The sequence below is a fragment of the Accipiter gentilis genome, chromosome 6, assembly GCF_929443795.1.
Source record: "Accipiter gentilis chromosome 6, bAccGen1.1, whole genome shotgun sequence".
Taxonomy (NCBI): domain Eukaryota; kingdom Metazoa; phylum Chordata; class Aves; order Accipitriformes; family Accipitridae; genus Astur; species Astur gentilis.
The window spans coordinates 19,905,731-19,976,395 of NC_064885.1; the positions used below are offsets into that span (position 1 = coordinate 19,905,731).

General features: G+C 46.1%; 1 protein-coding gene across 9 annotated transcripts; it reads left to right on the plus strand.

Annotated features, from left to right (window-relative positions):
• Positions 1 to 1,985: 1,985 nt before the first annotated feature.
• ST6GAL1 (ST6 beta-galactoside alpha-2,6-sialyltransferase 1) lies at positions 1,986 to 49,798 on the plus strand. 9 transcript variants are annotated; one of them, XM_049802196.1, is made up of 9 exons: positions 6,803 to 7,007; positions 8,174 to 8,291; positions 9,930 to 10,054; positions 17,093 to 17,259; positions 34,852 to 35,533; positions 39,404 to 39,501; positions 44,770 to 44,871; positions 46,141 to 46,315; positions 48,305 to 49,798. In XM_049802196.1, exons 4-9 carry the CDS (start codon positions 17,254 to 17,256, stop codon positions 48,544 to 48,546), a joined length of 1,305 nt encoding a protein of 434 aa, XP_049658153.1. In that variant the 5' UTR covers positions 6,803 to 7,007; positions 8,174 to 8,291; positions 9,930 to 10,054; positions 17,093 to 17,253; the 3' UTR covers positions 48,547 to 49,798. The 9 variants fall into 9 exon arrangements, with proteins under 9 accessions (XP_049658151.1, XP_049658158.1, XP_049658154.1 ...); XM_049802200.1 differs by lacking the exon at positions 6,803 to 7,007 and adding an exon at positions 33,598 to 33,725 and having other exon boundaries at positions 7,069 to 8,291; XM_049802194.1 differs by lacking the exons at positions 6,803 to 7,007; positions 8,174 to 8,291; positions 9,930 to 10,054 and adding an exon at positions 1,986 to 2,067.
• The last annotated feature ends 20,867 nt before the right edge of the window (positions 49,799 to 70,665 follow it).

A 70,665-nucleotide genomic window follows, 5' to 3' on the forward strand; every position in this document is an offset into this window, starting at 1 on the left:
GCTAAGTCGTGTTTATACTAACTGAAAACATCAGTCTGTTATCAACATTCTTCTCTTACTAAATCCAAAACATAACACTATACCAGCTACTAGGAAGAAAATTAACTCTATCGCAGCCAAACGCAGGACAGGCATGGGGTGCTCTATGGAAACCCGGCCAGGAACTGAGCCCCGTGCCCCAGCCTTGCCCAGGCAAGCAGGCTCTGCTTCCCTGATGCTCCCAAGCAGTGCATCAACCTGCTTGCAGGAGGCACCCTATCCAGCCCCTCTGCAGCCGGGAAGAGGCACCAGCACTCGGCTGCATCGCACATGAAAGCCATGTCTCCCCCTTCAATTCTCCCCCAGGCGCCTGGCTCAGACTGGTACCAGCCTTAATGGGAGCACCTAGGGAGAGCACAGCATTGCAATGTGAACCTGCATTCTGCAATAGCGCTGTGGGTTAATTCTTTTCTGGGGGTTTATTTCAATTTTCTGGTGATTTATTTCAAAATACTTTATGTGTCCTTGCAGATGTTTCATCTTTGATGTCACAGAGCCCTTGGGAAGACCTTACTCCTGTGGGAGTGGAGAGGTCCACATGCTGGGGAACATAAGCTGCTGCCAAGGTGGGAGTGATGCAGAGTGAGATACCAAATTTGGACACAAACTTGTAGGATGCGGCCCCAGACCAGAAGCTGACTCCTTTCAAGGTGGAAAACCATGGGTACACCCCAGAAACGGTTTGCTTGCTCTTTCCAGTTGAGCAGTGGAAGCACAGCAGCCAGGGTAGGTACAATGTACGGTGTCCTGCAGTCCCGATTGCCCCCCAATGGGGAATGGTGCCGATTTAAGCAGGACCCTTGTTTTGGCTTGTGTGGTCAGGGTCTCTCTGTTCCAGAGTTCAAGCTTTTATGATAACACTAATCATGTTAGCTTGCCTGGAGCTTAATTAGTACGTAACTTGGCAAAATGTATTTGCATGCACTGATCCCTGCTCGTGCTTGCGTGTTTGACAAAGAAATAGAAGAGGCCGGAAGTGGTTAAAAGCCTGGAACTAGTTTAAGCTGGAAAGTAGCCGTGAGCCCCATTTTCGGTGCTGTGGGCGGCCCTCAGGCACGTGTCCTGCACCACCAGCACGCACGGGTGCTGGGGCTGGGCCTGACGGAGCCGTGGGCCGGATGGCTCTCCCCGGGGTGGCAGTGAAATAAGGTGCTGGGGGAAGCTGCCTGCGCCTTGCTAATGAAGTATTGATACATCTGCATCATATATTCAGAAGAAGGCTGTAGTGATCGAGATAGATGGCAGCTTTGCTGGAGCCAGTCTCGGTGTTTATAATAGGGGTACGATCGCTTTTTGTGTGTTTCCAGAAAAAACGTCCCCAAAGGCAGGCGGACAGGGAAGGGCTGTGTGTGCTCCCGCCCAAGGGTTTCTGCAGGGGCATGGGGAAACTTTCTCCCAGGCAAATACGACAACCGAGCAAGACCCTCTCCCCTGGCACGCTCCTCTGTCAGAGCAGTGTCACTGATCACAACGGTGGCACCGGTCGCGCTGCAGCCTCGTTAACGGCTTCCCGGGGCAAGGACGCCTCCGTTACGGCGGGGGATGGGGAGGTAGGTGCGGGCGAGGAGGCACCCCGCGGGAAGGCTCGGGGGCTGCTGGTCACGGGCAGCCGTTGCTCTCCTCCGCAGCTCTGCCATGGCGGGAGGACGAGGAGGAGGATGCTGCGGCGCCGCTGCCCTGCTCTGAATGCCTGGTTCTTTCTAGGAAAGCAGCCGCCCTGAGCTTCTGACCGGTGCCAGCCCCCGCGGTACCGTTCACCGCCTAACACCCCTCACCTCGCTCCTTTCCCGGGACGGCGGCTGCGGACAGCGCCCGCCGCGGGGCGGCGGGGGCGCGGGGGGCGCTTGCCCCGGCCCCGCCGGAGGCAGCCGGGCTGGCGGCGCGGCGCCTCCCCCCCCCCCCGCCCCGCCTCGCCTCGCCTCGCCTCGCCTCGCCTCGCCTCGCCTCGGCGCAGCGCCGCGCGGGGGAGCGAGGCTTAAATGCCTCGGTCGCGGCGGCAACAAAGGCGGGCGGCGGTGCTGGACGGCGGTGAGTGACGGAGCGGGAGGCGGCGCCGGGGCCGGGGCCGGGGCCGGGGCGCAGGTGCCGCGGGAGAGCGGGAAGGGCCGCGCCGCCCCCAGCCCGGTCCCGCGGCCGCTCGGGGGTCTCGGCGCGGCCGGGGGAGACCTGCGAGCGGCGGGCGGTCTCGAGTGAGCGGCGTGGGGTGCTGCCTTGATTGACAAGTGCCAGTTCAGCTGCGGCGTAACTTTATTAATTTCTCGTATGATTATTGTTATTCTTTTATCCGTATAACCCCATAAAGATAAACTCTTAAGCGGTAGCTGTTCATGGACGAGACTGCCCGGGCTGCTCGTCCCCCCTGCCTCGGCCGGACACCGCCCCCGCGCCCCGGCCGCTGCCCGTGCTGCTCTCCCGGGGCAGGGGCGGGAAGCGGCGGGGCCCCGGCCCGGGCCCCGGCCCCGGCCCCGGCCCCGGTCCCGGCGCAGCTCGGCGGGTCTTCGCCGGCAGAAAACCCGGTCGATCCTGGCCGCGGAGCCTGCCCCGTGCCGGCACCGAGGGAGGTCGGGCGGGGGCATCCGTGGCAGATAATGCTAGCGAAGAACGTACCCTGTGCCTTCGGCCCCTTCCTCTCTTCGTATTTGTGCTTACTCTCGTCTGAACGTAACCGATCCTTGCTGGCGCGGGTCAGTCCGCACGGACCGACGAGTTGTGGCAAGGGGTATACGCTGCGAGTAATTTTAGAAGTAGCTAGATTCGGCTTTAATAGCTCAGAGCAGGTCAGACTGCAGAGAGGAAGAATAATGTTTAATATGTTTTCTGTGTTGCCATGCTCTCATGTTTTCTTTTGGGGCAAATCTCAGTTGCTGTATTTACGAGCCCCCTGCAAATTGGGGCGGTGGAAGGGGACCCAGGGAGTTGAAGGAATGGAAACTGTTGCCGCTTGATGATGTTCCCGTAACTGCATGCTGCAACTGGATCTAATCACTGACAGCGTCAAAACAAAAATAATCTGAGAGGGAGAAGGTGCGGTTGCGGGGCAGCTGGGTGTAGCAGGAAATTTTCTTGGCTGTGAGGGAGTGAGAAACCAGAGCTGCCTGTTAATGTGTGAGGAATGAATCTAACTTGCAATGTACAACTCCTTCCTTAGCGGCACGCTCACTGGACTGCACTTGCCTAAAAGGTTGGTAGCTAATCTAACGGGGTTTTATAACCCTGCTTACACAAAGGATTGCAGAATGATTTTCCTGAGCTGGGAAAACCTTAAATGTGTTGGAGCACCGTGATGCACACCTGCACCATCCTCCTGCTCTCGGAAGGGAGTCAGTGGAAGGAGACCCCAGCAGCGTGGGACAGGCTTACCTAAAGTGTGTTACCGAGTGGGAAGAAGGCAGCTTTCTGTCCCCAGCTTTTGCTGCAAAACCTGGTTATTGCCCTTAGTTGCACGTCTTGGAGAGCTGTCCTCATCTGCTGGGGTCCAAGACAAGCTAAGGTAACAAGTACACATGCCTTGCACTTCATAACTGTGCCCTTTTGCCTGGGTCACGGTGTCAAGGAAGGTTTAAGTGAAGCTTTGAGTAACTGAGGAGTTCATATAGTCTTGAGTGATGCTGAATGTTCCCTGGGAGGAAGAATATTCCCAGGAAAAATCTTCCCCAGAAGGCCCCTGGGACAGAGGCCAAGAGCATCTAATGAGGCAAACCTTTCCTATTAGCTGCAGCTTTTGCTGTTGGAGGGTGAGGGCTTTGTGGGGGCTTGAGTCAGCAGGCACAGGGACCTCCGAGGGCAGGCTGCCTTTTTCCAGGTCTCCTCTGCTTTGGGCAGCCCATCTCCTTGCCTCAGCATAAGCCGCTGCTTTGGAGGTGATGCAAGTGCTGAGTCTAGACAAATCATCCATTTTCTTCTGGTGTAGCCAGAAAAAAAAAGATTTCAAAATCGGTTTGCTGCTGCTGGAGGTGATGGTGCTGCAGAGACGAGCAGCTCCGTGGTGCCGAGGTTGTGTGTGCTTGGGGAGCTCTGGCGCAGCTGCTGTGGGTGTTGGGGACAGGACAGCCTCGCGGGGCTGCATCTTGGCTCCAGATAAATCTATCCACTGGCTTTCTTTCCTTAGTTTTATGGTCACTTCCCTTAGGTGGGCAAAATACTGTGGCAGGAGCTCTGTTTTGGGCTGCATTCGTACGCAGCAGCGGTGACTTAGTGTGGGCTTTGTGGGTATATCATGGGGTCCTCTGCCTAAACGTGTGCCTCTGGCAAAAGCAGTGACTGGCCTGAAACAGAGATCGACACCCTGTGCAGTGAGCTGCCACGTTATCGGTGGTGCTGCAGTGCTCAGCTGGGTGTGTATGCATCTCTTGCTGGCAGCCAATGTGAGGTTAAATTTCAGAAAACAGGAGGAATACATGATCATCTCTACGCAATTCCTGCGCAAACAAATGTTTGTTGATGAGGCTTTGATAAGCAGGCTGCTTGCTCCGGTGGCTACTGTTCGCAAATATTCTGTAACCTGGTTAAAACCAAACTGCAAAAACGGAGGTGCATTGTCGTTCACCAAGACCTAGTTTTCTAGGGACAAAATAGGCAAGTACTTTAAATCTTGATTTGAAGCAATTGCTGGCAGATGCCTGTGTCGCAGAAGCTGGAAATGCATGCGCGGAATGAGAGATGCCACTATGAGATGGCCAGGGGTGGTCTAATGAATGGCAAAGGAGATGCAGCCAGTAATGTTTCTTATCTTTAACTCTGTCCTTGAGACCATGGTGCAAGAGGAACTCGGCTGTGGAAGCAGATTACTGTATATTCAGAGGCTTATTTCCCTGCCTGCCTCTGTCAGAGCATAGGTGACCCACTGAAGGGCAGGCAGCTCTTTGCCGAAGATAGTGTGTGCATGATGCTGCCCACGCTGGCATCTTAACCACAGACACAAGGGAAGCACATGTCTCTCCTTGCTTCTGCGTTGCTCCAGGCTGGAGGAAGCGGACGATGATAACGGGTGCTGGCCGAAATCCACATCAGGTTGTCCTGGCCTTTGTTCTCAGGCTGGCTGGCACGGAGGAAATGTTAGAACTCAAATTCTTCCACCTCCTGTGCTTCTGCTGACCTGCTTGATCTGTTGCATTGGCAGCTTTTGAAAGGGCAGAAACGATGCAGCAGAGTCGTGATCCTCCTCCCTTTCCATAGGAGAGGCTCAGTGGCACGTGCAGCCCTTGGTGAAAATGTCATTCTCCTCTTCTCAACTCGACATTCGTAAAGATCATGATAAAAGATCTGACAATCACTTTGATGATCTTTTATGAAATGCATGGATGTTTTCCATAGCCCTTAGATTTTGCTAGAGTGGTCTAAATCACAATTCTGCACAGGATTAGCAATCAAAGAGCATTATGAATCAATCTGATACTTTGTCTTAACCATAGCCCTTCTTACATTGCTGACCTACATATTACAGCTTTTGCTGTAACTGCTTCATTGACGAAGGGCTTTGTTTTTGACTGTAAAGTGGCCCAACTGCTGGAGATCTTTGTGTTTGGAGAACATTTTCCTTGAGATTACGTACAGATTGACTAAAATTCCTGGTGACTTCAGATGTGCTTGAAGTCTGTGCTACTTGACTGGTAACTTGTCTATGAAGTGTGAAATATAAGTGGTTCCTTTGAATGGAATTTAATTATAATTGTGCTGATTAAAAAAACTAGAAGATGAAATGAGATGCTTTCAGTATAAAGTGCTCCTAGGTGTCTAGCCAGCAGGAATCATTGTTAGCAGCTGCTTTCATCACTTCTGTGATTAAAAACCTTGGAAAAACTTACATATTTGAGCCACTTGCTTTTAGATAAAAGTCAAGGTCTGTTGCCTTTCTGAAACGTGCACTGCAGTTCAGCCTTTAGCGAATTGTGAACCCAAAGCTTCCTCTGTAAAACCCCTCCCTAAGGTTTGCTGATGGTACTGATGCAAATGGACATCTGCTTATTCCACTTGCAGGCATGTTTTCCTCCTGATGCCTGGAGTAAGGAGGTGAACGATGATAAAAAGGAGGGTCCAGAACCGGGTCTGCGAACCAGTGACTTAGCTGTTTTAAGGCAGCACTTAAGCCCATTCCTACCCGTTGTTATGATTTCAGCTCTGCAGGATAAATCCCTTAGTTTGCAGGACACTGAGAAGCAACAAGAAGTGCATGTACTAGTGTACGTGTGCTTCCCAACGTGTAGGAGTAGACTGCACATGTGCTTCTTGGTGTGTTCACTGGTGCCAGGGTTGGTAAAAGTCCTTTCAAGTGGAGTGTGTGTATGGCAGCATGTTCACCTGCAGATCTTGGGTAGGAAATCTAAGTTGGTCCCATGAGCTGCTAGGAGCTCATCTGCGAAACTACTAACAGGGCTGCATGGCTGAGCACCTCTGTGCAACATAGGAGGTCTGTCCTCTAGTTTTTTGTCTCAGCAGGTCCCAAGTCGTGCCTTTGCTTAGTTCAGGTTTGCCGGTCCCTCAGGAGCGTTTGGAAGCTGCCTGGTGAGCTTCTGCCTTGGATGCTTGGCTTGGGGTGGTTCTGAACTTAGAGCTCTGCCAGCAAGTCATCTGATGATTTTAAATATTTGCTCATGATCTGTTGCTCACAAGTTACCACAACCTCTGTTCACAGACAAAGGTTGCGCAGAAAGCTGCAACACAGTATCTTGCTTATTCTTCTTCTAATAGCTCAAAAAAGGTCAGTTTGTGAGATCTTTATTTAAAAAAGAAACATTGCCCAGAACATCCCCCTTTTTACCAACAGGATGCTGAAGGACAGGGAGTCCTCTGCTTTTTTGCATTTACTCCTGTGCCCCAGATGCCTTTGCCTGGGAATGGTACGTCTGTACAGGCAGAAGAAGAGAGCTCTTTGCCAGACTGTGCTGACATTTCTACGTGCTCCTGATAGGTGTTTCCTCTGGGAACTGGCAGCTGCTGAAAATTAACTGAGTGAAGCCGCTTGCTGATACGTACGTACCTCTGTGCTGCTGGAGGAAGCAGAGAACCTAAACACATCCAGCACAGGATACCAGTCTGTCTGTCTGTACATTGCATACTGATCTTCATTCAGCAGCTCCCGCCGGTACTGGCAGGCGTGTTTGTCACGGAGCCTGGGCTAATGCCTGGGATTCCTGGGGGTGAGAGAAACTGGAAACAAGCTAGTGCTCCCTTCATAAATATTGCATCCATTCCCACTTATGATAGATGGAGCAGTTTGCATTTTCAACTGTAAAATTTTGCAGAAAGATAGAAGTTGTTGATAGCAGTGATTAATGTTTTTAATATGCATTATGGCTTGCCCTTTGTATCTTTGTAATACAGCATTTGCTGTTTAGAAAATCAAAGGGGTTCAAATCAGCCTGGCTGCGTTCACTGGATTTTCTGCAAATACCCTGCGTGTGCCAGCAGAGATCCTAGTCTGTGGGAAGAGTGTGTTGACAGCCAATGGGATGGGATGACAATAGGAATTGCTGTGACAATCTTGCAGCAATGATAGCTCTTTCTAAAATGGATCTCCTGGGTACTAAAAGAGATCTGTGGTCATGGTTTCCCCCTGCAGATGACTCATATCAAGGAGCTGCTTTTTATCTTGAAATAACATTTAACTCACAATACCAGAGAAATGAGTTTTTGTTTCTTCTAAATTTGTTTGTAGGACAGAATCCTCAGGAAACGCTGCAAGCGGAGGGGTAGTGTAGAGCTCCCTGTGCCTTCTGAACAGAGCGGCTCGGGCACAGAGTGTCTTGAAAGCAATTAGTTTGTATTTTAAATAAATAAATAAAAATTTTCTCTGCACAGAGAAGATACCTTCATGCCATGAGCTGCATTGCCTAGCAAGGCTGAAAATTTGAGTGTGATCCTTTGGTAGCTAAGTTGGGATGTTATGTTTATTTATTTGGTTGGGTTTTGTTTTTTTTCTCCTTTCCCCAAGGCATAGTTCTGCATAACTTAAAGATTTTACTTTGGTCCAGGGATGGATGATCACTGTTAATTCTTGCTTATCCCTGTGACTTGACTTTGTGCTTGCAAGGGGCCCTAAGGAAATAAGAGGTTTGGATGTACAAGATTATAATTGTTGGGATCAACTATATATAGTTTTGTTTGATACTCCACACAGCTCTTATTTCTCCAGCAGAGATTCAGTGTAAAGAATTGTTGGGGAGTCGGGCACTTTGTAAGTGAGGTCCATTAGCAGAAACGGAGCAGAGGTGGAAACGTCGTGTTCTGGCTCCTCTTGTGCTGATTTTTCATGGGTAAGTCTGACTGAAATACTGTATGTGTTTTATGAGAGTCTGGAAGGTGCTGGATGGATTTTGCCCTCATCCAGATAACTGTGTCACTGAATTTGAAGTTTGTTTCCTATTAACAGCGGTTCTTGCAATCTTGAAGTTCCACTTTTCACAAATGCTTGTGTCCATGAAAGAGCAGAGCTTTCCTGGGAAGATCATAAAAGAGAAACCGGTTGTGCCTTAACAAAATCCTTCCAGAGCTTGATAGCATGTATTTGATGGAGTCTGTAACTCTGCTTAGGAAGCTGCCTTGCACCTTTCTGAATGAAACACATCATAGAGGGGGACCTCTGCTCCAGTAAGTGACATGCTGTGAGTTACCTCCAACAAAGACTGCAGTGGCAGGTTTTAGTGGAACAGAGATGGGATTCAGGCTGAAGGAATCAGGAGCAGAGATGAAGGAAATAGTCCCAAGGATGTATTTTAGTATTGGCGGCAGGGGGATTCCCAAAGGCAAAAATGGGATCAATAGAAATAGATGTTGCTTGTGCCTGTAACATGAAAGGGTATTTTGAGAGATGCGAGAGTGCCCAGCTGGAAAAGAAGGAAGAGCGATGCTGGAAGGACACTTAAATTCAGGAATGATCTGTGCAATGGGTTAGTCAGGCTTTCTGCTCATGATACAAAGTGGGGACTGAGGGATCGTTGGCATTTTCAGGCTTTTCAAATTTCATTTAACTTGCGTTTAAAGAACAGCTGTCTGGAATCTGGCAAAATGAGAGCTCACCTATGGATTGAGGAGTCTGAAAAAGTGGTGGAGACTTGGCGTTGAGCAGTGGCCCCATGTGTTGTGTCCATGGACCGCTGCTGTGCTGACTATGCGGAACCATCGGCAAGGCTGCCTGCTTTTAACAGAGGGGTCTGAAAAGCGCAGAGAGGTGGGGGAGCTGCATGGAAGGAATCTCATTTTCTTTAGATTTATCTGCTGGTTTTCAGAGCAGTCACTACTTGCTGTCTTCTATTTTATTCTTCTATAACATAGCATGGGTGTGGACTGAGAATATTTTAGGTCCTGTGGATGTGGCTCACCAATTACAAATGTGGTTAGAAGTGCATTTTTAAAAATTGAGGGGAACTCCTTCAAGTCTGCACCTGGGGTAAAAATCAAGTTAATTTTCAAGTGTGGCATAGCTCCCTTCTGCCTTTCCGCTCTCAATTTTGGAAATGTCACTTTGCAAAACACCCAACTCTTTCAGATGGACAACAGTGATGCATTTCAGTGAACTATGTGTTCTAAGGTTACGTTTTCCTCGTTATTAGCGGAGTACAACTGGATAAATATTTTATTAGATATTAATTGATTGTTGAATTAGATGGATAGATGATCATATACTTGCAATCCAAGGAGAAAAATTCGGAAAGGTTAATTAAGGATTGGTTGTAAAACTTGATGTCAGAAATGGTGTCACGTTTCAGTGTGGACACTCTTAATTAAATGTAGTTTAGTTCATGGTGGCAGTGAATGGAAATGAAGGAAATTTGGGCTTGCCGTAGCTACAGATGTGAGGGTGTACCAAGGTCATTAATGCATATTAACTTATACTTTTAAAATTCATACCTGCCATTAATTTGGCTTGATTTTTCCCATCTGTCTCCATGCAGACGACACTCTGGAAGCCTGGCTTTTTTTGAAGTATTGCAGAAATGCCTTTTTCCCCCCACTATTCCTTCGCAACCTCTGAGCTGAGGTTTTTCGCTGGGTGAGGACACCAAGTAAAACCCTGCAGGTAATATTTCAAAAGCTTAATTTTGTGCTTAAGCATCATCTCAATAGTGCCAGCGTTTCACATCTGTGAAGCGTTCTCAGGCATGAATGTCATGTCCCACCACGCATGCACCGAAGCAGGTCGGCGCGGCAGTGGGGTGGCTGCCTCTGAGGTTGCAGGAGCAGGGGCAGGAAAGGGCTGGCTCTATCACAGCTGCTTCTGCTCATGGCTCAGCTCCACCGTTGGCAGGGTTTTAAGCAGAGTCTTAGACGGCTCATCAGGCAGCACTCAGCCTTCTCAGCACCTCGGCAGTGGTCTGATCAGTGGCTGAGTGGATAAAACCAATCACTGCTGTCAGGAGGTATTTCTGACAGCAGGGTCTTTCTTCCCAGCTTCCACCATGTGGATCTCCCCTGGTTGCCGTAACTCTCTGATCTGGAAGAAAACAAACCTGGGGTGTGATTAATCACTACACAGGGCTCCCAGCCAGTGGAGGGAGCAGCTGCAAGCGCATTGCCACCCCCCCGTGTCCCCTAAGCGTGCAGCCCCAACATGTGCTGTTCTTGGCCAGCTGGCACCCGGGGGCTGTGGGGTGGTGACAATGACTTTTGGAGAGTCTGGCCCACCCTTTCTGCCCTAAGCTCACCTGCCAGGATTTCAGTAACCATAGGCTGTGCTGGTGGTGGGGTTTTCATGGCTAGCTTTTTCTATCACTGGCTGCTTTTCCAAAGTATTAGAAACACTCAGGCTGGGCAAGAAGGTAATCATGTCCTCCTTCTCCCCATCTGAGATTGCCCCACAGGCTATTGTGTGTTCTAATGCTGTGTGTCGAAATCTTGCTATTGTTATAAAGTGTTTCTTAGATCAGCAGCCTAAAGAACACCTTGCAGGCATGCCCAGAACACCCAATCTGCACACCTTTTCCTTTGACCAAATGCCTGGCTAATGATACACTCCAAGAAACCACCTCCCCTTGCCGGTGTTGCTCCTTCTAACCCCTCTCAGCTCCTGCCAGGTAATAGCAGGGCTTGTTCCTAAGCAGCCGTCTCTTAGAGGGCTTTGGTTCTCTCTGGTCCTTGGGCATCTTTGAGCGCCCCCCCCCCCCCCCACACACACTTTGCTTTCTTTCTTTTAGGTTTCATGAAAACAAACTCTAGAATTGAAAAAAACCCAACACCAAAACACAAAAAAACCCAAACAAAAAACCCCCAACAAACCCCTCCAAATGTCCAGATACATCCTGCCTCTCTTCTCTGTAGTTAATATTTCTTATTTTTCTCCAAACTGAATTTAGCTGCTGGTGTTATCAGTAGTTCTAATGAAATTTTTTATAGCTGGTTACCAGGAGACCATTAGCTGTATGTTTGTGTCAAAAAGTAGGTGTACGGGTTCAGAGCAGATGAGCTGCAAAAACTACCCCCTTAAAAAAAGCCTTGGGAGAAGCTACTTTGGTGTTGGTCACTGAAAACAAGCAGTTCTTCAGCTCTGGTTTGGGGAGGAGGATTGACGAAGTTGAGTTTTTCTCAAGCAAGTTGGATTTGAAATGGAAATGTTGTTCACGCTTGCAGTACCTTGTCTGGGGAAAGCGGTGAGAAACTTTTGAAAAGCTGGTAGGTGTGGAAAAAGGATCCTGCTGGGGTATTTCCTGGGTGAGGCTGCTGCTGGGTGAGAGAGATTGGATTAGCCATAATTTGCACAAGTAACCTTTCTTCATGGCCATGGTGTATCTCCTGCTTGAACCATGGCTGTTGCGTGGGTTGGCTGTGTTTCTGTTACTGCACTGTGTGCTGGTGAAGCGTGGGAAACAGGAGGTCCTGTCTGAACTTGCTAGGCGAGTTTCTAGCTCTGTTCACAGGAAGGCAGTGTGATAGTGGTAGATTCCTTCGCTAGCATATCCTGATAAAGTCACAACTCAGGTGTGTGTTTCCCCAGGCGTATGGCCAAGATAGCAATCAGTAACTGGATTTCCAGTTGCTGCCCTTGAGGGTTGTAACACTGTTCTGGGTAGCAGAGGTTGAGGTCTAGCAGTGGTGATTGCATGATCCCCAAATCCCTGCCGAAGGCACCACCTGAGTGCCTTCACTGCTCTCTGCTTTCTTGGCCGCTGAGCCTCTCTTCTGCAGAAAGGATACTATTTGGGTTTCTGTGCCTTCTGTGGCAGCGTTGAATTTCTCCAGTGTTTGCAAAGACCTGTTGCTCTGAGATGATAATCGTTCTTTTGCCTAAGCACAAGCTGCCCAGCTTATGTGTGTAACTGGAATTAATTGCAACGGTCTGCAGTAGCCCTAGGTTTGTCCTAGAATTTGCTTTAATAAAGGGGAATGGGCCTTTAATGAAAGTGGAAGGACTTCTGTATTTCCCCTGTGTCCTGGTTTCAGCTGGGATAGAGTAAACTGTCTTCCTAGTAGCTGGTACAGTGCTACTGCTACTGGAAACTGCTGCCTTCTGCTTCTTTAGCTTCAGCAGTGGTTGGAGTCTGAAGTCTTTCTCCTGCAGTATTGTGAAGCAATTGAATTGAGTAAGGGTCAACGATAGCTTCTTAAGCTGACGGCGTCGAAACCAAGCAAAGCTATGTCCTCTGAAAACGAATGCAATTTCGTGGAATTCCTGTAGCTCAGACTATGTTCATGTCTTTGATTTTATTTTTTATTATAATTTATTTATAAGAAGGTTCTATTTTGTAGCAGAGGTGGTATACTAGAAGCATCAGCCATGTCAAAAAATTATGTATAAATGCAACAGTTTACGTTGCAGTAATGGTAGGTTCATCAAGTATTCCTGTGTCCTTGTAGAATTGTTCAGCTGTCAATCTGGGTCTCAGTAGCAGGACAAAAGGGTTGCAAAGCCAGGCACTCAGAAGGCAGGATAGCGTTTAAGGTACTTACACAGCCCAAATTTGACTTGGGTGTGTGCTACAGGTTCTGACTACGTGGTTTCACAGCTGCTTCTTGGCTTGATGCTGCCTTGCTCGTTGTGAAAAACGGATGTGTATTTGTGGTTCTTCTTTTTTTTTTTCTTTCTCTCCTCTGAGGCTGTGCTTTAGTTGTTGTGCAGTTAAACCGTGCCCCAAGGACAGAAATGTAAGTTCTCCAGTATGCTTCTCTGTGGGGCTCCTCATAAATGTCTGAGCATCTGCAGTTTGCAGTGTGTTTGTTGGGAAGCATCTCTGTGTAGATGAGGCACAGACAAGGTACCCAGCCAGTTCTGGGTGCTCTTCTGGGAGATTGCCAGGACTTCACTCCTCTTAATAATTTCTGATGTCCGTGAAATGCAGTTCTGGTGCTGACAACTCAGCCCATGGGTCTGACCTTCTGGAAGGGTCTGGCAATAAGGCACGTGAATATTTTATTTTAAGATGTTTGTTTGGTTTCATAGCAGCTCTAACAGAAGCAAGGCAGGAATCGCTTCTCTCTGGCAGCTGATTTGCCTCTCTCATGGCACTTTATCTGGCCTTTGCGCCTTACTACATCTTTTTTTTTTTCTCTTTTTTACTTATTTGGTGGAAAAAAACCCCAAACAGGTAGAACCTTGCTTCAGCACGTGCTTCTGCTGCATGAAGGAGGTATGCTGTGACAAAACGAGGTGCAGGATTATAATGTCTTTTTTGATGTGTGGGGAGAGGAGAGGGCTGTTCTGCCAGGGGCTGGGCTCCTACATCCACTGCGCAGACTTCTGCCACTTGAGTGATCAGCAGGCAGTCATAATGAACCATTGTCCTCTCTATGGACCATCGGTGGGGAGGATTGGTTTTGTTGGAGAGAGCTTGTTGGCTGGTTGGCACTAGTGACCTGGGGAACTGTGGGCTCTGTCAGTGGCCCGAGAGGCAGGTAATTGCTCCAGCCATTGCCTCTTCTCAGGCTTGTTCCTAGCCTACCTCCAGGTCCTTGCCTTAGTCGTCTTCATGGACCAGCCTTGGCCTGAAGCTCCTCAGCATCTCATTTGAGTTCTCGGCTGAGCCCTTGTCTGGGCTTCACATCCCGCTCGCCTGCATCAGGTAGGCCTGCCCTTTCCAGGCTCCTTCGTTCCTTGCATCTTCTCTTGATCTGACTGACGTGACCAGGGGTGCAGCTGTCTCTGCTAGTGGTGGCGTGCGTTTGTGTGCCTGCTCCCCGTCAGGACACCCCGTGGCAGCACACGTCGGTGCCCTCCCGGCCCTGCTGGCACCCACTCTGCGCTGCTGGAGAGAGGGAGCTGCTGTGCCACTTGGCCTGGGGGCCCTCCTGGATGGTGCGCTGCTCTGCAGTGGTTTAATGATTTTTCCATTTAACTGTAATTAACCCGACAGGCAAGGTTTGGATTATTATGTTGTAGAAGAGTTGTGGTGGCAAGACTTCTAATTCTGGGATGAATCAGCATTAACAATTAAGCAATAAACAAATACAATCTCATTTACAAGAACACAGGCAGCAGGAGGTTTTCCTCTGCCAAAGCAACCATCAGGCAATTGGTTATGTTGCAGCTGGGAAGGTGGGAAGGAGAAATAATTTCTCACCTGGAGAAAGAAGATAAGCCATAAGTCTCTGTGGCTGCCAGTGGGAGGGATGCTGAATGATAACGGAAGCTTGCTGCCTTCTTTTGCCTCCTGGTCCCACTATCTGTGATTACTGACTGTTAGTGCACATACCTGTCACACTGGAGCCTGGATGTTACTAGGGTATTAATTAATTCCCTTTAGGCAGATAAACTCACCTGGGCTGGTACTGGACCTCCAGCATCCTCCAGTATCTTTTCATATAGATCTTCAGTCTGAGGAGGGAAGAAGAATTAATGATAAATTAATGATAATTTCTACAATATTGTTGTGTGTGAGGGTGTAATTTTGGGTCCTTACTTAACCTTGGCATCTTCCAAGGTATCTTCTCTTCCATTAACTCTCTGCCAGTATTCCTGGTGGTGCAAATACTTGCCCTGTAGAAGTGCTGTGTTGACGAATTTGTCAAACTCGGGCTTGACCAGAAGGCCAGGGGGCCTGATCACTCCTGTGCTCATGGCTTGTAGGACAACTGCTGAAGATTTGAGCTCTGCTGAAGGACGCTGCCCATCTGCAGGTGGTGGCTCCCAGCATGGGCTTTGTGCACATCTGGAAGGAGCTGGGCTGCCAGAGGTTCTCCTGAGCAGGCAATCTCACTGTCCTGCTGTGGTGAGGGGCGCATGTCCCCTCAATCCTCTTACCTCCCAGAGATGCTGGTGAATATTTCTGAGCATCAAGCCCTGTTAGTGGGGGGGAGTGGGCGGACAGCTGAGCAGCTCCGGCAGCCACAGCCTGGCTATTGCGCTTCCTCTTCCAGCTCTGCGGCTGCTCCAGGCGCTGCCACGGCAGAAACTGCACGCCTTTGATGGCATCTCTGGGTTCACTTTTCAGTCACGTATAAAGGCAGACTTGGGCAGGGAGTGGGGAGTCAGAGGTGGATTGTCATACATTTTTAAAAGTTATGTCCCTCCCTGAAGGAGTGCTGTGTGGCTGGACAACGGGTGTGCAGGGCTTGCTCAACCGCCTGTGCTCCTCTGCATCCCTTTTCTCTCCTGTTTGTATCGTTTCCCTAACTTAAATGTGCCCTTAATGCAGGCCACAAAGCCTGATGTGAGCACAGCCTGCTGCTGAGCTCGCTGGCTGGGGATTTCCTAACCTGACATGTAAATGTGCTGGGGCTTAGGCTCACCATTACTCATCCAGCCTTCCTGTACTGCATTACAGCTGTCCTGTGGTCTGCCTGTCCAAGTTTCCTTGCCAGAGGGTGGCTTGCTCTAATTGCTTGCTGTGATGGCTGATCCCTCACTGGGTGAGGTGGCTCTCAAAGGTTGCAGCTGTGCCGAGGTACTGCTGCTGGCCGGGAGAAGCAAAGAAAGGTATTTTTCAGTCTAGCAGCCAGCTCTTTCTGTTTTTCTCTCCTTTGACCTAACCCTCAAGTGTTGCTTTAGTTTCATTCTTTCTCACCCGGCAAGAATCTACACAGGCTGGCGCTGGTGGGACCTCAGCGCTTGTGGTAAGGCATTGCATGCCAGTGTTTCTTTGCACCAGGCAGCACTCCTTTTTTTTCTGTCTTCCTCCTTTCTTGCTTTTTACCACACTCTTTTTTTCTATCTTCCTCCCTTTCCTCATCACCCAAAATTTGTAAAGCACAAGCTTACCTTTTTCACACTGCTTTCCCTCCCTTGCCACCGTGTGCTGCAGTGGGTTACGGTCCTCGGGTGGTTCAAGCTGGCAGTAATTTGGACGGTCAGCATATTAGGACCTCTCCTTAAGCTGTGAGCACTTGGGTTCCCTGCTGAAAACAGAAAGCTGAGCTGCTGGACTCAGGGGTGAAACATATGCCAGGCCATGCACATACACTGGAAACTTGCCCAGGGCAGGATAATTATGGGAGGCAGTGTTTTTTGAGCAGACCGTGTGCTCTCACTTGCTAAACAGTCTTGTGATTAGTATCTTATTTAAGAGGATTTTAGGACATGTGCCGCAGTTACGCTGAGTTTCTTTTAGAAGTAGGGGAGAGGTTAGAAAAATAAACTCTGTAAAGGCTCTTTTGTGTTTCCAGCAAGGGTCATCAGATAAGTGCAGTGCATCACTGCTGTGTTGCATCAGTGTAGGCAGTGGGTTTTGCTATTAATGGTTCAGTGGGAGAGGGATCCACAGGAGAGGCTTTGCACATGCATTTATACAGGCTGTATTGCTGAGATCTCCTTAGGGACCCAGAACTCCAGTGTTGAGGGTGAGTTCTGCTGCCCTGATCTCGGCATTACCAGTTCTCCCTGACCCTGGCTCCTGGCCTTAGACTCTGGGGAGATCTGCAGCCAGCAGGTCTTCAGCAGCATATTTTGCCTTCAAAATAAGGCTCTGTGTGCTGTTTTACTTGAGCACAAGGTGTTGGCATCTCATTGTTGGTCTTACCCAGGACTCCCTCGCCCATGGTGTGGGTGCAGCAGCATCTGCAGGCTCTGGGTGTTTCCATGTCACTGCTGACTTGCAGTGTGGTGCCAGCTGGCGGTTGTAGTCGCCAGTCTGGTGGTTTCTGATCAGTCTGATGTGGCTGTCTAACATCTTCCCCTCAATTTCTTTCCTAGGCTAGAGAGCTCGATTAAGAGGGAGATGGGAGTATGAAGAATTGCATGCAGAGCACGGATGTGCTCCCTGTGTTGGCATCTCCTGCAGATCTTACCTGGCAATCTGCTTCTGCCTGGAAGGGTTTGAGAGGAGCTGCTGTGGAAAGCAAAGGAACCTGGAGATGAAGGTGATGACCATGGCTCTTCTTTTCCCTGCCCCTCTTTTCCCTTTCACATGCCTGCAGCAAGAGTACGGCTGCTGCTGGCATGACAAGGCCACGTACATTCAGAGGCACTGCTGTTTGCACTGGGCCTGTCTTGTATTGCATGTGTAGTTGGGAGTACGGTAAAGAAAACGGGAAGCATTCTCTGCCATTCCCCTTGCAACTATCCTATATTTCTCTTAAAGCAAAATGCAACATTTATTCTGCTTCTTGTGGGAGCCCTTGTAGGTGTTGATACATACTGGTTATGCTCCAAAGATACATATCTAAGATCCAGTGATTATTCTGACTTGCATAAAATTAATATAAGATGTGTGCTGCGGGCTCATTTCAGTTAGGGCTTTCCCCAGAAACCCCAATCCTCTAGAAAGGAATATTGCTGGTGTGATGCTAGGTTAGAGTAATTAGCTGGCTGCTTTCACAGCTGACCTCTGCTGAACATGCCCGAAGTGCTTTTGTGGGTGGTGCCACTACTTTCCCTTTCTGTCACTCTTCTCCACCAGCATCCCACCCCTTATTGCAGTGCTGCAAGCCTTCAGCAGTTGCCGCCCAGGATGACAAACTAGTCCAAAAGGTCTGTATCACATACTGAATATTCTAGAGCTCTGTGCTTCAGCTTTGGGCCTGATTCGTCCAATAGTTGTGTGAACACTGCTATCATTTGGCATACAATTAGTGTACACCATAAAGTTTTGATCATGCAAATCAAGACTCTTGGGCAGCCTGAGCCATTGCAGTGACTGGGGAATGTGGTGATGCTGGGACCCTCTCCATTTTCTCTTGTGCCAGATGTTGCTCCCTGCTTCCTCCTCTGCTGGAAACATGCTAATCTCCTCTCCTCCGCTTAAAACCTGAATCTTTAATACAGAAAATGCACCACCGTTTCTTCGTTTCTGGCCAGGGAACACTTCTCCCTCCCAGTGTTGTATTACCTTTAGCACTGCAAACTGAAACGCTTGGGCTGGGGTAGCAGAGCTCCAGCAGCCTGCCTGCCTGCCTGGGGGCTGCTAGATTTCCATCCCCAAAGAGGGCAGAGAGCAGCCAAAATTTGCACGGATGTCAAGACAGAGCAGTATGGGGCCTGGGGATTGTTGGCAGGAAGGAGTGGTAACACACTGCTGGAGGTAGGCAAGTGGAAGTGTGGCACATTGCCTTGGGCATCTTTGGCAGCTGTTTTTTTTCATGGGGGAAGAAGGAAACTAAGCTGGAGACAGCTTAACTTCTGGTTAGGTGGGATTTGGGTATAGAATAGAGGATCAGAAAAGCAGATCAGCCATGCCCCTGTAAAACTACTACTTTTTTTTTTTTTTTTTGAAACAAGGGAGGGGGTTAGTTTTGTTTTTTGTCCTTGTTCCTCTGTGAAAGTCCTCTGCTTGCTGGATAAAGATGTGTCTTGGGGTGTGACCTCAGGTGGGCTGGTGATACAGCAGGATGTTGTGTAGTCATGGGAGTTGTCCTCTCTCAGGAGGTGTGGGAGCATGGGGCAGCTCTGTGTGCATGTGCAAAGTACAGATCTGCAGCAGTGAATGACTACTATTATTTTGGCCGTGGTTGGATGCCAGTCTTTGGGACAGCTGAAATCTAAGGCCAAGCCAACCTCTCAAGCACAGGCTCACTTTTAGTGCAGAGATATTCCTTCTCTTAATGTGTTGTGGTAACAGTGAACTGAAGAGTTACCTTCCATTTGTGCCAGGACAAAATCTTTAGCCCCTTTTGAAATGCTCAGAAGTCTTCCTGTTGAACAGCCAAACCCAGTTCTCTGTTACTAAATACAGTTTCAGACTAGGCAGCCTGGTTAGGCCTGGCTTGTAATATGCAAAGGCTGCTGGGGGAGTTGAATATTTGAAAACCAGCAAAGTGACACATTTGGTCTGTAAAGACCTGTATCTCTCAGTCTGCCCAACCCTCTTGTCAGCAGTTACGCTGTTTGATATCTGTTAGTATCTGAAATGTAAAAGGGCCTTTTCTTTTTCCTCCTTTGGGCCCATCTGAAATACGGGAGTAAAACTAAAAACAGGCACACACTCGCTTTACCCCTCAGTGCTCCATGTAGCTGTGTGGGAGCCTCTGACCCCTGCTCCTTCAGAAAGCGGCTTGTGGCTGAGCAGAGCCTCCCTATTTGAGGAGAGGGACTGTTGATACGTTAGGTTTGGATGGTCAAAGGCGGAGGAGAGAAGGACAGGGATGTGCTTTGGTGTGTTGTATCCAGGTTTAGCAATGGTTCTCCAAGGTGGGTGTCCAGACCAGTGGAGCACCCTCAGCAAAACCTTGCACCATGTACTACAACGCAGTTCCCTGTAATGATAATAGGATGATGCATATGTAATCGTATTGTGTAAGATTAACAGAGTAATTAATCCTGCATACTTGATGCTGAAGTGCGGTGCCAGCCCATCTGCTTGTTTTTGCTGTAGTTTTTCATGTGATTTAAAGATGGCTCCACCAGTGCCATCTGTTTGGGGCAGCTTTGTCTATCAGGAGTTGGCTGTTGGTGGTCACTCTGGTATCAGCCTGTTTCTGGATATTCAAGGCTTCTGCTATCTTATATGCATGAAGTCCACACTGCAGTACACTACAGCAGAAGACCCCCATCTCAGGCATTGCTTCACACTTGAAGCATCCTGTGGGACTCCTGCACCAGCTCTGAAACATCTGGGCTCGTGTCCTCTGCTCACCAAGAACAGGCACTGCATGCAGGGGATCTGGGAGAGGTGGGAGAAAAGCTGACCAAAAATGCAGATCAGGGAAGGACTTCCAACAAGGAAGGTTTGTGGAAGGTGGAAGGAGGGCTGGAGGTGGGTGTACGGCTCTCACCAAGGCAGGAGGGCAGCTGCCTACCACTGCACTGTGGGGAAAGGCCACAGAAATGAGGGCATCGTCTCGTGTGGTGCCGATGCTGGCAGGGGTGTGTAGGGCCTTAGGAAGGATTTCCCAGGAGGAAAGAGAGAGTCCTGGAGATGCATACACAGTAGGAAGGCACCCAGTTCCTCGTGGGTAGCACATATGTCCATCCCCAGCCCTCTTCCTGGCTCCACGCAGCGCTGTGCATCCTTGGTCTCTTAAAAATAGCTTTTTTAAGTACCACTGCAGTCAGAGGAGCGGTTTTGCCAAGCGCTAACCACCAGTGCTGCTGTACGAGTGGTTGATCAGACGATGCAGAGCACAGCCCTTTCATCTCCCCTGGCAGTAGCGGTGCCCTGGCGAAGTCAAAGAGTTCAGGGGAGCTGGCGCCTCTGGACAGAGCGCGTGGGAAATTTCCGCTTGGCTTCCCTACTCTCACACAAATGGGTTTTTTACCTCTTTGGGGGGTAATCTGCCGAGATCTCTGAAAGAGCTGTGATGTTTGGCCAGCTTGTAAAGACCTCCCAAAAAGCGTACAGGAGGTTAGCTGCAAGTGTGCTCATTTCTGAAGCACTGATGCTCCACCCTATTTGAGATGGCTACAGATAAAGTCTTACAGAGATTCAGACAAGGTAAGGCTTTATACACAACCCAAAGTGAGAGGAACCTAAAACCTGCAGCAGGCTTATAATTTTTACCCCATACTTTGGGGAAAAAAATTGAAAATCATTGTTCCTAACAGACTTCAGAAAATACTCATCAGATTGGTGCACTTTTTTTAACTAGTGATTTCTATATTTAATAACTTCAGAAGGAGGAAGAAAAATTCAAAGATGGTGGCTTGTAAAAGTAATTTCCCTTGATGACATACAACTCTGACCTATATGTGTGTTGGGCAGCTTATGAAAAAGCTATTATTTCAGCAATATAAATTTCTTATTGTATCGTGAATGCATTATTACCTAATTAAAAAATAGGTGGGAATAGATATATAAGTACCTACATATATGTATTTGTTATATGTTGTGGAAAGAGAGACACATTTCAGTGGAAGAAGAACCTTAGCTGAATTGGTCTGATTCTTGGGGGGGGGGGGGGGAAGAACAGAAAGACTAATGAAATGCAAATTAATAATCCCAAAATAGTGTGAGAGGGCTTTGCTAGGCTTCTCTGTTGTTTTTCTTTGCTTTGATATTGGAACATTGCAGCTCCTTCTACATGAGAGGAGATACTCTAACCAGCATACCCAGGGCTTGGGGGTTCTCTGCCAGTTTTGCATCAGGGGCTACTGGTATGATGGCCTGAGGATGGAAAAGAAATTGTGTGCCTCCTCTCAAGAGACCCCAGGATGGCCAGGACTGCCTTCAGATGCCTGTGCAAGCTTAAAGTGTGGTGTGGTAGCAGCTGAGCTCCCTTCCTGAGAACATGGAAGGGGAGATGGTGGAACAGAGTGTGAGGTACACTGCTGGTAAGGATCCCTTCGGTAAGAAAAGGGAGGAAAGTTGAGATGAAGGGTCACCTAGGATCAGCTCCCATGAGACTATGGTGGCATTCCCAAATAAAGAACTTAAAAACTTGTCCCTTAAAAGTGTAGTGGAGTAAAAGTAGGCAGATTTGTTTAAATAAAAGGAATGAGTAACTTCTAACCTAAAGCTTGATCTGAGCCAGATCAAAGTCAGGCTTGTTTAAAGTTCAGTGGACTTTAAGCCCAGTGCTTTTCCACTTCGAGCTTGGATCAGATGTTGAGCAGCCAGAAGAAATGGCCTTGTCTTAGATAAATTGGGCATGTGCTAGAGGTGGCGTGAGATCACCCTCGCAGTCTTGAGCACTGTGCGGGATGTTATGCCGTGTGAGATCACTGCTGTATGGAAACATCCCATTCTTGCTCTAAAGCAGTTAGGCATGATGTCACCCCCCCGGAGTGTCCTGTGAATCACCCCCAGCAGCTGGCAGCCACCACCACGCGTGTGGAACATCTTGGCTGGATTTCACCAGGTTCCATGTCTGCACAGAAGTGTGTCTGCTGCTGGGATGTGGATGGTTTTGGCACTTGCACTTACATGTGCAGTCCATTGAGGCGCGTTATTGTAAGAGATGACCCTAAATAGTGTTTGCTGCACAGCCACATGTTGGAGACAAGTTTTGCAGTATTCTGCACCTTCTCCCTGGTTTGTAAAGGTTTGTTTCCACCAAATGTCAAGTGTTTGATGCTGTGGTGCAGTATCCTTCTTTGGGGGTGGGAGAAGCCCCAGCAAAGCACTTTGGCCTTCTGTGTCTGGGCTGTTGAGATGTTACTTGAAAGAATTGGGTGGATTCGGGGGTTAGGCTTCCTGAGTGAGAGCAGTGCAGCATAGATTTGATTAATATTGAAGCTGAGGGCATCTACTTCAGTGATGTACTTTGGGTCAGGATTGCTCCATGGAAGCCAACCGACCTGCTGATTGCCCCCACACAAACTGTGTTTCCATCCATACTGGGAAGCAGTTCCTGATCAAAGAGGGTTCGAGTCAGGTGAGACCCAACAAAAAGAAGCACCCCCTGCCACCCCCCTGATTTTTTACGTGTGCTTTTTGGGGCTTCCCTTTAGCATTTACTTAGTGAAGAAGATGAAGTCGGGATTGGCAGTGCTGTGAAATGGCTGACCTGAGGACAGAGCTGACTGATATGGTGAAACGCTGGAAGAACTTTAATATATAAACAGACCAATTGACGTTATTATAAAAAGAAGAATTGCAGTACAGATAATCTTGGGTTTCTCTTGCGGCATGAACTCTGCGAATTAATGCTGTTATATGTGTGCTCATCTCAGGGCTCTCCAGCTCTTATGTACTAGGAAACAGCTCCATTTTTAGCAGTTATGTTTAGAAAACAAGGTGGGGGTGAGGAGTGGAGTGCTGTAAACTAGTGATGGAAATTTTTGGTGGTTGAGAATGGCCTCTTCCAAAGCCATCTGTCCTAGGCATGACAGATGTCTGACTTCTGTGTTTGGGGGGAGTTTCCTTCACGAAAGAAGTAGTCTGGTGTCTTCATGGCCGGGTGGCACTGAGTGGATGGGAAGAGAGCTGCGTGCTTATCTGCAGGAGTCGAGCTCTTGGCAGCAACATCCTCCTCCCTATCATCCCTCCTCCAGCATCTCATCCCTTCTTCTAGTGAAGTGCTGGCTAGTCCTGGGGGGAGACAGGGATCTTTCATTCCTCTGGGAGGCTCAGAGAGTTTTTTTAGGTCATGTAAGAGCTCTCTAAGACTGCTGAAATGTGTTGTGCTAAAAGCGGTATGAGAGCCAATATTGAATGGAGGAGATACAAAAATGTCTGGGGCCTTCTTCACTGCTTCAGGGAATAACTTATGTGTTTTTTGGAATTGTCTGTCTAGATCTCTTCCTTCATGCTGTAAGTCGCTACCTGGCTTTGATGAGAAACACATTTATGCTGAGATTCATGGGTTGTCTCACTTTTTTTCTGCTTTCTCAGCCACTCTGTTTGTTTCGTGCACCTGGTTCGGCGCTGTGCAGCGAACCCTGCACGCTCAGCTGGTATGCCGTCATGCTGCATGCAAGGCTTGCACGCTCAACCTGTGCTGTTTGCACTTGTGTGCCTGCAGTGCTTTCAGAGGCTGCTCGCAGGTGTGTCTGGCACAAGTGAGCGGGAGGGTGGCTGGCTGTGTTTCTCCCCTGGCACTACACAAACCCAGGGAAGGTGGGCTACCGTTAGTGACACCCCGGAACAGCAATATCCTGCAGATTGCAGGAGCCGTTGCTGCTGGGAGTAGTGACCAAGTTATACCTGTCTGCTTGCGCCAGTAAGGCAGTGCCACAGGGTTGGCAGAACGGGTTGCCATCCTTTACAAGTGGAGGTACAGACTCCCGCGTGCATGAAGTTTCTGTGGCCTTAAATACCAGAGGGGAGAGAGCAGCCTGCTTCAAGGGGAGGTGGTGGTTCAGATCCATGCTGGATCCATCTAGTTGCCATCTGCAAGCTCTGCTGCTGGACTGATTTCTGAAGTGCTGACCATAGGAAGCGAGGGATGTGTTTGGGGACAGGAGCTGGGTAGTGCTTTTCAGGCTTTACATGTGGTTTTCCGATAGAGGAAAAAGCACGCTAAAAATATTTGGAGTAGGAGATATTAGAGTGGAGAGACACTAAAATGGCCTTTCTTGCCTCTCTCAACCTCAGTAAAATTTAAATGTGTTTCAATTTCATAAGCGTGGTGTTTTCCTCCCTCCAGCAACTGTATAGATTTGTTGCACTTCAGATCGCTTGATGTCATGCCCTTAACCACACTGACCCATCACTGGGATGCTGTCAGGGTGTGTAAGTGAGGAAGAAAAAGGGAATTCTTTCTGGCACCATGGAGCAGCCAGATGCGTGGCACACTCTGTTTGGGAGCTTATAGCTGGAGCCGGTGCTATGCTGTGCCAGGTCCTCCGCCCCGCTGAAGAGTGGGCATTGCAAGCCATTTTGAGGCACCTGTTTGCTCCTGCAAAGCATTCTCTGTGCTGGATCCTTAAGCAAAGGACATAGTCTTGGGTTTGGGTAGGAGGTACCATTGACCCTGTTTTCCTTTCCTAAGCATCTGGGGGGGATGCTGAGGGAAGAAAATAGCAAAGAGGTTTTAAATGAAGGCTTTTTCAGGAAAGTTTCATTAATGTTTTCTGATTTTATAAATACATATGTGAAACTTTGAGGGGGGAGGAGTGTCTTAAGCTCTTTAAATGTCTTTAAATACATCTAGGCACCCAGATTTGTGCTGTATGTTTATATTGCCTATGATTCATAAAATTGAATTTTATTCAGGCAAGGTCACTTCCCTGGTGATGTTCTTGTGGGCTTATTGACAGTAGATACATTTGAACTGATGCTACAAGGGGATAGTGTTACCAGATGAATAAATCAGAATTGAGTATAAAAAGCAGAGCAGCGCTTGCTGTTACTAACGTCTGAAGTCCAGCCACACCATGAGCTCCCTGCGCAAGAACGTGACTCGCTGACATGCCTTGGCAAAGCGTGTATTTGACATCTGCTACTGCAAATATTTTGACTTCTGAGAACCTGGATGCTGTTTCAACAATGAGCGATATCCAGGACTTTGGAGTACATGGATTCCTGTGTTATCTGCTACCTTGGGTGCTCTGCTGCAGCCTGACACTGAACTTGGATCAGGGCTTCCTTGACAGCTTGTGTTGAGTTATACCTCACACCTCAGGTTATACCTCAGGCTTTCCTCTGATCACTTCAGTCTTGGTTTAACCAGTGGAGCTGATGATGCGTAGTGAGAGCGGTATCAATTTAGCTTACCTAACACCATGGCTATGGAGAGTGAAAGCAAGCATGTTTGGTTTATGGAAAAACATCTGATTGTTGTAACATGTTTTTTTCCGCCTCCTTTTCTGTCAAAGACAAAACAGTTAACGGTAATTTTGATGTTTCCATTTGTCTTCCTTGCCTCAAGTTCCTTGCATAGAAAGGAACTATTTTGATTTTTGCCAGACAAGTAATTGAAGTGCCTCTTAAACAATTTTTCTTACAATTTCTCTGAAAGTTAATTTGCTTTGATGGGCTTTAATGGGTATCCTTTCTAATATTCTCTTCATTGCTGTTGGGACCTGCCTTTTTTTCTCAGCACCTGATACTTTATGTTGAACACTCTTGACATCTGTATGTCTCTCTTATATTATAAACTATGGATTTCTTAATGAAAACCAATTTATTTTAAATGTAATGCAAGAAGTGTTTTGCTTAACTTAGAGCCGTTTGAATAGTGCTTTCTGAAGTCAGTGGCCAGAATTCCTATTTTACTTCTGTCCTCCAGTGAAGCCAGCGTGGTAGAGCGCTGTTTTTGAGTGCCAGCCCTGCCATCCCCAACAGGGATGAGCTCTGGGTGTGAAGAGGAAAACCAAATCTCAGTAGCACTGCTGGACTGAAAACTAGCAATGGTGGATTCACAGTTCTGCAAGTTTATTTCACTGTCTTAGGTTAAATTGAATTAGATTCTTCTCTGAGCAAGTTGTAAAGAGTTATTGCGTTGTCCTTGAGGAGATGGAAAGACATTGCACCCACCTGTGAAAGGCTGGTGTCAGAGAAATATTATCCTGAAGGGTAGCATAGCTGCAGCTGGCACAAAGTGTATTTATTGTCCTGGGGCCATGCAATACCAATTACGTGTCTTGGCGCACAGTGATATTTGCAGAGGCATTAAGTGTTGACCTCCCGCATGCCACTAATTTAAAATGAAGAAGTGCTCCCCTCTCATTTCAAAAGATAAACGATGTAGAGGAACACATGATTGGGAGGGAACAAAGAAGTGATTTGTTTGATTGGAAGGTGTCATGTTCTATGTAAAGTAAATAGTCCTAAATGAGTGATCGTACCCTGGTCTTTAAAGCTGGGGGGGAATTTTCACTGTTGGTGTCAGTGTGGGAATGGTTATGATAAAGCTGACTGATAATGAAAACCTCACTTGTGTAGCGGGTTGACCCTGGCTGGATGCCAGGTGCCCACCAAAGCCGTTCTATCACTCCCCACCTCAGCTGGGGGGGCCGGGTATGGGAGGAGAAGCAGTGCTTTTGGGAATTGGTGCGCTTCATGCGCAGCATGATGCGCTTTCTTTCTCTTTCAACATGAAACTGGCAATTTTAGAAATTGAAAAGGTTGTTACCAGCAGTGGTCTCCAAGTATCTTGCTCAGTGAGGTTTCCGTGGGCATGTGCCCATGATGAAATGGCTTCTGTGTTGAACTGGACTCTGAAAGCTCCCATGGTGGCTGGCCGACTGCACCTGAGTGGGAACACGCTGCCAGAGCCCGGGTCCCGCCTGGGGCATGCCAGCACCCCACGCAGGTGGGGTCTCTTTCCTGTCCATTACTGTTAACAGGGAATATTCGGCAGGTGTCTGTCTGTGGGCTAGGAAGGCAGGTTTTGTAATGGAGAGGTGCTGGTCCCACTAGCCAAGAGCTTGGTCCTGTTTCGGAGCTCGTAAACACGCTGTCCCTCTGGGCGAGTAACCCACCATTGTCTACCATGGTGTGCCTTGGTAATTATTTTTTCCAGTTCTAAGAGTTAAATTGTCCTTCCATCTTCATGCGCCTGCAAAGGACCCTGCAGTAGCCCATTTCTGCCTTAGCCAGCAGTGTCAGGGACTGTTACTGCTGGTCCAGGGCAATGGTTAGAGCTTGTGGCTTTGCAGAAGGAAAAGATACGCTTTTTGGTGTTAAACGTTTTCCTGACAGTGTTGGAGTGAAGGGTGGTAATGTGACATGCTTGTCAGAGCTGAAGGTCATCCTGACAGTCTCTGATCAGGTAGGCAAAGGGACAGGAGGACCATCCCTTCAGTCACGAGCTATTAGAGCAGCATGGCTCTAACAGTCCTGTAACGCTGTTTGTTGAATCCCTCCCTTCCTCTCTTGGTACGTCGGTGTCGAAGACGGTCCCCGCACATGTGTGTGTGTGTGTCTCCTCCTGGTCTGGACAGGAGCACAACAGCAAACAGAGGCTCACTTCTTTGGCAAGCTGCTTCTCAGCCCTGTAGGTGCTGCTGGGCATACCGCTGCTTGCTGCAGCCATAGCTGTTGGCAAGTCCTTAACTGCAGTGGGTTGGCTGGTTCAGATGCCTTGCAGCGGATTTGTCATTGCGTATGTCATACTTGCTAACATAAAGTGGTTTATTAGAGCTGAGCTCCAACAGCTCCAAACATGCACTTCATGCCCTGGTGTGGGCTGGTCCTGGGCCAGAGCTGTGTGGGCATCCTGCTGGGCCGGCGGGAGCCAGAGGTGGGAAGCCACAGCAGCGCGGGTCACCTCTCACCTTGGGTCTCAGTGGCCGATGGTGACCGTGTGGTTCTGCAGGTGCCTGGCAGAGCATCGGTGGTGAGTGAAAGCAAAACTGCTGCTTTTTAATTAGGGCAGAAGGGAAGGCAGTGTGCTGCAATGCAGAGCCACCCTCCAAAACCAGCACGGGACCTCAGAAAAGAGGGGGAATAAAGGGCTGACACAGCCAGAAATGAAGGCTTCTGCCTTTATTAAATCCCAATGTTTGTTGACACGTAAAACCAAAATGAAACACATGCTTAAACTTTCCCCTGTGCCTCCCGCCGCAAAATCTGCCTCTCCTGGAGAATTTTTTTCAGCTGTGACAGCAGCATATTGTTTCTGGCACATGCAGAGATTTTTAATGCAGGCAGGACTAATGGAATGATTTATTTCATTAGCAAGTGACGTGTATAGCTTCTCAACGCGTCATCTGAAATTTAACCATGTTCCTCAGTTAAAATGCTTCTTTTCCTCATTCTCCACATAAAAATTCCTCATTCTGCACTTTTTTTTTTGTTTGTTTGATGGCATTGGAAGCACTTACTTAAATGTATGGCTCAACAGATGTTTTATTTTCACAGCACAGTGATGTTTTGGAAAAAACCCCAAGATTGTTAGAAGCAAGCCTTCCCTGTTTATATATTTACAAAATTGAAATACACACAGTTGAATTAACAGGCCAGGCTAACTAAAGTATCAGAGAGATCTTCTGAAACTCCAGAGGGAGAGACCTTTAGCTTGAACAAATGTATTACCACCTTTCATCTGATGTGTCAAGTATATGAAAAGTACAGTTTCTTCATTTGCAAAAAAGCATGATTGTAGTTTGTGTAATACTATAAAGGCTCTTGATAATTTATTTTTTTTTCCTCGGGACAAGAATAGGGAATTTAAAGAGCAGATGGGGATTCGAGGTCACTTCTCGAATCCTACTCCTCCTTCTCCTCTTCAGTTTCCTTGGGTGTGTTATTTTATTTTGAATGGAGGGATTTCTGCCCTACACCTCTATGTATTTCCTCTTTAGGTATTCTCTTTTCACACACTTTCATGTGAACTCATTCTGCCTCTGCTACCAGCCACAGGCGCTTTACAGAGGGTGCTGGGCGGAGGAAAGGGTTAGTACTGAGAATGTCCAAAAAAAAAAAAAAATAATAAAAAGGCATAGTTGAAGTATAAAATGTTCATATGGGGGAGCATAAAAACATTCAAAAATACACCAGCAAAAGCTGGGGGCAAAGCTTTACTGCTTTGTATTTAGGCACAGCACACTTGTGGCTACAGATGGAAATGTATAAATGAAGGAAATCTGGAAGGAGATGTAAATGCTCTACGTTTAAATATGAAATTGTTATCACATTACCCCAAAAAAGACTGAGGAACAACTTGCTAAAGTAAAAAGCTTTTGTGCTTATGTCAGAAGCAAGAAAACTGCAGGTGAATGATGCTGATATATGAATGGAGGGACCAAGGAGAGGCACAGTAAAACAGGTGGATGTGCCCCCTGCATATCCCCATCCCCAGGGGTTACATCTCTCAAATCGTTGTTTAAATTAAGTTAAAGGTGTTATTTGACATGACTGCATTTCAGAGGGACTCTGGTGGGGATCCATTGCTTCAGACCAGTAAACATAATAAAAATAACTAACACCTGTAGAATATGTGAGAATTAATGGAGGCGTCTCATCATCTGTTTGCAGAAGAGTCGTATTTCAAATCTGTCTGCCTGTTTCCTCTTCTCTCATTTTCAGGAGTTAGTGAACCTGGAGAGGAGGAAATAGAATGCTTGAATTTTCAAGGTTTTGCTGAGATTCCTCATCAAGAGCCTCAGGGAAAAAAAAACACCCTAAGCTGTCGTGGGATGAGAAAGTTCCCGTCCTGGATTAGTGACTGCCTAGCGGGTGGGAAACCAAGTGGTCAGGTTTCACAACATCACAGAAGTCCACAGGGATTTGCTCTGATAACTCTGCTGTTAAGCAGCGATAACGGATCTGCAAAGGAGAGGAGGAAGGGCTTAGGTTATGGGCTTGGCTGGCTTTGTCTTCAGAGGGCTGCTGGGTCCAGAGAAAACACCGAGCAGCTGCAAAGGGTTCCGGCCATGCTGGTGGCTGGGCAGCGCAAGGGCAAAGGAAGCCTAGGAGGGGTAAGATAATGCTCTTTAGTCCTATTTTATTCCTGCCCTCCGCCCTGTGCTAGAGAGAACTCTCAGTGAGTCAGTGCTGCTTGCAAAATATCCTGAAGTCATTACTGACAGCCTAGCACTCAGGGCTTAGAAATGGTCACAAAGGGAAATAGAAGTGGAGGAAGTTTTGGAAGGAGAACAAAGCAGCCCCGTTGTTATGTTGCTGCCAGACCACGTGGCCTGAGCGTGTGCAGCTGGGGTGTCCCCGTGCGCCTGCCTCAAGGGATGTTCACACGCTGCTAACGGTGCCAGGGAAGTTGACCCAGAGAGTCAGAGAACATGGGATTCAGCCTCGAAAAGCAATGAGTGGGGAAAGGAGGGTGTTAGGAGAGGTGGTGCAACCATGAACAATGTGCAGAAAATGAAGACAGGATTACTGTCGGTGCGATTGGGTTTTCCCGGTGTGAAGCGGAGAGAGGGGAGAGAGGAGCGGTTGTCTCTGCACAGTGCACAACTGCAGAATTCATTGCCTCAGGCCGTTTGGGCAACGTGCTTGATTTCAAGAAGCAATTAAACGTGTGCAGAGGGTGGGCATTAGTACAGCTGATGACAGAGCTTTTGGGAAGCTGGGTGCATTTGCTGGAAGAGAAATATATTCATATGTTTGTCCATACATGTTTTCTCTGGGTATCTGCTGTCACTCACTATAGGAGACAGGTAAGGGCTTGATAGACTTTTTGTTTAATGAGGTGAAGACACTGTTGTTAGCAGTTTTAGGGTAGATCTGCTGTGGGTAGTGGAAACGGGGATGGCCTGGTGTGCTCTGCCAGGGCACTGCCGTCTGCAGCTCCCCGGATGGATGGCAGCATCTGGGATGCCAGAGGAGGCAGGACTTTCACACTCTTCTGTACTTGGATGATTAAGACATGACTCCAGTGATATACTTGGACAATAAAGGTTAAGTATAAGAGTGTGTGGACGGGATATAATTCCCTGACTGCCTTGAGGATACTGCATCACTCACTTGTTCTCTGCACAGGATTAATCTACCCCCAGAGGACTTGCTGTGTGGGGTAAGCCTGCCAGCCAGCCAGTGCTGCACCCCACAGCTGCCTTGAGCTCTAGGTTTCAGGAAGGCAGCAGCTATTTGTTTAAGTGTTTTATAGGTTTGGGGGATTTTTTTGCCCTTTCTTTCTTAGTGCTCATAGCTGACACCTTGTGCTTTGTGTAGGTGATAAGTTTGTGTCACCTCCAGAAGAGCACATTTGTACTAACCGCTGCAATACAGAAGTGCACAGAAGTGACTTAGCTAAGGGTGTGGAAAGAGAGCACCACTTGTGGGGTGTCCTACCTTGCCTGGAAGAGCAACTGCCTTCCCGCTCGGCAGAAAAGGTTTGCTGGCACGGTGCTTGAGGGGGACCTCATGTTAGGATGCTACTTGTGCAAATAAAATATATCATGTGAAGTAGTAGTAATAATTAAACTGAACTGCACTGAACCCTTGGTGAACAAAAGGTACCTTGAAATGTTGTGGCTCTCCTAAAATGTGCTTGCTTGCAGAACCTACTTTGCCAACTTACAAATCAAAGCAAAATACCTGTTCACATTGCAGCAGCATGCACAGTCATCAAAGGCAGAGGTCACGTTGTGCTGAGTGCTGAAGGTGAGTTCTCTAGGTTCCTTTGTGGGGCCCAGGGAGGAGAGGACGTGTTGTAACTTGTTGGGCATCCTCTGCTGTGTGGCATTGGGAGGAGCGTCCCAGCAGGAACTTGCATTGAGCTGTAAGGTTGTTCCACCGTGAAGAACCTGCCACTCCTCAAGATGATCCTAGCCATGGGAAACAAAAGTTAACAATACCAAGCTGCGCCTGCTATCACCTACACCTGGAAGCCTGTCAGAAGAGGCTTCTGAATTCAAAAGCATGGCAGAACCCTCCAGGGCCCGGAATGAAGAGCTTTGCTCTGCAGGGCAGTGGGGCGGCTGGGCACCTCCCGTGGTGCAGAGGATCTGTGCTGCCCGCGCAGAGCATCTTGGTGGAGTTTCCTGGAAGCGACACCCTCATCCTGTGTAAAGAAGTATAGCATAAATCAAGTCAGGTTGGGGTCTGCACAAAGCATGGTCGGAGGGAGGTGTCTCAGAGTTTTGTCCTCCACTGACACTGGACAACTCTATTTTGGTGTTTCTCTCGTGCAATTTGGAAAACCTTGCTGTCTGTGGTTTGCCTACAGAGCCTCTGACAGCATGGAGGCTGACTCAGCGGTGCTTTCCCCTTTAGCAAATTGCTTTTGCAGTCTCCTGCCTTCATGTGGCTCTTTCCATTCCCAAGGGCACCAGGCAGACACCGAGCAGGCTGGCCCACCAGGGTCTCCAGCTGCAGAGGGGACCGGGGGGGGAGGCAGGGGTGAGAGTGTCTTGCAGACACCGCAGCAGAAGAGGAACTATTAACAGCACAGGGAACCTTGTGTTAACTACTCACAGAAGAGAGCACAGTGATGTCCTGCATCCCCTCCCAACAGCCCTCCCTTCCCCAGACTGCTGTACCTTTGCATCTGAAACCATACTGGCCAAAAAGACTTCAGCATGCCTTTCTAGCACTTGCTTCTCAAGCAAATGAAAAGTGAGATGGTCTGTCAAGGCAGGGGAAATCACTTCAATAGAAGCTAGAATTACTAGTGCTTCTAGAATTTTTGTAATTTTTTTTTCTTAGTTTATGAAGTGGAGGTAGAAGAATGTTTACTTTTTAAGCGGCCTGCTCTGTGAGAAATCAGGATGAGTTCCTTCACATAGTTAAAAGAAAATATAAGTAGTCAGCATTAGGATGCTTTAATAATTTAGTATTTAAACTTATGAACAGTAGCATTTGTAATTTAGCTTATGTGGCATTGTACTGACTCAGAGTTCCTGCAAAAGCAAGCTACTTCTTGAATTGTATAACACTGTGAAAGCTCCCTTTCTCTTGCTGCATTTCCTTGGTAGAGTGAAGCTATAAAGTCTAAAATATGTTTTTCTAGTCTGTGAAGACGTGTGGATTAAGATACATGTTGTAAAGCAACTTATCATACAACTTGCTCCAAAAAAGCAGGGAGTCTTCTCTGCCATTCCATTTGAGAAAGAGTGTGTGAATTGCCCAAGAATAGGCAGTAAGATACTTCCCTAGGAAAAGGTAGCTTTTTCTTTCCCCTGTTCATTGTGCTAAGCCTCAGCACTAGGACTTTTTCTTGACTGTTTTGCTGGTGTGTCCACTGCGCAGAGCCTTCTCCATGGAGAAGGCTGTCGGTCTGGTGGGAGCGTAGAGCAGGCAGCCTGCAAACCAGTTCCTGCTTTAGCTGAGAATAGTTTTCAGACTAAGAAGGAAGATGCCCATTTTGAGTGGGCATTTAAGTGTTTAAAAAGCTTATGTGGTGTTTGCTGCTGCCCCTTCCATGCCTGGGTAACAGCTTTTGTAGGACCGCAGGGCTTGTCTGAGGAAATACTTGCTCATCCCCAGAACCATGAGGTTCTTCCATAATAGGGTTTTTTTTTCCCCTCTTTTTTTGCAGGTGTTTCTTGAACTCTTCAGTGTGTCACAGAACTGTTGTGTTTTGTGATATCCTGCTTAAACCCTCGGAAGAAAATCTGCCAACAGCCAAAAATGACCTGAGTTGGAGAGTTGCTGCTCTATCCCCAGGTAGTATGTTGGTGGCTCAGTGGCTTCTCAATACCACAGCTTAGCACAGCTTGCTTTCAGCAAGTTGCTGAAGGAGGGAGTTGTCACTAGGGTCTCTCTCTAGGATGGGTAGTGATCTGCATGTGTGTGTCTCCTGAGGAGCATTGGGACAGCTGGTGTCTCTAATCAGCTCCCATGTTCTTGGACACATCCTGGAGCAGCCTTGTAGGGAAATGAGCAGCTGCCCTCCTGTATTCTGTGTTCCAGTGTGCCGCTCATGAGCTGGTTATGCCTCAGCATATGTTTCCTACACCAGCCCCTTGTGCTGCCTAGGTTGAGTTGGCATTCCTGCTATTGAATTGCCCCCTTTTATAACATGATGGGAGCTGGAGGTATCTGCTGATATGAGGCAGTGCAAAAGAGGAGAGAGAATACTGTACAACAGGGTCTGGCTTTGCTTTCTCTGGCGGTAACATACCTTGAGTAATGTTTATCACAGTGCATTTATGAACCTAAATATGCCTCAAACCCTACTGTGGATTGATTGGCTCCCAGCAGCTGTTGAGTGAGGCTTCATGTTGGGAGTGCGCTCAGCCCACTGCAGGCTTGCAGGAGCTTCCTGTGAAGTTACCAAGTGTGTCAGCACCAGGTTTTGAAAGTCCCACTGTTCGTGAACTCACAGCTTTTATTTCAACAGTCATATGCCTCATTATGTGCTTCCTTAGCGTTCATGCCTGTAGTCAAGTAGAAGCTCAGTTCTGGCAATGCTAGTGGTGGGATTTGGATATTGGCTGGATGGGATGGGAGGTGAAGGAAAGAGAAGTGGAGACTTACCCTGCTGCTGGTATGGTACTGGCTGTGTTAAGCTTGACTGTCACCTGTGGAAGGGAATAGAAAAAAGGTTTGAGTGGCAGTGGCCTCAGATCACCATTACATAGCATGCAATGGCTAATAGGCAGCTGAAGTCTTTCCATTTGATGTTTGAGGTGGTGGACTTTGAAATGAGATCTTTAAACAGCCTGAAATTTTAAAATTACCCCTATGTCCTCCCTCTCCCCTCCCATTGCCCACACACTGATGTTTATAACTTTATAGATACACAGGCCTGTGCACGCAGCCCTGACTTAGATGTGTTCTTCTCTCCCAGGACCAGCTTCCTGCCCTGTGTTTAGCATCCCATTTGGATGCACCGTACACTATGGTTCACATCAATGTGTTGAAAAAATTGATGTTTGTTCTCGTGGTGATACTGGTAGCGCTGACAGTTTGCTTGTGGAGAGAGATGAGAAGAAGCTACTATGTTCCTTTCAAGACCGAGAACGATGATTCACAGGTTCACAGGACTTCGGAAAAGTGGATCCCACTTAAATCACAGGGCCTCTTCCATGAAGCAGCCAGTGAACTGGGTCAGATACCCAAAACATGGTTTGGTAACCACAACAAAGTAAAAGACAGCATCTCTGGAAGAGCCAAAAAGTCCAAGAAAGCAGCAGACTCTGTGAAGGTATGGGATAAGGACAGCTCATCCAGAAATCTCATACCGAGGTTGCAGAAGGTCAGAAAAAACTACTTGTCCATGAACAAGTACAATGTGACTTACAACGGGAAGAGGAACACTGCTAAACTCAGCCCAGAGAAGCTGCTCTGCCAGCTACGGGACAGGGTGAATGTGACCATGATACAGGGATCAGATGGTCCTTTTGATACCTCTGAATGGCAGCAATACCTACCAGGGAAAAGCCTCAATGAAACAGTGGGCCGCCTGGGTCGCTGTGCCGTTGTGTCCTCAGCAGGGTCTCTGAAATCATCTCATTTGGGACAAGAGATAGGTTGGTATCTTTCTATTAGCATGAAGTCAAATAACATTGTTTTATAACTGACACTGAATAGAAGTAACCTACTGTCGTGCTCTTACCAGTAAGTCACTGGTGTGGTCACAAAGTTGTTTAAAATAAGTTGAAATATTATCCTTGAACAACTTCTAGAGTTAGTGAACATAACAGACTAGGAAGAAATGGGAGTAATGATCAGATTCTCCCTTCGTTTCTGAATGTACACACCGCACAGTGTAGGCTGCATTATGATGCCCTAGATCACAGTGCCTGTGAGCCTTGGACCTTGGGTGGACCAAAACGAGTGAGCCCCAAGGGAGTGGAAGGGTTGGGTTGAGCTGAGAGGACATGACGTATGTGCAGGTAGTTCTCTTCCAGCTAGTCCTTTCAATTTTCATGATCGCGTTGGCATCGCTAGAGGGTAGCACTAATACCAGATACCAGGGAGAGGTCATGATTCCTAAAGTGTTTGTTTATTGAGAGGGTTTGGGGTGGGTCAAGTAATGCCAATGCACTCATTGCACAGTCAACAGTCAAAATTTTTCATTCAGAAAGACTTCTTCGGAGAAGTAAAACAAAACACTAAAGGGGAAAAAACCCCACTGGACACAGCCCTGAGCAATCTGCTGTAGCTGACCCAGTGTTGAGCAGAGGGGCTGGGCACAGATAATCTTCATAGGTCCCTTCCAGCCTTAGTGACGCTGTAATTCTTGCTCATGGCTTTCCAAAAGTGGCACTGCTTCATTCTGAACCACAAGGCAGTGGCCGAGTTTGAGTGGTCCAGGAGACCATGGAAAAATTTTACAGGGCTTTATTTTATCTCTTCTTTAGACAAAGTTTGGTGATGCTTTGCAAAGTCTTATCTGACCATATTTATCTGCGGTTAATGCCTTAATAAACGCTGAAACATTGGTGTTGTACCGTGGATTATAAAGTAGCATGTTCTGATACCAAAGCATTTTGTGTCTTCAAGACAGCAGCATGCAGGGGAAACCAGCTGTCCAGCCTTCAACTCAGGATTTTGTGCCTGGCAGAAAATTCTCCTGTGCCTGCAGTTCCCTCAGCTTTCTTCACTGATTGTTGTTTGAGGCTCAGTTAAGATTCACACTTGGCTGAACTGCAGCTTCACTGTAGAAGTTTTAAAGCCTATGAGTGTTCTCTCCAGTGGAAATTGTTTGCAGGCTTCAGGGTGTCCATACGTTCTCTGTTGGATCAGGTCCCTTTGGCCTGCACTTAGCTGCAAGTAGCCTTCATCCTCTGAAACAAGTAGATAGATAGCTTTTAATACATGATTCACAGACAACTTGGGCAAAGCTTTCAGAATCATAGACCCCGGATACTCATGGAAGGGGTCAGGGCTTTGTTCTGGTACTCCCTCAGTTCTCCCCCAAACTCCTCTCTGCTCCACAGGGCAGGTGGGCAGGCACTAGAATGAGGTTGAACAGTCTGAAGTGTGTTAAAATGCCATGAAAGATGCGATGAGAAAGATAGTGGTGGTATGAACCAGGATAGCATTACCTTCTGGTAAAAATTACAGGTGGGCGTTGGTTGATGTAATTGTTTCCGCCTCAGGAGCATTTGAGGCCAGTTGGGTCAAGACTTGGTAAGCCAATTCTGATTTTCATTTGAGTACCTGTCTTGGCTTGTTTAGGTGCCTCATGAAGTTCAGTAGCTAAAGGTTTCCACAGAAGTGACCTTAACACCCTCCCCTGACACAGCTGGCTTGTGTCTCTGTTAGACTCCCACATACGGATACAACTGCTCGCTCCTCCATAGGGGGGCCCTCTTGAGAGCTGAGGGTGGCATTTACAGCGTGTTGGAATGCAGTCCGTGCAAGTGCTGGGTTCAGTATCAGAGCAGTCAAGAAATGCGACGGGCTGTGTTCTGGCTGCGATGCAGCTGAAAGGGCGTCAGATGTGGAAAGCCATTTAATTGTTCCTACAGACGGCCTCAGAGCCTGTCCCCAAAACTGAAGCACCAGTTTGTTCCAGATCGAAAGGGATGGATGCTGGAAAGGTCACTGTGTAATGTGCCTGAGGCGAATGCTGTTAACCCTTGCTGGTGTCTCTGCCTTGTGTTCCTTGCGCCTGGGTCACAGGCTTTAACCCTTCTGCTCAAGCAGTCATCTCTGCTAGTGATTCTGCAGAGTTTTCAGCACATGCAGCCTTGAGCTGGGCAGAGTGAATATCAAAGGATTCAGGAGTATTCAGTGTATTTATGTACAGGTTTTTCCCTAGTTTTGACCTGATTTATTTCCAGGTAGGAAAAGCTGTGGTTTTGTCGGAGGAAGGTGCCAGAAAGGTACTAAATCTGACAGGCTTAAAATGAAGTATTTGTGTAGATGAGCACAACGGATTGCTGAATTATTGTTCCAGGAAATATTTGCTCTGTGTAATCACGTTAAGATATCAAATGAGCAAGTAGTCAATTAAGGGAGGCTGGCAGAGCAGAACAGGGAGAAGCTTGTAAACAAGCAGCTTGTATCTTACTGGGCTCTTGGTGTTATTGGAGGTTATGAATTGCCAGTGAAAAGTCTGATATGAGAAATACCAAGTGCTGCGCAACCACCTGGAGACAGAGTGCTTTGGAGAGCCAGCTACTCTGCCTGTGCAGTCATTAAACACCCCTTTTAAATGCAAATTTAGGGCATAATAACGCTTGGTGTCTGGCTGAAGTTATATGGGAAAATTATAACCCTGTACTCTATTGATGCAAGGTAGGATGTGGAGTTGAGGGTCTGTAGTGGTAACTACAGAACTGCTTCTCAGTGTGGACACATTTTTTCAGAAACATCACCTTTCTGGGTTTTTTGTATTGCTTTGGCAGGGCTCTAAACAAGATCTACTGGTCTTTGAGAATAAAGTAGCTGAGAAACTAGTCTTCACTGCCAGTGATTACTGATCCTCCAGCATTGCTTGTGAGAACACACCTGTTTTCAAGAAAATTATCTTGAAAAGACCTGGTTCTGGACCAAGGCGAGCCCTTCTGCCCTGGCTAGGGACTTGGCAATTCCCCACAGACCCCAGGTGCCGTGAGCTGTGGTTGTGTGGCCTTAGCACAAAGGCAGGGAAGTTGATCCTGTTCCTCTAACTCAATGCCTCTGATCACAGGAAAGGTTTCCTATCCAAATCTAGCCAAGAGGTATGGAGAAGCCGGGGTGCCAGGGTGACAGGCACGAATGCCTTCTGTGCCGCAGCAGCAGCCTGGCTCTGTGGCATTACGGCAGCGTGGCTGGCTGTGCCGAGGCAGAGGAGGGTGCTGGAGGAGTGCTGTGCTGTCTTAAGAGATGATGCCAGCAGAGGAAAATGCAGTGAATCCCAAGGCATGCAACAAGCTGTGCCTGTAAATGCACAGCAGTGGTTTTATTTCTGTAACGTGGGAGGTATGCTGGCAGGCTGAAGTCAGCTTTGCTTTCTGCTGTGGTTATTATACATGTTTCTTGGGCTGGTCAACCTCCAGGCTGTAAGAGAGGACAGTGGCTTGCCGTTATTTCCTAGTTCCTTAGTTTTCAGCCAGCCACATGGTAAATTAATTGTATATCGGTCTATCTGCTGGTAAAGTGGAAGGAAGAAGAGAGAGGGGGAAGGAGATGCTGCACTCCTCCATGCAGAACAAATGCTAGGGCTGCTTTCAGCCTGCCAGTGGATTGTAGTTTAAAAAAGTGGATTTTAAAAAAGTGTATTGATCACTAAGTTAGACTAACAACTTCTTCCACAGAATCTGGCTTGGTACTTCTAATTGTTACGTGGAAAGCCAGGGACTAGCCAGATAGTATTAGAAATGCAGGTGAATAGCCTATTACACATCTCTTCTATCACTCAAAAAACAGTTGTTAGCTTGGAGGTTTTCACTCTGTTTTGCTTTCAGATAGCCATGATGCTGTTTTGCGATTCAATGGGGCTCCTATCAAGGGGTTTCAAGAAGATGTGGGGCAAAAGACAACAATTCGTCTTGTGAACTCCCAGGTAGGTCTGACTAATATGTGCCAAATGGGCCAAGCGTGGCAGAGCTGTGTACCTCCCCTGTGCTGCCTGGGAGCTGAGCAGCAGGCTGAAATAACAACATCCACGGGTCTTCTGCATTCATCTGCTGCTGGGAGGTCTTTAAAATGAAGCTGGGGAGAACAGGGCTTTCTATCCAATTTCTCCTGTCCCTAGCAGATAGCCATAGGATGGGAACATCTTTCCTTTCCAGGGGACAGCTGGTAAATCTGAGGTTACTGCAGTTAAACTAGCACGTGCTAGCTAACGTGCAGAAGCCTGCTTGCAATTTACAGCAGGCACAAAGTAATTTGATTTTTGTCTTGGCTCGAAGCCTCATTGTTAGTACAGGAAGGCCAGCTGCATGCTTGCTGCTGTGCTTTGGGAGTGTGAGGCAGGAATGACACTGCAGCTCAGCTAACACTGCTCAGCAGACTGAGGGGTGCCAAGAGACAAGTTGTGTCTGCCCCGGAGTTGGGTATGAAGAATGAAGGAAGTTTATGTGGCTTTTAATAAAAGAACAATACTTTTCTGCCCAGCGATTCTGTAGACCCTTAGATAACGCATTAACCAGGGCTGTTCAATGGCTGAAGACAATTGGCAAAGGACCCACCTTTAAAGCTGTAGCCTGCACACAGCCAGGAGAGGATAGGGGCTCTGGTGGCAGTCGGAGGGTCCAGGACCTGATTGCAGAGCATTACAGAAAGTACCTTTAATGCAAGGCGTTGCTTACCGAGTTAAATTTTCTCTGACTGAGAGCTCTTTCTAGGTATGAGGCTGTACGTCTGCTAATTTTCTTTGGACTCCAGAAGGCTTTGAAGCAGACTCTCAGTGGTTAGGAACATGTCTAGCAATACATTAGCAGGGTTAGTATGCCACCCGTTCAGGAGCAGAGTGAGACCCACAACAGAGACTGTCGCTGCTCTAGGTACATCTCAGATGGTGTTTGCACCCTACTTCCATGTGTCTGTTACCTCCCCATGTTTGCCCATTTCAGGGAGAGAAATTTTCAAGTGTGGACATGCAGAGAGAACAGGAAATCACAGTAGTGCATGCTGGTGAGGGAATGGAGTGGGACAGTAAATACGGAATAGGCCAAGGGCCCCTGGATGAAAGACCTGGTGCAGCATTGCAGCACAGAGTATGAGCACCTCCTCATCCAGGAAGAGGGGGAGGAGGCTGTAGGCACATGAAGACTGGGGGAGCGAGTCAGGGAGAGTTGGGGGACTGAAGCGTAGCTTTTGTACTCCAGAACCGAAAAGGCAGTTTGCTTTCCTCACCCCAAAGCTAAGATTTATAGGCCTGGAGATTTCTCATCTGCCTCTGTGTGAGGAGTCCATGGGTGCTGCCGTGTAACAAGGTTTGAAGTTTCTCAAAGCATCAGTAGGAGCTTGGCCATCCTCTTCAAAGGCAAGACGCGGAGCTAGCTTGTAACCAGTTTCCCTAGTTCATTTTGTGTGTCTTTTGAAGTACATTCTTGCTTCTTGTGTGAATGCTCTTTCTGCCCTTGGGTCTCGCCTTCTCCCCTTGCTACCATGCTCTGTTCTGCTGCTTTCTGCATCTCAATTCCCCTGTGTTAAACCACCAGTCAGATGCCGGACGGTTCGTCCTTTCTGAACCAGTCTGTTTTTTAGCAGTCATATCTGGCTGCTGACATCCTTCTTCCTCTGCCCTGTTTGACCTCTCCGGTTTTTTATCTGTCCCTTCTGTGTGTATTTTTATGATGTCAGATAGGTGTTATCACTTAAGAAACCTTTCTTTGGAGGATGTGCTCATTGCCAAACTTACTGTGATATGAAACCAGCAAAAACATGTACATGACCTGTGTGATACTAGGGTTATCTGCACAGGGAGGAGGGTAACTGTGTGATTGTACAGCTGTAATATAGCAGTAATAGCTCTCCATGTGGATGCTCTTATTTTGGACAAAGTGTAGTTATAGCCACATCATTATAGTGCTTCTGTTCTTCATGCAGATCAGCCTGCAGCCATGGGTTTTTCATCTGCTGCCATCCCTTCTGAACAGAGACACCAGCTAAGAAGACTTGAATTGCAGGGAGAGCAAAGTTGTTCCAGTTATTAGAGTTAACTCAAAGTTAACTCAAAATGTAGCATTGATCTAGCTGCTGAACAGGGCAAAAGATGCTCTCCATGTGAATAGTGCAGAGTCTCTCTTCTGGAGTTTCTAAGCTGAACAGCTCTAATTGCAGTCCCTGTTATCTTCAGGAATCACTGGATTGGGAGCCTGGTTTTCTTCTGTGTTTTTTATTTGCACTTTTAATGGTTCAGCGCTGTTTTAGTCATGGCAACATCATTTTAACCTTCTTGTTAGTAGGGTTGCCTGATCACACTTTGTTTTCAGCTTGCTGCAGGAGCTGTGCCTTGCAGAGAGCTCTTGCAGGCATCAGGTACTGGCTGGACAAGCTGTAATTTGTTCTTGTTCTGGGTTTGGCTTTTCTTGTAAGTGGTCACTGGGAACAGGGATGGGATTGTGGCTTGGCTACTCTTATTTTGGCTCTTACTATTGATCAGTCCTCAGCCCATTCCCAAAATGAAGCAAATGGGATCTTCTGAATCTAATATGTCAAAACTAGTCTGTATTGAGTAGTATCCCTTTGGCACATGTGGCCAGTGGCCCTAAGTTGCTTAATAATTATTTTAAGATATTTTTCTGTAATTTGGGGACCAGTCTCTAGCACATATCTGGCGTGGATGGTTTTAACAGTAGAGTGGGGTATCTTGTGCATCTGTGTTCATAGGGAAAGATCAATAGATTGATACTGGCAGGAGGGGGGGAAATTTGGCATCCTCAGATCTGAGGATAGGCTTGTAGGTCCACCACCTTGGTAGTCATTCTAACTAAAGAAATCCTTTAACATTACCTTGCTTATTTTCTTAGACCTTCACTGGTTCATCAGTACTCCTTCCTTTAATGGCATGTTTTTCTGCAGTCTCATGCAAGGCATCGATTTGCCCTGGGAAAGCAGTCACATCTTGTGAAAATAAGGGCTGAAGAGTGTGCAGAGGGAGTGCAAATGTCATTCGGTAGGACACAACTCCTTTCTGCAGAGCTGACCAAAGTCCAGAGTACGTCATTCCTCCCAGCCCTTGTTTACAGTTCTCCTTGGCTGGCTTCTCACTGTTGTGGAGAGCACTCTGCTTTGGCTGTGTTTGCTGTCATTGGCACTAACGAGTCTGCAGGGAGGAAGAGAAAGGAGATAGCACATCAGTGGAATGGCGTAAGATTGTGATGGGAAAGGAGGACATGTTTAGATTACAGAGCATTGACTGTGGTAGCTGGAGAGAAGGAACTCATTTTGACACAGTCAGTAAACGTACCAGGAGGGTTAGGGGCTGAATTAGCAAGATACTGGCTAAACAGGGAATTGGCTAAAGAGCAAATTAACTAGGAAATTAATAGGTCGCTAACTAAATAGGATCAAAAAGCTGGGCAAGTCATGTAGCAATTTAAATGAATTTAACTACTTGGAAAGAATCAGTCAGTATTAAACAGAACAAGTAGGCACTAAAGGTATCTGGGGAGCCAGATTCCTCCAGTAAACGGGTTAAGTGACCAATAGATAACTAGTTGTGCCAAGAGCCAGCTCTGTGGCGTGGGGAAGGAAACAGCAAACACCCTGTGGCTGTGGAGGTGCTCCCCACCTGGTTTCTTATCCCTTTGCTTTTGTGCCTGTCCCAGCTCTCTAGGGGTTTGTGTGCCTCTGCCAACTCACATGGCGTTGCTTGGCTGACCTTTGCTTTCTCTGATGCTCAATCTCCCTCAAATCCCCCTTTCATGTGTTTCACATCAGAAAAGTTCCTGAAAGATTTCTAGCCTTTAAATAGAAACAATGAAATGAAAAAGCTCCTGTGTTCCATGCCCTATTCCTGTCCTGTTGCAGTGCTCCATCCCACTCGTACCTGGCTAAGGGGATGGCTGGTGCCAGCTGGCATGCACTCGCCTTGCCTCTGCCTCTGGTGTCCGTGGACTGGAGACAGAAGTTCACACCTGCAGCCTTGCACGCTTCAGCTAACAAGTGGCCTAGATATTTTAGCTACTGTAGGGAAATGAAACCAGGCAGTACATGTGGTCGAGGCCAAAGCCTAATCCCGCAGAGTTAAGAACAGATGTGAGGAAACCCTTTTTGCTTTTGGAATCATTTGCATCTGGGCTGGCCAGAGTGTCCTTGTGCTCTGGTTATGAGGACAGCCAGGAAGGCAGCCTGCTGCTGGGGGCAGCAGGGATGCTCAAGGATAAATTGGCTAGCTCTTAATTAGATCCATGGAGAAAAACGGAATAAATGGGAGCCGATTTTTATGATGATGCTTTTCTTCAGTGGATGTTTATAAGCGGTGCCTGTACAGGTTATGCCTTTGGGTGGGGAGGACGGGAGATCAGTCCCTGTCTTGTGTGATTCTGACCGCTTGGTCTTGCTACAGATGTGGGTTACCCTTGGGTGCCACATGCTGTAGAGGGCAACTTCTCTGTTTGAACCACCTGGTTCTGTTCCTTTGGGAAAACCACTGGTGGAGCAGTCTCTCTCCACCAATACTGTCTCTAGCCCTTGTGCTTTGCTGTTGTGGTGCTTTCCTTCTCATTGCTGCTCTGAGGGGATTCAGACCTCCCTCGCCCACGTCACACCATCCTGCTCCGGAGAGGTGAGGTGGGGCTTGGTGCAAGGCAGGGTCACCTGGGGGTGCCGTGGCCACCCACGTCTCTTGCAGCAGCGGTCTCGCAGCAAGTTGGCCCGGTGCTGAGCCCTGTCTGCCTGAGTTTGTCCTGCTCGGGAAACCACCCGCATGCAGGCTTGTTCTGGTTCAAGTGAAGGTTTTGGATAAAGGCAACAGTGCGTTTGTGTTAGGCTCTTACTGGACTGTCCCGGTGACTGGTGGCAGCAACTGATGTTCCCACCTGCCTCTGGTAGTTGTAGCGATGGTATCCATCATACAAGCTGCATCACTTTATGGGTCCTGGCCTCGTTTTATTATTGAAGATGGATAGAGAAAACCTCGTAAAGTGTAAATGGCAGTCTTTCATGTGACTGGCCACTAAATCCTATGCGGCTAGACAGGGCTGGAGTGAGCGTTGGAAGGGCATCACTGGGGGTTGTGTCCTTGCCTGCATACAGTGGGGCATGCTCAAACACTGGCAGTGGAGTGGCTGTGGCTGTATTCAGGTATGTTTTACTGCTTGGCTGCCTGCTAATTCTGACAGCATACTGTATATTATTGTATTTGTTGTTGTTTTTCAAGCTCATAACTGTTGAGGAGCAGCAGTTCCTGAGGGAAGCACTATATAACACTGGAATCTTAATTGTCTGGGATCCAGCACCATATCATGCAGAAATTGATGAGGTAAGGCGTGACTTTTCTGTAAATAAAATCAGTCATATACTTTTAAGTGCATCTGTTAACCCACCTCTTCCTAATATGGGCACTCACTCATTTTAAGGCCATTCTTGTTTACCTCTTCGTTATCATGGGTATATCCATATGGACTTCTGAGAATATCCCGTGTGTGGGTGCTCCTGGGGAAACACTTGCCTGTTCCTGATTCCTGTAAAGGGCCTCAGGCCAGGTGTAACGGGTCCCACCTTTACTTTTGCATGGGCTGATGCTGCAGGGAGGACGTCACTACTGGCTGCAGCAGTTGTCGTCTCATCAGAGGATGACTCCTCTTTCTGACAGTTGCTGTAAGATTTTCTGATGGTTAATGCTTGGATATTTCAAGCACCAAGTCAGACATGAGATACACTCAATGCATTATGAATGGATTGGGAAACCCTCTGAAGATCTTGGGAAATGTCTCTTCTCTGTGTCAGCTAGGCTTTCACTTGTGGGTGTTGCAATCCCTCTAGCATTCACTTTTCATTGGAGTACAAAAGGGCGTTATTTGATAAGTGATGAGCTTTGGAGGGTCAGGGTGAAAGCAGGTAGGAGTGAATAGTCCATTCTTTGCTTTTATTTTAAGCTCTGTCTGTAACTGAGAGGTCTTTGCGTTCCTTTCCTGGATTGCATTTCGTATTTTCTCACTGATGTTTATTCTTGTGTCTAGTTCCACACTTCCAGGAGACATGAGGGTATATGTACGGCATGTTTAAGAGTCAGTAAAACCAGGATGGAATATTTTTAGCATAGGAAAAAAATCTCAAAATTACTTTAAGAAAACATAAACCCTTCCTTCCTAAGTGTTCTTACTGAAAGGGGAAGTTTTAGGATGGAAATCAGCTCAGCCTGGTTTAAGAGCCTGTGCTGGGGACACGTGCCTGCAGAATAGGATGCTTTGTACTCCAGCGTGGAGAGGGGTCAGGGTCTGTAACATTTAAGGCAGAGTCCTCAACATCATCTGCTATTGGGGGGTGCATAATTAAATTATACAAGGTGCTGATCTTGTTTAATGGTCCTTCACTGAGATTTGGGTTTTCCCTGCTCTGTTCACTGAGTCAAGTCACCACAGTGACCTGAGGGGCAGATGAGGTGGTGGGGGACAGCGAGTGAGTGGATGTAAGTATAGCCAGACCTTTTCCCCCTGGCAGCAGCAGGTTCACTCACCCTTGTTTCCTCTTGGTTATGGGAAAGTATGGGCTAGAAATAAAAAGAGTCTGACTTGTTTCTGTTTTGCAGTGGTACAGAAAACCAGACTACAACTTTTTTGAAAGCTATAAGTTGTATCGTAGTGCACATCCAGAGCAGCCCTTCTATATCCTGAATCCAAAAATGCAGTGGCAACTCTGGGATATTCTGCAGGAGAATTCCCTGGAGCATATTCAACCTAACCCACCATCATCAGGAATGCTTGGTAAGCCCTCTAAACTTCTTGTTCAGTTTGCAGGCAGGAACTCTCCAGGATGCCTTTTTTCAAAGACAGCTACAGATTTATGGTGCTTATCAGAGTTGCTTTTACAGTGTTTGTCTTACACCAAAATTTAAGCTTCCTGTCTTTAAAGTAGCAGCTCAGTTGTGTTAAAGTAAGCAGTTTGCAGCACCCCTCTGAAACAGCAGTTACAAACATGGCCTGGTTCCACGTGCAAACACGAGAGCAGATAGCAACATCAAAATGGTCTCTAGGATTTCTAGCTTCTAGTGCCAGAGCAGTTCCCACGGGATGTGAGAGGAAGGATACGGCTCTTGTGGGGTCAGATATTGTCAGGCAAAACTGGTTACTGCAGATGAAATCTAAATGCTTGTCTGTTTATCCTTTCCATATATAAATATGGAAATATATATATGAAAAAATATATATAGCTAAAGACTTAATGGGGAGCTGGGGATGGTCAGACTGAATAGTTGCCCTGAAAAGTTGTGATATTCCCCCTTATTCAGCATGCTAACACCTTATTTGTCAGCATGCTAAATCCAGCCTCTCAGGGAAGAGGCTCATTTTACATTCTGCTGTTGCAAAGCTTTTCCTTCTTATTGGAGAGCAGATCTCATGACCAGCTGAATAAAAAGGAGTGAACTTCTCAGGAAGTTCACATGTATTTGAAATCACAGCATAGACGTATGGTCCTGTTTGCCACGTGGATGTCCAACTGCTGTGCTTCAGCCTCTCCTCTGCTGCTATCTCTGCTCCCATCACTGCTGGGGCACAGGCACCCTTCTACCTCTGTGCAAACAGAGTCACTTCTTATTTTTGCTGGTCAAATGTCTAATTTTCTTCCACTACCTTGCTCTTGCCCAGCACTTATTACATCATTGCCGGGATACGTGCAGAACAACTGCGTAACAGCATAGTCAATGACTTCAGCAGCAAAATTGTTAACTGGAGTTAGGAGCTCAAAGGCAAGGCAGGCACGGAGCCACATCAGACAGCAAATTCCTCTGTGGCTTAACTTTGGGCCAAGTTATCTGCTTTGTAAAACAAGTCACCTTGCCAGACTCTGGGGCGCAGACAAGTTCCAGTCTACAGCTCTGGGTTTCCTGGAAGGTCTAAGTGTGGATGAAAATTGTTATTTGAAAAGGTGGATGAAAACATGTTTAAAATGCACCTTAGTTAAACAAGTGGTTTCACGGATGGGTTCCTCTAATGTCTTGTAAACTGTGTTCCTCTGATCATGCATGGTCCCTGATGTCTCAAATGCTGCGTGAATTTTCTGTGATACTATACGTTGGTTCTATTTCCCTAGTATGTTCTCGCTATTTCTTGCACTTGGAAGAAAAGTAGCCCGTAGCTATGGCTTACTTCTGCTCTGGCTAGAAAGTTGACAAGTCGGTCTGTGCCCAGGGCTGGCGCGAATGTCCTTGGGTGGTTCCTGTGCCTCTCGGAAGACACAGGAGGGCAGCACTGCTCTGCTGTGGGGGACCTGGGGGAGCCTGGGGAGCAGAGGCTGCTCCCTCTCCCCCAGCCATCTCCAAGCACAGTCGCTTTCACATCCCCTGCCTTCACAAGAGGCAGGTGGAGAAATGGTGAAGGTCGTCTCATCGCTGCTTACCCAAGCAGGTTTGCGAAGGGCTGTTTGGATCTGCTAATTGTAGCACACAGTTGGCAGACGCCCAAGTTTCCACGAAGGTCACAGAGAATGGTAGCACACTTAAAAATTGGCCTTTTGGCATGGCTGTCGCTATCAACAATCTGCTGTTATCAAGTCAATCGTGCGCTTTGCAAGAGAGGGCTTCAGAGAACAGCCCTGTCTGGCCAGACTTGTTTTTTCCCCCTCTCGTCTGAATGTTCAAAAAGAAAACCCTTCCCCTTGGAGCTGGATGCTTCTTGCTGACCGCCTGTCTCACTGGCACGTTTAATCAGTTCTCTGGTTTGACATGGGGATGTCTGCTTTCTTTCCCTCCCTAGGCATCGTGATCATGATGACACTCTGTGATGAAGTGGACGTGTATGAATTTCTCCCTTCTAAACGGCAGACGGACATTTGCCACTATTACCAGAAGTTTCATGACCGTGCCTGTACCATGGGAGCTTACCACCCCCTCCTGTTTGAGAAAAACTTGGTGAAGCACATAAACCAGGGCACAGATGAGGACATTTATATTCAAGGGAAAGTTACTTTGCCCGGCTTCCGAAATGTGCATTGCTAGCAAATCAGTTTTTAGTGTCTTTCAGAATTTTTCTTTATTGTCAAAGCACTTTTTAAATCAGAGTTGTCAGATTTGTTAGGTCTAAGCACTGGTGTGTTTTGACAGCTCTTCCGTGTCGCAACACTTGCTCTTAGGACTTTGTTGCCTAACTTCTCCCAGCTGTAAGGTGGTGTTAATACATTGTGGTACATCCACGCGGTATCTGCGTGAGCCACTGCAATAAATTTACTCCCGGTGGAGCCAGGCTCATGCAGCCAGTGGATATCTCTGTCTTCATCTCAATCAATGATGGTGTATGGGAGGCGCAGGAGATGCTCTCTAAGCAGAGATGGCACAAGTCAGGATCAAATGCCGAATATGGTTCGGTTTGCTTCAAAGGGGTTATGACAGCCAAAAGCCTGGTCCATTGAGAAACAAGAAGAATAATTTAAAACTTGTTCCCAAAGTCCTAGGAGCTCTTTGGAGCAGGGCTGATTTATGGAAACACTGTCAAAGCTGTGTACCGATAAGCTAAACCCCTAGTCCAAAATATTTGATTTTTATAAACAGTTTGTAAAATAACCATGGCAACTTCCTTTTGAATTTTAAGACTTCTGAAACCATTCAGGTGGCATTTTTGGCAAAGGAAGAGGGAGGCAATTCACAATTCAGTGATTCTTGCGAGACTTTTTAATATTTTTACTTTTTTTTTAATTACTTAAAATAAATTTTAGTGAACGTTTACTCCTCCACTACAGTGCTGTGCTTGGTACAGAAGCAGCCTTATTTCAGAAGCATTTTTGGGAAGATGCTCCAAGGCACAAATGGGAGAACTCACTGGAATTAGGTACCTCTTTCCAGCTCTCTGCTGATCTACCTTTGCAATTGTTGACAAATTACTTGCTGGCTCATCTCCAGTAACAAATACCACGTAGCTGCTGCTAGGTGAGTTCCAGTTTTCTGCAAGTGAACCGAGGTGATCTCTCGGCTGCTGTGTGCTCTTTCTGAATAGGTGGGGAGCAGATGCATCGCTTCCATGCTTCATGACTGGTGGGCAGGGAGAGTGTGCATGCTTCTCATGCTCTCTTTCATGGGGGGGGGGCCCTTTTTTCTGCTTGAGAGGAGTCTGCGGCAGCATGGTCGAAGTAGTAGCTCTGCAATCTCTGTATGTCAGCGAGAAAACCTTCCCTGTCCTGTTCCGTACTGATGTGTTTCATGATGTCTGTAAAGAAAGCTTTTCCTTCTCCTGTTTTTAATAAATCCTGTGAAGCCATTTGCCCTTTCTTGCCTTGGCGAAACCAGTGTAAATGTCACTGCTCCGTGGCCCCTGGGACCTGTACCAGCCTTGCGCCAGCGCAGGAAGAGCTGGGAGGGAGCTGCCCACCTGCTCGTTCCAGCAAGCCCATGGCTCATGCCCTGTCTTGGTGAGGGCAGCTGCCAAGCTGTTCCTCCAGCTCTGAGGCTGGCTTTCTGCAGGCCCATTGGATGGATTGGAGCTGTCAGTGTTTACAGTTTGTGTGTCATGTTGTATATTTATATAGAAAAAAAAAATTCAGGTCCTTACACTACTGCTCAGGAGCACTAGGACAAGAATGCAATGAAGCCCGTGAGCAGTTGTGTCTTCTCAAGCATTCATTTCCACTGTTAGGCAAGGAGAGAGCTTACAGAGGAAAAGCCTGCAGGGGTTGTTTGGGAGAGCCATAGCAAACCTCTCTCCATCTCCACTCTGAGTTTGTAACAGTCCTACCTCTGGCCCTTGGATCAAGGAGTTGTCTGTCACAGCGATTTGCCTTCTTACTATGTATTTAGTTGGGATTTTAATAGCTTCTGCTCTTTTTCCCTAGGCTGTCTCACTTGTTATTTCTCACAATGTTATTTTCCCCCACCTCCCCTGTTGGGGTGACCAGACCAGCCACCCTCCTTTGCTGGGACCGTGTAATGGATGGATGGTACCTTGCTGCAGGGGAGGAAGCACTGCCTCAGGAAGCAAGCACAGTCTGCCTGCTGTTCACCTGGGGGTCCTCCAAACCACCTTCTCCTCTGCCGTGTGCCTGCAAGAAGACATAATGTTAAACAGGCTCCCCAGGGTCTTTCAGAACCCTCAGTTACTTACAGGCAATAGTGTTGCACTGGGCATGAAATTTCAAACATTATGCTATTTTAGCTAGATCCAACATCTGATTCATTTACAATCTAAACAGAGTTTTACAGGAATTGTGACAGAGCTTAAAATAGGCTGGTGTTAACCCTCCTTTTTTTTTTTCTCTCTTTTTGGCTGTATAGATTCAAATTTAATATAAATTGCAAGTGACAGCAAGTCTGTTGTTTAGAAGAGCCAAGTTTAGGTTAGTGGGCAGTAATAGCTAGACTGTAATGAAAGCTTTATCCCTGCAGTTCTAACCATTTCCAGAGTGTGAACAGCTTTCTATCCATGTGGAAAGCAGGAAGAGGGCAACGCTGCCCTTTCCAGTTAGCCACCGAAGGGCTAAGTACTGGGAAAGATGCTCCATAATGATATGGGAAGGGTGTGGGGGAAGGTCAGCACGTCTGGGGAGGAGGAGAATGAAAGGATTATTTTAGGTTATGATGTAGGAAAGATCTCTCCTCTTGACTGTGGTGTTATTTCTGCTTCTGAGTATTGCTTAGAAATTATCTTCCTTAGCTGTAACTTCATAACTCCTCCCTGAAGTATAAACTAGCACTTGCACAAGCTACAATCTTTGAAGTACTGAAAGTGAAGGGGAAAGGAAAGGGAATGAAAGGGAAATACTGGAAGGTGACGGGAACTCTAGCTTAATTTCAGAGAGACATCACCCCTGCATTGTCTTGACTTCAAGTTTAAACTTTGCATTATCCAGTATTCCACCTATTTCTGCAGCTATGCTGATTAATTAGCAAAAAGCATATTTTAGTATGACAGTGGATTGGTCAATAAACACTGTCAAGATACCTGATTTCTAAGTGTGGGCTCTTGGGAGCACATCTCAGTCCTTGCTTGCCATTTTGAAAACCTAGCTGAGCCAGATTGAAAAAAACCAGCTGTGAAGACATAGAATTCCAAAGCCAGAGGCAGTTTCTGGAGGAAATCTCAATGTTTGATAAGACTTGTGATAATCAAATATTATAATTTAGTTAGACAAGGCAGTAGAAACTGATTTGTGATGTTAAGATACTAGGAAGTGAAAGGGTTTTTTTTTTCTCCACGCTATAAATATACCCATCTTACAAAAGAGTCTAGTCTTAAATGTATTAACATGGAATAGGGAGCAAAAATTGTTCTTGATCAGACACTTCAGCTGGAAACAGTTTCTTCTTCTTTGCCTTTAGGTGTACTACAGAGCCAGGGGCACAGGTGAGGAGAGGTTATCTGGTAGGACTAGAGCCCAGAGGAGGTGAGTGCAGCTGTCAGGGGCTCATGGTTGGACGAGGAAGTATTTGGGCAATGTAAAAACAATGACAGTATGTTACTGGCAGAGGAACATTGGACTTCATTGTCTGTGAAGGAGAGCTTTCATTGTCTGGGCTGACAAAACTGCCTGTGGTTTTTTTTTTGTTTTGCTTTCACTAAAGAAAAAAAGGGAGAAAAGTCCCAGAAATTCAAATTGTATGCACCTGAGTCAACACACACTTCCTCACCTCCCTGAGAAGAATAGTATGGTTGAGTGGGAACTAGATCTGACAAGACACTAGTATATCAACAGTGATGATTAGAAAAATACATGCTGGCACTCCTGGAGAGAAACACCAGACACCCCAGCCACATACTCCTTTTGTTTGCTCTGTGTGCACCCAACTAATGGTGCGGGTACAAGCAAGATGGCTTATTCTTCTCTCTTGTGTGCCATGAAGTCTGATGCTCTTGCCCAGTACTGTGGATGTTTGTTTTCACTTGTGAATTCTACCAGCCTGGCAGGGAAAGTTCACGTGCTGTGGGTGATAGTACAAGGCACAGTGCAGAAGCATCAGGCTTCATTCTGGGGCAAATAATTTGTGGGCGTGGCCATATACATATATCTTAGATCCTAGCAAACACTCCAGAAACAATGTGCCTCAGGGATGGAAATGCCCTGGTGAATTTATAGGGAAGATGAAAGCTGGAAAGAGCTTGTGGATGTATGGACATACTACCTGGTGTCCTGAGAAGGGAGCTGCCTGCACTCACTATATTCAGCATAGCACCACCTGGAGCTCATGAGCTCACTGGGAAATGCTGGGTAGAAGCTGGCTTTGTGCCTCACTCCTGGTGAGAAGGAGCCACAGATGAGGACTCCTTTCTGAAGACAGAACTTGCTAGGAAGAGAATGTGCTTGTTTCTAGCTTGTTTTTAAAATGCAGATGAAGGAAAACTGGTAAGTGGCTCTATCTGCTCTGTGAGCAAATAGCTTCTTCTGTGTTTGAACTAAACTCAACAAGCTGCTTAGCAGGCTTGTCTTGTGAAAGGTATGGAAAAGGGGTTCAATACACAAGACTGTGACTGGTCCTTCCAGTAACAAAATCGAGGGAGATCTGGTGTCTCCTGGAGTTGGTAATGCACAGCTCCTATCATGCATAACTTGTCTGCTGTTCTCGAGTTAGTTACAGAGGGCTTCTTTCAGGGGATTGTGCTAGAGGGTTGCAAACACAGCACCCTCACACTATCCCCACTGAAAAAGGAAGGAGCCCTTGTAGGGGCCAGCTTTCACACTCCATCTTTCATCCAAGTCTTGTGAAATGCCTTCCCTCCATAGATAAGTAGCCCACGCTGCTACGTATCTTCCAGGATGTCAGCCCTCCATTCAGGTGGGATCTCGGGCCATAGTCCAACCACTCTTACAGGGAGAGCTCTGAAACTCTGATGTTTATTGTTCATTCACCTATTTGCTTTTCTGAGTGCGTGTGCTGGCAGACCTTCATCTGCCTGCAGGATGATCCAGGATGTCCTCCAGCGGGAGAACAAACACTCATACCCATGTCTCCTAGAGGATGAGCTGATGCAATACGATGTTTGTGTCTCCAGGTTTTGTATGAGTTTGTATCTGTTCACTTGCCTAAACTTATCTTGCAACTTCATGTGTGGTAAAAGGAGAATTTCAAATCGATTGCATCTTTTGACAGCCAGGTCAGACTTGAAGCTTAGCACTCTACCATTAAATTGTGTTCAATGTACAATGAACAAAACTAATTTGGGGAGAAAATTCAAGCAATGAGTATTTGGAAAAAAAAGAAAAATTCCTCTGTTCAAGGTATGTTTTCGGTGTTTACAAAGGCAGAATGGAAGGTGAGCAGGGAAAAACTGACCTGGGAAATGGTTTGGAAAAGTGTGCATCTAGTGCAATTTGTTCCAAATAACTCTCTGAAAGCCAGGGAAGGGGAGGAGCGGAGGGAGTTGACTGAAAGTGGTTTGGTTTGGTGCAAGTAACTTCTGGCAGAAACTAGATCTCTTTAAACAGAAACAAATACTTCCCAAAATGCAGTGAACTTGGCTTGCTGTCTCCAAGCAAGCTCTGAGCATGCTGATGGTTTTGAAGGTCAGTGTGCATTGAAAGCTCTGCTTCTGGGAACAAAACCAACTTGGAATGACTTTATTTCCACTCATGCAAATATCTTGCAGTGCATTTCCTGCCTGGGCCTGGCATCCTTTACAAAAACAGTAGCGAGGTACTTCCACGAGCCAGCGCAGTTTCAAACCTGTGACAAACCCCTTTTCAGGAGATGCCAATGGCTGTTCTGCATGTCAGAAAACATTACAATTTTAACATGGGGATGTGTAGTTCACAGTTGCAAGGAATTCTAAAACCTCCTGTGGGTCTGTGAAGCCCCTGGGGTGGAAAGTAGTTTGCTGTAACAGACCAATGGGAGCTTTCAAAATCTCCATCTGGGTTGATCACTCTATAAACATTGCAGAAGTTATCTCCATGTCCTCTCCGAGAAAGTGGATCTGGGAGGATTCGTGGGGTCATGGCTATCGGCACATGAAAGAAGATGATGCTTCTCGGCGCGGTGAATAGGCACGTTGGCTCTGCTGCACCGGCAGTCCTCCTCTCCCTGTGTGCTGCCGTGGCTGTGCCAGCTGTGTGGCATTGAGGCGGACAGAGGGGTGAGCTTCTACCCCCTTCAGCATGGGGACACAAAACTGGTCAGCAGTGGTATTAATCCTTCCATGTGTCCCGTTGTATCGGTGCAGGAGAACCTCAGAAGGAGGGTCCTTGTAACAAGGTGATTCAATCAGCCAAGCTTTTACTAATCCTGCTCCAGAAAAGCTCTCTGGTGTGTGTTATCACCTGTGCCAAGCCTTAGTAATTCACACAAAACCCTTGATGGGTGCTTACCTTGTACTTCTCTGGTGACCCTGAAGTGCCCTAGGCCACTGTCAAAATGTGGACTGAGTTCTTCTCTGATATTGAAAGACTAAAATGAAATGCAGGGCCCTCAATGGTGAAAATGGTACTAGCATTTGCAGCACTTATTTCCATTCCCAAAAGAAAATAAATTCACTAGTACGTGTGAAAGTAGGCTGTATTTTATTAAAAGTCAGTTTAAGGTACATCTGGCAGCATAAGATAGGAAAACTGAACTGCAAGCTCAACGTGTGGTTTATGTATTACAAAATCAGTGTTACTTATGGTGTCTGAAGTGTTGCCTAAACACTAATCTTAAGTATACAGAGGAGGAACTTACTTAGCTTTCTCCTGCTCAGCTGAGCGTTCCACACCTATTCAGAAATGCTGAATAGCTGCATTACCGCTTAAAATACTTCTCAAAAATGGAGCCAGATCTTTAACTGGGATAAATCAATGAAGTATCCTGCCTTCAAGGAAGCTCTAAATCATTTTAATGAACCAAGAATCTGTTTCCCCTCTCAGCTGCCTGTTTTTAATTTGGGTATCTTCACAGACATTATCCTATCTGATTCTTTCTTGGTTTACCAAAGAGATATTAAAGGCCCACATTTCTTAAGGAAATGTGTGTGAGGGGGCATTTGCACTTGAATTTAGGAAGAAGGCTGAGCAAGCAATTAAAGCTGGACCTCCTGTGTCTAGGACAAACTGCAAAGCAGTTTGTTGCTAGGGGAATGGGGTTTTCTAGGTAATTTAGAAGGTACTGTCTTGTCCCAGCTGCCAGTTCAAGGTTATTTGTATGGGCTGTGTGAATTGGGACTCAAGCCAAAGAACTTGAGGGAAATGATGGAAAAAACTTCTTTATTTCTTAGGACTGAGATGCTTTAAGCAGTTTTAACAAGAAGCAACTTAATCTTTTTAAAGTGGGACTGTCATGGGAGATAATTTGAGCCTGACCAGGCTAATTGTGACTGATAGTTTAGAGAAACTCTTTTCTTATTTTTAATGATTGAGTAAGAGTTCTAATTTGCATAAATAAAATATGCAGTCTCTTATCTGTATTTTTCCTACTTCAAATTCTAGGCGTTGTTTGCGTAGGAAGATCCTTGAGTGACTTGAACAATGCGATAGCGATTTGGCATTCTTGCTTTTGAATGGCATGAGGTAATGCTATGGGTAAGTTGTGTATCCTGGCAGCAGGTCTGAGCTCTGTGTGTTCAGCTGGTCTCCAGCTGCACAGGTCTACAATGGCTCCAGAGATGCCAGACACGTGGAGTGCTTTTTCTGCCCCATGATTTCAAGGCTTTCATAGTCTTGCTCGATAAGCTTTGAAGCTTGAGCTCTCTTTGAGAGAGCTTCAGCTGTCTTTGAGCTCACCTCACAGGTGAGGTAAGCCATTGCCTCTGAGCTTCCATACTGAGTTTGTGTCCAGGTCTGAGCTGTCCCTGTGGCCCTGGGGTAGACACAGTGCCTCTTGGTCTGAACTGTTTCGGTTCTGCCACCAAGTGGAGGTGCGTGTCATGATCTGACTGCAGATACTGGTGAGGGATGCCAGCAAAAAGCCATAAAATGAGTATATATTCGTGAACGAAGCCTATGCAGTCATTGTGGGATTGACTTCTCGTTGATCCTACCCAGGTTCTGCTGGGACACAGGTGTTGAGTGCAACTGGCTGGGTGGGTACTCCCTGCAACCCGTACTACCACAGTGCCAGCCTGTGGGTTTCTCTTCTCACGAATATGAATCTCAAAAACCTTCTCTCTGTGCCAGACCAGTAAAACTGTGTCCTCCCTAGCTGTGACCTACAAGGAAGGAAGGAGGTCTTTCCAGATCTCAATTCTCAAGATCTGTAAAGCAAATGAGGGCAGAATGACTGAATGTGGGTGGGTCTGGGGTATGTGAGGACACCCGCAGCTGGAAGCTGGGCTTTGGTGAGGGTGTGGTGCTCCAGGTTTCATGGTGAAAGTTTCATCCAGCTTTGCACACCAGTCCCTTGCCTCCTGATGTTCTCCTGCCTGTGTAGACCCAAACTGGTGCCCTGAAGGAATTCTCATTTGCTCCTTTTTAATTTTACGCTTTTATTTAATAATGAAATATAATGATTGTGCTCTAATACAGCATTGTCATACGTGCCAGAGAATGGAAAAAAATAGTAAATGAGTAGCCATGGTGGTACGTGTGAACAAGGAAGCAGTATGTCAAGAAATCAGTTATTTTCATCGTTGTTTGCCATAAAATGGTCAATACAGGAAACAGCTTTAAGTTCAATTCATTTTCAGTTCTCTTGTATAGCTATTAATATTAAAACGAAGCTTGTGTTGCCCCCTGCTCCCCCCCTTCCTGACTGACCCCTCTCACCCTAAGCAGGTGAATGGCCATGCTGTGTTTCATGGTCCCTGCAGGCACCCAGGGACTCCTGCACCGTGGAGGGGCTGTGTTTCACCCTGCCGCACCTTTCCCTGCCCTGGAAGGTCTCTGGGGAGTTGGCAAGGGATGGTGAAGGTTGTGAGTGTGTTTCTCTTTTATGAAACCTGTGTGTGTGTATGTAGTGGTCTAATCCCATCACCATTCATTGTCCATCCTACCTTGCAAACAGATGGTTTCTATAGATCAGTGTTTGCTATTTCCGTAGCCTCAGCATTCATGTGGATGCTTTATTCAGTAGTCTTCCAGTGTAAGCAATAAAGCATCTTTGGAAAAGCTGATATACAAATTAATAGCAGCTGAGCTGATACCATCACCTGAAGTCATGCTTTGCTTTTCACAAAGTGTAATTTGCCAGCATACCCCTCTGTTAGCAGAGGTCTTAGATTCCCTGCTGTGCCCAGCTGTAACTGTGAGTGGGTGGTCACAAGGGATTTTCTCAGGAAAAAAAAACAATAAATAAATACAGAAAAGTTCTAAAAGTGGGTCCAGGAAAGGTCAGCCTTGTGGTTTGCTGAAGCGGGTGAAGCTGAGGTTGTAATGCAGCAAGAAGTTCATTAAAGAGTGGGGAGAAGGATATGACTGTAAATGGATTTTAAAGTACTGAGAAAGAGGTACCAGTACTGCACAACAAATATATGTGGGACCATATGTGCCATGCTGCTTTCAGCGTAAGGAAACTACGAGGGCAGATTTTTTGCTTCTCTGGTACAAACAATACAGAGCTGAATACAGCTGTTATGCCAAGGCCCCATACTGCAGAACCATCATTAGCTTTATCACCCCAAACTCCCCAAAGCTGTTGGGAACACCTGAGCATCTTGCTTGAGGTTTTCAGTTGTGGTGCAGTTGCATTTCAAAGTTATTCCATGGATCAGCAAATACCAGAAACGCTTTATATTTTTCTTCCAAGGAGGGCTGAGGCTGTAGGGACTTCTCAATTAATGTTGAGAATTGCAGTGCCTGTGGAAGCACAAGAAGTTGGTGAAATCAGTCTGACCTTGTGCACAAGAGAGACTCATCAGGAGTTGTTCAGAGTTTGCTTGCTCAAAGTGTGCTCTGAAGAGTCCCCCCCACCGCTTGCTGAACTTCCTTCAAGTTAAAAATTTGCTCTATATTTATTTACTAATGTACCTTTTGCTTTGATGCATGAAGGTGGTTATCTGGCAGAACTGACTACAGCAGTTTCCAAGAACATAGCCCTTAAAAACAGATCTTCCTTTGAAGTCAGAAGGTGTTTACTCCACCAAGAGCAGTGCTTGGTGCTTGTTCATTTGTCAAACAGTAACTAAAAACTTAGTGATCATCAGGGAAAGTAAGTGGGAAATGGCATATTTGGTGACAATGGGAAGACCTGAAAAAAGTTTCAGGCAATTTTATATATTATATTTAAAAAAAAAAAAAGAAAGAAAAAAAATCTTATCAGCTATATATCTAATGGGCAAAGTACTTGAAACATCACTTCATAGCTTAGCACTCCACGTCCCAGCTCCAGTCATGAGTGTCCTGAGTCAGTGCGATTTTGCTGCAGTATTAATATTTTAGGGTCCTACTCTGAAGCAAATACAGACGCACATCAGAAATCTTGTTTCTATTTGCAAACATGAATAATCCCTTGCCTGGTGCAGAAACTGGAACAGTTCCCCTGGTGTCCCTCGTGTAATTGATGTGAGGACCCAGTGCTCCACGAGGAGACTTCAAGAACTGAGTTTGTGCCAAAGTGCTGGGTTGCTTCTCACTTAGCCAGATTTATGCCATTCAGTGTGATTTAAGTCTGTTCTTTTACTGTTGGGACTCTGCTGGCTTTTATTGCCATATGAGATGTGTGTGTGTGTGTGTGTGTGTGTATACATATACACACACACACTTGCACGAGGGGAAGAAGCAAAAAGGGCAGTGAGGGGTGTTCTTGGCTCTGGGGATAACTTTTGGGGTCTGAAGGGCTTTGCTATTGTATGTGTCAGATTGCACTTTTATATTATATTGTGATACTTGTTAGTCTGGTGTATATATATATATAGTTTAATTCTGAAGTCTGGGAAAGGTCATTAATCTGTCTTGGTAACAGATAACTGCCTGTGTGCTACATTCAAATGACAAGCTGGAGGGGTGTCATGGGCTGAGATTCTCTGTATTTTACGGCAGTGTGTTGTCAATGCGTAAGAATTTCTATTTTTGCCACATGTAGCCTCCTTTTCTTGTCTTTTGGGAGAGGATGGACATCTCCAGGTACTTTTCTCATGTGCGTATTGCAGATTCAGTATTTCTAACAGTACAGCAATATCCGTTACAAGGATGGAGCACACTTTGGAATTTGGGTAGTGGAAACACTTGCACGTGCTTCAAAATGTGAGCAGGTGTGATCAGTGGGGATCTTCACACTTCAACTGAAGTACATGTGTAAATGAAAATGAGTTTCTTTCATTCAGCTACTATTTAATGAATTTTGCCTGCTTTAATTGAGTTCCCAAGGGCAGTGCTTCCAATCCATTCAGGTTGTCATAGGTTGGGTGGTGCTTTCACTGCTGCTTTGAAGACTGTTTGTCTCTTTTGTTTTGTAGTATTTGAAGTAATTAAAGTTGCTGATGTAGTCTAAAACTATCTTTCTTATGTCTGTTACCACAGCTGTTCCTCAGTTTCTCTCTGAAGATTGGTAATTTGATGCTTTTAGATACCTGGCTGGAAGAAAAGAACTCAAAAAAATTGCCTAAATATAGCAAATGGTATAAAACCACAGCCTCCTCCCCCCCCCCCCCCCCCCCCCAACCGCAAGTAGATACTTCCCACAGAGAAAAATAGTATTTAAAAATATTTTTTACATTAAAACAGCCTTTGGTATGTGTTTATAAAAACTTGCACAGTTGCAACTTTCTCATTACAAAGCTAAGGAATCAAGTATTTAAAATGAAGAGTCACTTGAATTGTTTGAGAGCCTTGAAAAACCTGGAGCCTGGTGGTTTTCTCTTCTGAAGAAATTTAGCATGACCTCAGAACAGCAGTTGTACTAGTTTGGGGAATTTCCCTATCCCAGTTCATTAGTTTTAGTTCAAATACCGAAATGATTGCATCCCTGAATACCTTGGTGTATGTGGAGTGAGCCAAGGGGTGGTGTTGCACTGGTGGATGAGCTGGACCATGGATGGTGGGAGGAAATAACAGGTGATGGATTCCTCTACATTCTCTTGCAGGCTTCCGTGTGAGAGGGGGGTGCAGCTGGGAAGGTGCTGCCCCCCCAGTCCCCCCAGCCCCTTCTCCCCACTGCCTCTGGGTAGGGAGACAGGGTGGCTGCTGGGTTAGCTGGGACAGCAGTCCTGGGTGCGAGGGGGCTATCAGGGTGGGGGGTTCCCCTCTTCCTTGCTACGAGCATATGGGAGATACACTGTTGTACAGGGGCAGGAGTATCATGTTCCTGTCTATTTTTAATAAATTGGGAGAAAATCTACATCGTTTCAGTATTCATCATCTCAGCTATTTAAATATGTGCACGTGGCTCTCATCCTCTTGCACGTTTTTTTTCTAATTAAATTTTCTGACATACTTTCCTCCTGGAAGCCAAAGTTATTAACATTTATCCTCTGAGGACTGAATGCCTATGTTCATCTCTGAGTCACTCTTCCAATTACAACTTAATTTATCCAGTATTGCTCTTTGCCACTATGAGCAGTAACAAGAAACACACCAGTCTCAGACTGAAATTTGCTGAAGGGAAGAAGTAACATGTCTGTGCTACGTCTTTGGGGTACAATTTCGTGAGAGGTCATATCAAAACACTCTGAATGTTTGGGAAGGCAATCAGGGGAATTACGATGACTGATTTACCCCAAGGAGCTTTGCAGTGTGCAAGTGGGACAAAGCCCCAGGGTGCGGGGGAGCTTCCCTGGGGTTTGGTGCCTGCGTGTCTTCTCCGCCTCACCTTCCCTCCTGACTCTTGGGACACCAGCTTTTAAATTGGCCTCGGCTTTCTCCCTGCTAACTTTTTCAGGAGAAGATACAGATTGCCAAACGCATGTAGTCCTCTGATTTGCAGATCAACCACAAACTTGCAAAAGAAATGGCTTGTTACCTGGGTAGCTTAAGATCATTCTTCCCTGGTTTTGAAAAAAAGGAAAATACTTAGCTGTTTATGTTATTCAAAATAGAAAATGCTGTTACAAGTACTGTTAAAAGGTATAGGTGGAAAAAATGAAGCTGTAGCTGTTTTCACCACAATGAAATCTGCAGTGTCTGTAGCCCAGATCTTGGCCTGACTGGTATGAATACCTGTTAGAGCAGTGGAGCCAGTTGTCCTGAAGAAGCCTGTGGGGAAATCATATGCCTGAAACATGGGGAAATGGCATTTGCTTTGGGATTGTCTGCCAAGGCAGAGAAATCTCATGAGTCAGTAAGTTGATATCTGAAGGGTATCGGCACATGAACCTGCTGCGCAGTAGGGGTTATCAGTGAGAAGACGTAAGCTAAAATCCCTTTGGGGTCACCTGAACTGCAGCGAGGATGCTCCCATAGTGTGGTTGCACATTGCCCAAAGACAGAACTGATGTCTGACCTAGGGAGCTGCTCCTTAGAAGCTAATTGTTTAGGAAGCTGTAGTGTTGCTTGCCTGGATCTCACAGTTATTCTGTAAATAAACCTCTGCCTAGACAGATGGGTCAGACCTGAACTCCTAATTGAGGGGTTTGGGGCCCTTCATTGAGTTGCACCCATTCAGGAGAAGCACAAGCTTGCAGTCTGTGTTAGTTTCTGTAATGGCTTCACTCTTCTGATCTGTTCCAGCAGGTTGAGATGGATTTCCTCTATCCCCCATGTCTTAATTACCTCGTTCCTACCTGGAAGCAAATTTGGAGAAGTACAACTAAAATAAATATCCCCTCTCTTTTCTTGGAAACACAGATCCCTGTTTGTCAGACATGTCTATGACCTTCCAGGTTAATGAGCATCTTTTTGATGCAGTGTGGGGGTAAACCTCTCCTCTAGTTAGGTATCAGATGGAAAGTTCAGTAGATGGAAGCATTTCCCACGGAGAAGGGCTCGGAAATTTGTACAGTGATGAACAGCCTTGATACAGATGCCTGCATCAGGCAGCCGTGGGCAGCACGGTACCACGGTGTGGGGTCTTGGCCAGTAATGGAGTGAGGGGCAAGTGCCCCTCTCCAGGAGCAGTGAATTGTTGATGTTGCTGAGCTGGTTCATAGCACCAAATCAGGAGCCAGTGCTCCTGGTTTCATTAGCAGTTGCAGACTTGGGTACAGATATTTTGGCACTGAAAAGCCTGTCTTCTAAATCTTATTCTCATTTATTTACTAGTGTATCAGTTTTGGGTTTGGTTTGGTTTTGTTTTTTTTCATGGAAAGTACTTTTTTTTAAAAAAAAAAAAAAAGACTCATCTATTTAGGCAAATGATATTTAAAAAAACCCAAGATGTAGAAATAAGATTGAATGAAGCTCTTACTGTTGCTTTGATTAATCAATCTTCCATTGTTCCATAAACATATTTTTATTCTATCATCTTCTGTGCTGTTTTGCAAAGTAAAATTATTTTATGATAAAGTACTCTGCTATGTTAGATAATTCTGATAATAAATCTTGGACTGTTAGTCCTCCTAACTGCATGCCCTCAAACATTCTTATATTTTCTCTAGACCTTGTATATCTTATGATACTCTTTTGAGATGTATCTTACTATGTTCAATAGAATAACCAGCTAATTGTAAAAGATGTGGGGTTCGTACTGCATTTGTACAGATCCAGCTATGAAATGCAATGATGAGAAGGCTAATGTGGTCACAGTTGCCCTCCTTTTTCATGCTTTGCAGTAAAAGAAGCATGACTTCCATTTAGTACACTGAGAGATGATAGACATCAACCTGATCACACAGACTTTTCTACTAAGAATTAGCTGCACTGAAAGAAGGGGTGGAAAATGATGTGGATAACAAGAATATATTAAGACTTGAATAATTTTATTCCAAACCTTTTTATTCCCTTTTGCTTCAGGAAGAAAAGCAATGCCAATAAACAGGAATTAAGAATACACTTGCTATAGGGCTATCTTAGGCAGTGATGGCTTGCTATAGGGTTTCTTCTGCCTTTTTCTGGAGTTGTTAGAGAAGTCTGCATCCAGACAAAAGCAGCATTACTGAATGCCTTGCTGCTCTTGAGGAATGTGGCAAGTCAAGCACAGGGTTTTTAATACTGTACCTGAGACCAAATCTGAGCACGTTTGGTGGAGTCGTCCAACTCCACTCAGAATGAGTGGGGTCTCTGGAAACCAGACAAGTGTGGGGCAGTCTGGTAGGCATCTTCCTTTTACGTTCAAAGCCTAAACTCAGTAGTAAGTTTTAGAATAAGCCTTAATGAACAAATCCTTCCTATTTTCTGCTTCAGTAAATGTTGATAAGATGAGGCTCTATTTGCCATTAAGATGTTATGTAGTAGATTAACCTTATGCGTTTGTTTTGGTATTCATAATGAATGTGTTCCCATGTTTGGATTAAACAGGTTTTATCTGAGTTTGCCACAGTTGACTCCGGCAAGTAGATTGGCTTTGGCTTGTAATTGCTTTAACACCACAGTTCCACTTATTTTTAAAGAGAGCAGTCCTTAATGAGTTGAAGGAAAGCAACAGCTTTTGTTATATTGGTTAATTAAATGCTTGTTAAAATCCAGGGAGTTTCTCTAGTAGCAGTAGAGCGCTAGTTATATTTCAGTTATTCCTGAGATTGTTAACAAGGGTAGAGAAAACAGAGTCCTTCAGCAGACATCACTATTGTCACCAATCTCCAAATAAGTGTTGATGAAATTTAACCTGCCTGACACTTCTTTTTCAGTAATTTTGTTGGTAGTCCATAGACAGTCACCTACAGCCACCATTAATTTTCCTCCAAGAGCAGTTTGTTTGGAGGTGTTGCAAACAGCTAAGCCCTTGTTCTCAGAGATCACATAAGGAGAAATGCTTTAAGATCCATCCCCCCCCCCCCCCCCCCCCCCCCGCACCTACTTTTGAGCCTTGGATGGGTTTTCATGAGTGTCTGAAATCCTGCTGCAAGATTTTGCAGCAGTTTAAAGTCTAATAAAACTGCTTCCTAACTGCCTCCTGGGGTGTTTGGACATGGCTTTAACAGCCCAAAAGAGTTAAATAGTACTGGAGATGGTTTTACCAGCCTAGGAACAAACGGGCTTATATAGTAAGTCATAAAAGCCTCTTATAAGACATGATCATCCTGTTGGGAGGAATAACTCAAACCTCAATTTCAAAAAACCCTAAAACTCTCATCTTTCTTTATTCTAAAAATAAAGCTGTTGTTACAAGACATTTTCTACTTCGGGATTGGAAGGAACATTTTTGTTATTTACCAAATTTATAAGTGAGTTGTCTTGGCTTTTTCTTTTTTGTTTTGCTCTACCTCATTTGTATTTCAGTTGTAAGATAGCCTTTTCAAGATTAAACCTATGACTGCTGTTGGGTTTTTTTGCAATGGAAGACCCTGATGTGCCTAGAGAGTACCCGCTCTTCCCTGTATCATGCACAAAGGGGTCACTTGGATCTTGACAGATCAGGTCTGCAACTGAGCTGGGCATCTCATTTTAGCACAGTGCTGTTGGGGTCTGTGCTGTGGCAGGGTGCTGCCAGGAGTGGAGACCCTCAGCCAATGGAAGGGCTCTGTGGGGAGTGGCTGTGGAGAGGTTATTGTAGGTCTGACCATGGAAAAAGATTGTGAAACTTTCTGCTGAGATATTTGAGATCTCCGTGTCTTTCATGCTAATTTTAAACTTCAAGATATTTCTCAGGGACTATTTATAGACTGGTTGGTTCTTCAAAGGCCCAGAGGGACGACTTCTGTAGAGCAGGCCTGAGAATTTCACCCAGGGAGACTAGCCAGGAACCCAAGTCTTTCCTTTTTTTATACTCAAACATACAGCTCACTAAACAGGCTGGATCCTGCACAGACTGAATGCAGCTTCTTAACTCAGATTGACCATACTGATGCTGAGGGAACTACTCAATAGCCTTCAAGTATGTGTGTGGGACTGGGGTCGGAGATACCAAGAAACTCCAGTATCCCAAAATCTGTTCCTTTTGAAAACTAGGGTTATTTCCTGAGCGAAGATCTTCTCCAGATGGTGTGCTCCTAAAAAGCTAGGAGGCGACCATGTACATCCTCACAGACCAAGAACAACTTATTTTGGAGAAGTCAGTTTTCATATGTGACTTACTCGGTATGCAATTGTTTCCTCCCTTGTTTCTGTTATGCTGAAAAACTTGCAGCAAGACTGGATCTGAGGTTTTGAAGCTTAAGGGTGAGAGTTAAATCCCTCTTCTGTTTGGTAGTACACATGCAGAGGTTTCATGCTGGAAGTGAACACCTCTGAATGGCAAGGATAAACATTGATGGACAGAAATAAATATAAAGAAACAGATAGTCTTCTCTATAAGGTCATTATAGAAGGCCTTATGCAGGAATACCTCAAGTTACCAACTGTGTTTGGATTATGTAGGTGTACAAGATAGGATCTTTTTCCTCTGCATAGGAGTCACTCCAGTTTGATGTGAATGAATTACCAAACTCAGGCAGTTCCCAAAAGCAAAGGCAGGTAACTGGTGGTATAATGCTTGTATAAATCTATTTCCGTTTCTTATGATGAAACAGGATTGTGTGCATTTGACTTTAATCCTCTTCTATCTTTTATTTTACATCTTTCTTTTAATAGATACTGAAATTCTTGCCCCATTGTTCATCCAGTTTGGGTTGTCTAAATTGGGTTATCTAAATTCTGATAATTTAGAATGAGTGAAATAGGATCCTCTGTATTCATTCCTCCCGTGTCTCCTTTGAAAGGATGTTTTTCTTCTTGGATCACAGCGACTGCTTCTAGAACTGTTTGTGGCTGGCACTTAGTGCATTTTTACTACATTTAGATCCTAAGTGTGACACTGGAATGAACCCTCATCTGTTGAGCTTTTTTCAACATCTTTGCCTTCAAAAGCACTCCAGGCTTTTAAATCTCATATGTGGGAGGTATTTTGCAAGGGTTTGTTAGGCGTGAGCAGTAGGCTTTGATTTATTTGATGAAAACATGGTTATCATGTGTAATGCTGGCTGCTGTGGGACTGAAAGCAATGAGAAGTCTCATCTTTTAGCAGCATCAAATGTGATATGGCAAATGTGCTGCTATTAGGATGTAGCAACAGGCATCCTTTGAGCTTGTTAAGATCTTAATTTTCATCTTTGATTATGGCTGTGGCTTAGGGTACTGTAGGTGTGCAGCTGGGTCACGCTGTCTTGTACAGAAGCCATCAACAAATTTGTGGTGGTGCCTCAAAGGCTTCTGATGTCTGGAGCATCTCTAGTGGCTGGGGGGGGCCACCCCTGTGGCAGGGGCTCTCTTCCCACCCACGTGTCGGTATCAGTGTGTCTCTGGTGAGGCTGTAGGGTGGGGGTATGTGGTACCCGAGCCAGTGCAGAGCTGTGGGGGCGAGCACATCCCCTGCTCAGCCCAGCCCTCTCAACGGTCCCGCTTCCAGGCACCTTGTTGGTGCTGCCCTGCAGCTTCTGTTGAATAACAAAACCAAATAAATACAATTGTGCTCACCTCATAAGAGACATGGGAAAGAGCTGGCAAGAATGGAGGTCCGCAATGGATACATGCCCTTCGACAGTCCTTGCCGTGTCCAGAGCTGTGATGCATTTTGCAGATTAAAGAGTGGATGCTCAGGGCTGGATCCAGGCATTGGCAGAGTAGGGACTGAGTGTTGACAATCCAGTGTTTGCTCTTTGGAGGACTTTTGGCTCCATGAGGATATTCAGGAAAGTTTATCTGAATTAACTTTTTAAAAGCGGATTGCTTAACTTGCGTTAAACACTCACGTGGACTTGGATTTCAAGTAGTCTCGCTTTACTGTAATTTACTTCATCTTAATTGTATCTTCAAGTAGGCTAAAGACCACTTACTCAGAATTAAAGCTGCTTAATGCAGATTAACCAATTCATTTTAGATCCATACCTCTCAGTTAACTCCGACTGATTTCCCTCTGTGTCTCTGAGGAGGCAGGTCCAGGGCCCCAGTGTCCTGTAATGTGGCAATTCTCTCCCAAGCAGAAGCAGCTTTTAAGTGAAGGAATTTGATGGCCTAAACCTGCCTCATCTTTACTTTTTCCCCTGCTGGAAATAACCCTCCTGCCTGCTGAAGGACATACATTGTATGTTATGATTAAAACCACCATTGTAATTAAAAACTGTCTACAAGACACTCTCTGCTCCACTTATAATTGTAAAGTCCTGTGAAAAGACCTGGAGAAGCTCTCAGTCTCTCATCTTGGTGATAAATTTCACTGGCAGTCTCAATGCTGCTGCTAATGTGTTTCTTTTATGTTTAAATCACAACTGATAGCTTACACTTTACTCAAGAGACAGGGGGCTCACACTTACCTGTGCGTTGCCATCTAGCCTTCTGGCAAAGTGCATAAAACTAGTAATCTATTTTAAAGTAAAATTACGTGTAAACACTGCGGCTAGAGCAAGAGCATTTGATGCTTCCTCCTCTCTCCTTCTATGAAAAGATGATAAAACTTCTTCTGCAAGGAAATTTAGGGCAAAAAAAATAAGCACTGTGCAAAAGTCAGCCATGGACTGCAAGTCCAACTAGCCCTAGCAGCAGAAGATGACTTGCTGGTCTTCAGTAGCCTTGAAAACAAGGCTCTGATATATATATCATAAAAAGAAAAGGGGCCACCTGGTATATTCTCTCTACTCTTGTTGCCAAAACAGCACAGAAATGCTGCAGAACCCTTTATGGGCTGGTTAAGGTGCTGGTGTTGTCTGCTGTAATTTGTCCGTCTGCTATCGAATTTGCTTATAGTTTCATCGGAAAAAATAATAAACTTAGAAACATTTTCTAGGGGCTGGGTGTTATTTCAGTTGCCAGCTGTGTGACCAAAGAGCACTGCTTTTTTGGGGTGATGTTCTTTAAGGCCTGTAGGAGAAAATAGCCATCTATCCCCATGTAGAAGACAAATCAGTCACTATAGCAACTGAAGTAAATGTTAATCACACTATCACACTAAATATAGTTGTCCCCTGGCACTGTGCTATATAAAAATGACTTGTACATCAGCTCCCCACCTTTCTGGGTGCTGTCCTGTCTAATTCCTGCACTGACCAAAACTGGCCTGCTGCTTATTGGCCATAAACTCTGCAGAATAACTGGAAGAGTAAGTACTGGCTGTCCCCTCTCTCATGTGACCAGTAAAACCAGATTTTCTTGGGAGTTACCTCCCTGCATCTCCTGTAGGTCTTCATCGTTCTCTCAGAGGACTTCTGCTTCTAACATGGGACCTAGGTCTTTTAAAGCTAAGCTGGTATTTATGTTTAATTCAAGGTGAGGAAGAGGGTGACTGAGAACCAATTTCCTTAAAATTAAGTTTCAGACTATGGGCCTGAAGCAAGCCCTCTTATAGTTGGTGAGAAAAGTCCCATTGACTGAAGAGACTTTAGCTCAGGTAGCATGTTTCTTCCTGAAATGGGGCCAACACGCAGTCCAGATATCTGAAAACTTTCTCTAATAAGTACAATGTGATTTATGCCTCTGGTGGGTGACATCCAATGTATCCCATGGGTCAGTGGAAGGCTCGTCCATGTGCATGCTGCAAACATGGTGTTTGTGCTGTAGATACTTGCTATAATCATCCTTTGTTATTCTTGCCTGATGCTAAGAAGGGAGAGCTTTAAAGAAAATGTGGCTACTTCGAACTGTTTGATGTTGATTTCCTTTCTTGTACCAGTTTAGCTTGACCCTAAACCTGATTCTTTGACTTGCGTCTGAATACTATGCAAAGTGTCTCTTGGGACATCCAAGGGGTTTACTAGGGATTGGTTCTGCATCCAGTGAACTGCCTACTTTCAAAGCTAGATAGCTTTTCCTTGTCACAAAAAAAGGATGCAAAATAGTGCTAGGAGTGAATTTTCAGTTATTTAGCTATTTTTTCAGATCTTGAAGGTGCTGATGAGGGAAGACTGAATGCTTGACTGGTTGTTGAACACCCCACAATACTGCTGGTTACACTGCTACAATGCTTAGTTTTAAAAAAATCCAGGTAAATTGCTGTTAAATTATCAACTTTTTTAATGACAATTGTTGCAGATAGCAAATTGATTTGCTGAAATGAAATTATGAGCTGCTCATAAATATTAGAAAGTATAGGGCTGTACTCTTGTTGAAACAAATGGGAGCTGCACCTCCTTTTCAAGGAGAAGAATCTTACTCCTCTCTTTAGAGGTATAATCTGGGTTTGTTTGGGGGGTTGCGTTGTTTTGCTTCTGGTGGGTTTTGTGGTTTTTTTGTTTTTTTTTTTTTAATAAAATTGATATAATGTAGATTGAATTGATTGAACCAATCCAGCAAATTGGTTAAAGTATCCCAAATGCAACTACTGGGCAGCATACATAAAGCACAGCCACCATCTCTCTGGTGTTGTATATTGGGAATTGTGTGAAGGCTATGGTAGTGAATTATGTGCCTGAACACTTTGATGTGCAGAGCTGGACTCCTGCTGGGTTCCTTGTGCTGCTTCAACGTAAAACTACCATAACCAGAAGTACAGCCCACAGCTGGCCAGTTAAACTACTCTGGCCGTGTTGAAAGCCCAGCACAGCCCTTCCCTTCCTGTGTGCTTGAAAATCATGAAGGGCAAAGCAAGCGTGCTTAAAGAACAACTTGCGTGGTCACTGGACTATGTGCTTTAATGCATTTTCTGCTGACGTGGTGTGTGCACAAAAACCCCTTTCTGAAGCTCTCAGAACAAAAAACCTCTTGCACCTGCTATTAACCTGGCTCGTACCTGCCTGCACTAACTAGTGTCCAGTGCCACTCATTCCATGTCTGTGGCACTACCTCCTCCTATTGCAAGGCTAAATATCATTTTCTGTGGTAGGCTAAATTAATGCTAAGTGTAGACAGAGAAAGCTGAATCCTTTTCTGAAAGTGGATTTTTTGTTGCTGCTGTTACTGCACACAACAGGAATTTATTTTTGCCTAAGCTTTGCCAAACTCTTTGCCTGGGAAGAAAGCTGAAGCCTCCCAAATGTTTAGGAAGGATTAGAAAACTTTTGGGGCTATAATATTTTACAGGTGTTGTTTCTGGAGCATGCTGAGTCATGGCAATCCCATTTCTCAAGTTGCTATTGCTGCTACTATTGCTACTGCAAAATTCAGCCTCAAATCCTCTGTCAAAACAGCTTGCCTGTGAAAGCATGGAGAGACCAAACTGGTTTGCTTGCACATAGGAAATAAGGCTAGCAAGGCACAGCACAAGAATATTTTTATTTATAGCTACAATGTCCTGCATGATTCCAAACAGCACTGGTGCAGTTACATGCTGCTTTCTGGAGCGGAGTTGCAGGTAGTG

What these genes read in the sequence shown, in the direction of transcription:
- ST6GAL1 (XM_049802194.1), top strand. An exon ending in TTCGTCTTGTGAACTCCCAG is followed by an intron (nt 39,502 to 44,769) that starts GTAGGTCTGACT and finishes TTGTTTTTCAAG; the next exon opens with CTCATAACTGTTGAGGAGCA. An exon ending in ACCATCATCAGGAATGCTTG is followed by an intron (nt 46,316 to 48,304) that starts GTAAGCCCTCTA and finishes TTCCCTCCCTAG; the next exon opens with GCATCGTGATCATGATGACA.